Source organism: Vanellus vanellus (assembly GCF_965231255.1).
Source record: "Vanellus vanellus genome assembly, chromosome: 7".
Lineage (NCBI taxonomy): Eukaryota > Metazoa > Chordata > Aves > Charadriiformes > Charadriidae > Vanellus > Vanellus vanellus.
Window position 1 is genome coordinate 17430471 of NC_138912.1, and position 72089 is coordinate 17502559.

A 72089-nucleotide genomic window follows, 5' to 3' on the forward strand; every position below is an offset into this window, starting at 1 on the left:
TTTTGCCAATTTGTGTATGTGTGTGTGCACATTTGATTATGGCTTTTGCTCCTGAGATGCTTTTGTAGATTGCAGTGCTCCAGCAGCATTAAATAGAAGATAACTGTGTGAAATTTGGATCTGCAACTTGTAAAATTTTGGTGCTAACCGATTTATAGAGCTTATACTTACAAGACCTTCTAAATGGCAATGAAATGTGATGCTATTTCTAGAAAGTTTGTTAAGCTACCCAGGTTTATGCAAGGCCAAAATGTTAAGGCTACAAATCAGTTACGAGTATTTCTACCAGAGGGAACAATGGTAGCATGGGAAGAGAAGCAGGGAAGGGCAAGGAACAGCTAAAATGAGCTCTGTCCTGAAAGTTTTTTGCTAGAACTGTGCTTAAAAAAAGTGAAAAAGAAACTGTTATGAGACATGTGAAGAGCAGATGTGAACTAACTGTCTTGGCACGTTTTAGTGATGGAGAAGGATAATGATACAAGAAATGGGAATGTGCACATCTCCAGTATTTTGCAAATTGTACTACTGTATTTGACAGAAATGCATGTGCATATGTTAAATTGTGGCTTTTTCAATGTTTAAGAGGAAAGCTTCACCTTCTCTCTTGTCAATAACAGCAATATATACATCGCAGGCCACCCGCTTCTCATCTTCCTCAGTAAAAACAAGGAATGTCCATGCTTTCCATTGAATACCTCAGTTACTTTTTCATGCTAGTATACTAATGCTAACTTTTAAACACTGGAGAACTCAGTCCTCAACAGGGTTTTCTTGCATTTGTTCTACTTCTAAGATGATTTATTTTGTTATTTACCATATGTAGGTTTAGCATGTCGTTAATTGCAGTATTCTGACTTACCCTTAAGGAAGTAAAATATGTGGCTATTTCTCTAAAAATTGCCAAATGTGGAAATGTTTAATCTTCACCTCCTACCTTTATATTATATAGTGATTTAAGAATGTTAATGATAACCTTATTTTCAGGCATATGTTTCACATATTTGATCTATATGCATTTATTTTAAAGAATTGTTTTTATTAGTAGTTACTTGTTTTTTCTCAATTAAAAATTACCATTCACTTAAAGCCACGCCTTGCCTTTGAAAGACAGCAAGATTTTGAGTAGCATAAGCTTTACTAATGTAGAGAACTCCACAAAACTTGCTAATCACATGGTCTTAATAAATTCATTTTATATATTTGCCAGTCAGACTGTTGAAATTGCTTTTGTGGATTTACTTATTTATATTTTGCATTTGTCATAATTAGCTCATGTATTACAGTTTTCATCAGGATTTAAAACAACTACTACATCTAGAAAATATGTTTCTTTTATGATAATAACTGGTGCTATACTAGAGTTTAAAAGTCATCTCATGTCTTCAGTGTATCAGACCACCTGTTGCTATAAATGCATAGTATTGGGCTATGGTAGTACTTTGGGGTGTTTTCATCAGTCAGATATTTAAGATTTTGTATTTACCACCCCACAATAACAACAAAAAATGTAAATAGCTGTTGGAAAGGGAAAAAACAAAACAAAACTCTTTTACAAGGAAGCCGGTTTGCTTTTGTCCATGAACACTGATGTATGCATATCTTATGTAACACAGATTTCAGAATAAAGTTATGTCTAGCATATAACTGTACTGCTTATTTATGACTAACAAACAGGAAGGTTGGGCTAAAGTTTTCTCTGTTTGTGGGGAATGTCCTTTTAAAAGAAAACACAGGACAAAACATGTCAAAGAGGCAAGTTTAGCTGGCAAAAAATTATTGGCATCAGTAATTGTATTGCATAAATGAGGGACTATGCAGTCTGGCCCCATGTTTCCATTCCAATACCAAATTAGAATATTTGGGAAAAAAATTGAGTTTGTTCTTTAAGCCAGAATTGCCACCAGCTGTCCTAGTTCTTCATTTTTTCCACACTTCCCTCATGTTGTTTTTATGTTGTTTATTTTTCAAACAGTGGCCCATGGAATTTCTGAAGCGAAGTCTGCTTCTTGGGAGCCTTTCCTGTTGCTCTGTGCATTGGTGCTCTTTCTGTGTCCCTTTGCAGGTGTCTGTCCCCAGGATCCCTGGGGTTTTCAGGCCTCCTGTAGAGAGCTGGGAACGGTGTCCTAGTTACACTCACTACCTGCTTTTGAAAGCAGGTTTCCAGCTCCAACACCTCCAGAAGCCTGCCAGGAAACAGGGATTAATTCATTTGGGTCCTATGAACTATTCTGTAGAAGCCCAAACCAAGAAGCTGAAAAATGTTTCGTGAATCAACACTGATTCATGATTTTTACAAATTTCTTTCCTTGGAAATTTTTCAACCACTTCTGAACCTTGCTTTTATGGTTTTCTACATTCTTCCTTTATGTATTGGATTGCTTTCATAAGCATTGCTGAGACTCATAACTTCTCCAAGTACTGTATGTGATTTGCAAAGGATTAATATTTTAGGACTATGTTTCTAAAGAACAAATGAATAAACTACAGTTTGAAAGGAGGAAAGCTAACAATTTTTCAGTGTTAAACATACAGTTGATTGTTTTAATCCTTGATATTACATTGAAGGAAAGAGTGCTGCTAAATTGTTTTTCTCCCTCGTGTTTGCTCGAATGGCATGCTTTCAGGTCAGGACAGCTTCAGCCTGCCGTTATTTTAGTGTGCTCCCTGTTCAGTGATATTTCAATGCTTCACATGCAAGTAGAATTGGCAATTGCCATATTACTGGTTTTAAACACTAAAATAGATACTGTTTTATAAACTGGTAGAACGCAGTTGTCATAATGAAACGATTTGAGTTGCCATTATCGGAGACGCATAATTTGGAAATCTTGACTGGACATGGGTGAGCCCAAACATCATACTCAGAATTAAAATAGATGCTTATTTGTGATCATATCTTGTAAAGCTCATAAACAGTAGCCATAGTAAATCATTCACTTAAGTAACAGATACTCAATTTTTTTTTTTTTTTTTTTTTTTTTTTTTTTTCAAAAAAGCTAGTGGAACAGGTCTAGGAAAAAAAAAACAACTGTGAAATGGCAGATGCATCTTTGTTTGGATAACCACAGAGTGGCTGACAGTGGCTTGTTACAAAAACCCAAGGTTGTGGCCAGTAAGGCTCTGAAGCAGTCTGCCTGCATTTGGTATTACTTCATGCCTTCATTAACATGTTCTGGTTTGTGTGGGGTTCTGCAGGCATGTCAAAGAAGAAAATTAAAATTTAAAATTACCTTTACAACTTGGAAAAATGACACACAATAAAATAAGGTATGTTATACAGATATATGCAAAGTTCCAGGATAATCAGCTGCACAAATGTAGACTAGGATGACTGGTTTTTTTGTGGAAAAGGGAGGATAAAGAATAAAGCCACTTATGCTGGGGAAGCAGTGTCTTGATATCCTCTCAAGGTATCTCCTAATTCTCTGTTTCTTAATGCAAGGAAGTAAAAGGGCAAAGAGCTTGAAGATAAAAGGCCAAAAAAGAACAGATGGCTCCTGAGATGAGTATATAGATCCACAGTCATTAGCAAAGAAACCTTTCTCCGTGAAGGTAAACTGCGGGACAAAGATCAGATAAATCTGTTAAAGACCATTGCTGGAAATACAAAATCCCCCAAATTAGTTTATTTCAATACAAGATAATTGACCAAAAGGCTGAAACCTAGAGAAAGATGTGGGGAACTGCAATAGGTCGCTAAACACATAAGGTGAGATAGCTGACAAATTACTGAATATCTTAGGCTGCATCTAAAATTGCAAGGAAGGTGTATTTTGAAATGTCACAAATAGTCCCTCTTTTTTTTTTTTTTTTTTTTTTTTTTGTCCAGACCAGTGAACATACTGCAGTACACTGTCCTTCACATCTCTACCCATACCATCTGCTTATCCTGATGACAGCCAGGATCTGCTCTGGTCTGAGCCTGGCATGGGGACGGTTCAGACATCGCTTTGGGTTTGTAAGGTAGCGCTGGGAGCATGGGGAATAACGGGGGAAGCCTGGACCTGTAGTACACAAAATGCTCTTGCAAAGTATTGGATGGAACAAGCACATGGAAGGAAGGAAAGACAAGGGGAAAGAATACTAAAATGTATGTCAAAAATGTATATAGTTGGTTTAGAATCTAAAGACAGGCCTAAGTAATTTTTTCTGTGTTTAAGTTATAAAAGGGCTAGCTGCCATGGTATGGTGTCTGTAACTGATCATCAGCCAGAAAGAGACTGTAGAGGCTTCATTTGTACAAACGGGCTACTATTTAAGATTTTATTGTGATTAATAGAGTGAAACTAGTTGAAAATCTGAAGGTGGAAAGCAATCAAGATGAAAATTACCGTGAGACAACCGAGTTCATGATTCGAAGGACAGAAGGGGATGAAAGAAGCAGAACAACAACAGTGGGCTTCAAAAAAGCCAACTTCAATGAACTTAAGGAATTGGTACATAAGGTCCTAGGGAAGGAATTGTAAGGCAAGGAGAAGTTCAGATGAGCTGAGAGTTTCTAAAAAGAGGTTTCTAAAACAGGCCATATTTTAACTATAACAGCAGTCTATTCTCATGCAAAGGAAAAAAAACTGATAGAGCAGTGTGGCTGCATTAGGGGCTCGTCAATGACCTGGAGAAAAAAAAAAAAAAAAAACAAACTGAAAAAAGTAGAAACAAGAAGGCTGCATTGGTAGGAATAAATATAAAAGAACAGCACAGCAGGTTAGGAACAAAACTGGACAGAAAAAATGCTATTGACAGCAGGGGAAAGGCAAAAAATGGATTCTTAAACAATTTTCTGTTATACAATAAGAGTTCCCTGCTTACCAGGAGGGGTGAATAAATATCAGATAGTGTAAAAACCTGAAGTGCTTGCTGTTTCACTCCCTACCCTCTAAACAATGCATATCATGATCAAATTTAACCAGGAAACAGGAGCGCAGGTCAGAATGGGAGACTATCAAGCTATTTAGATGTATTAGAACATTAAATTCTGATTAAATCTGTTCTATAATAATGAGCAAAACTGAAAGAATCTTTTATATAATATAATAATATTATATAATGCTTATTATATAATGCTTATATTTTTGATTGACGAAGAATTAGTGACTTCCCAGAGAACCAGAAAATATTACTTACTAAAAGTGGGCAATTGCCCAGGAATGAGTTTGAAAGGCAAGGTAAAGGGGTTGACTCGGGGAATCAGTCAGACGAACTTTGATAACAGGAAAGTTACTGAAAAAGCTGTCTGAAAATCTGCAAGCATAGAGACTAACTTAAAAGGCTAACATGCATTTGCCCATAAAGTAATTTTAAAATAACATAATGGTCTCCTTTGTCAGGGTAACTATCCCAGTAAATAAAACCAAAACAGGATGTTGTATGTTAAAGTCAATAAAGCCCTTGACAACAGATCCACCTGACCTGATTATATGTTAGGTTGCTAAGATCCAGATGATGGCCCTGTAAGGTAGATACAAAACTAGTTAATGCATCATTTCAAAGGGTAATTACCAGTGTTTGTTAAATTGTGAAGACAAATTGAGTGGGATGAGGTAGGACTACCCCTATGTTACAAATGAAAAGCAGGTGCAGCTCCCTCAGGGCAAGGCATGACACTCAGTAAGTGAAAGCTTTTTGGCTCTATCAAAAACATAGCGTTACCCCGGTGGGAATCCTGCAGCACTGACACCAATCAAACGGGGACCCAGTGCAGCCTCCTGCTCGGGAGGGAAGCTCAAAGGCAAGCATGGCAGGGGTGAGTAATAAAACCTGCACTGATTAACATGTCATACACATGCAGTGTCCTGTTTTACTCATTAGCAAACTGCTGTCATTCAGGTGCTGTTGTCCGAATTCCAGGATCTGCAGCTGGCCTTCACCTTGGCGCCTGTGCAGGGGTATGGGGGGGCAAAGTATCCTGCCTTACCGTAACAACAAGATAAGATGTGCTTGGGACTCTACATACTCGGATGGGAACAAGAGAACTATTCCAGGTTACCGGAACAACAAGATAAGATGTACTTGGGACTCTACATAATCGGGTGGGAAGAAGCGAACTGTTCCAGGTTAGAGTAACAATAAGATAAGGTGTGCTTGGGACTCTGAGGGAGGCGAACTATCCTGGGTTACCATAACAAAGTCTTCTCACGCCCTACACCATATTATGACGGGTGGGGTCTGGATCCCGTTGTGTTTGTGATTTTTACTAATGAAATACAGGGTGGGATGGAAAGCACACTTACACAACATACAAGATTAGAACTCACAATAATCACCATGACAGTTTAAATTTAAGCTCTAAGTCTTACATTTCTGAAGGAAAAATATAAAATTAAAAACTGCAGAACTTCAGAAAAAAAATCTCTGGGAACCATAATGGATCACAAACTGAACATGAATCCATGTGTACCATTTTCAAAAAGGCAAAAAAGGGGACAGGGGAAAGACCTGAAGCATACTATAAGAGAGCCGTATGTGACAGAAGGTAATTATTTTGCTCTGATTGGCACTAGGGAAGCATCAGCAGGAATACTTTACCATTTAGGCTCTGCACTTAAGACATATACAGGCAAAATGAAAGAGAATAGATGACCATAATAAAAATATGTTTGAAAACATAAACAGGGACAAACTGAAAGAACTGGGCTTATGTAGACAAGATTAGGTTGAGCAGGACTGTGTGTGTGAAATGTTGCTGTGAAAAGGGTGAGTTCTCTCCATGCTCTGTGAAGCTTCAGTCGGGCAGTATTCATTTTGAAACGAGGGTGATTCTGTTTCAGTTTTTACATTTGAAAGCTTCATGTGGAGCACTGAATAGGTTAGTCATACACTTGTAGGATCGCCTTTCCTGTAAATTTGTAAGAACTGATCAGATAAAACTGTGTAAGTGCCCAGGGTCCTGTCCCTGGGAAGGCAGGGGGACTCGGTAGTGATCTCCAGTCCCTCTGTGTTCTCAATAAAGCAGATTGGACACAAATTCAAATATTTACCTGCAATCAGGGAATGCTATTAATTTGGTTATTAATGTCATTGTATTCCAAACGCTTTAATTTTCAAGGTTTTACTTACATTTTTCCGCTGATACCTAGCAAAAGAGTAGGTGTTGCCAAAGTGTTACTAGAACTTATGTATAAGATGTTATAGAGGAATACTGAATTTCCATTATATACACATGCTAATGCAGTGGAAAAGTGACTTCTTTCTAAAAGCAGCAGAGGGATAAAAGCCTGTCATGGACACCCGTGTGCTGGGGGAGGGTGGAAAGCAAATCTTGCCAGTCATCTTTGCTGCCAAGAACTAGAGTCACCATCCCTGGAGGTATTTAAAAGACGTGTAGATGTGGCACTTAGAGACATGGTTTAGTGGTGGACTTGGCAGTGTTAGGTTTGCGATTGGGCTCGATGATCTTAAAGGTCTTTTTCAACCTAAATGGTACTCTATGATTCTGTCGCTGCCTCAGCTAAACTTCTGCAACTTTTCCCCTTCCTCCGTGTAGCAGTTTCGTGGCTGTGAATTCTTAATATAACCAGGAGATGGCACAAGAGACCCTCAGAGCCTTTCAAGAGGTACATGCTGCACTGTGAGCAAAGGTATCGTGAAAAACCACGGGCCCTCCAGATACCTGCCTGAAATCTGCCCGTTACAGACAGGCAAACGCGAAATGGCAGAGATTTTTTTATATTGCATTTTTAAAACCAACGTGTGTTTACATTCAGCTGCTCCCTTTAATCTTTCAGAGAAATGCATGCACACACAACTTCGTAATTTTAAATCTTAATTACCTTCTGTCAACGTGTAATGCACTTATTTGTGTAAAACCTGTCAAAGGAAGAATGCTGTGAAATATAGATATTGAATTATACAGTACAGGGGCAGAGTTAAGCATCTTGCCTAACTGCATTCCTGTCCTCACCCACTATAGCCCAGTTTTTCCTTTCTCGGTAAACTGAGAGGGGATGTCAGGATCTGTCTGTGCTCCCTGTTTTGGGATGCAATGAAGGCAGATGGACAGTCATTTGTGCTCTGCTGCTACAATTCTGCATCCTGCCAATGTTATTCTTTTCCTCAGCTAGTAACATTTGGAGGATACTTGGTGGAAGTGACTGGAAGAAAGAAAATAGGAAGAACCACTGTGTAGTGAGGAATACAGAAGAGGGGAAGAAATAACTAGGAACTTGAAATGGAGAAGAGCTTTGAAGTCAGGAAAAAGAAAAGGTAACATTTATTTCCATTTAATTTGAACAGACTGGTTTAGGATGAGTACAGAGGTCTTATTTATATTAGGTGTAAGTTAAGGAAGTGAAGAGTCAGTAAAATACTTTTACTGCTGGGACCAATGCATTTCAAAGCAGCATTGTATGGTGTAGACCAGGATGGGCAGAGACAGTGACAGATGACCCAGGGCTGCCAACTGTGATAGCTCATTCTCCTGCTGACTCATCATGCTCAAATGCTAACTCTAAAATCAAGGAAAAAATTGATTCATTCTTTCATAGCTGAAAGTGAAAAGTTACTTTCAAGAATGATAAATGCTTTAATAATAGTATAGCTAAATTTCTTTAGAAGGTATTTGTGGGAAACAAAAAGTAAAAATACCAGAACATTTTCATTTAATGCATTATTAGGTTTATATTTAATAGATTGTTAAACATAACTTTAGAAGTAGCCACCACGAAAATATTTATCCTTCAGGAAAGACTGACAAAGGAAAAGTCTTTGATCTAAAATGTGAAGCAAGCCTCTCTGTTAGATTTTTAAAAGATTTCAGGGTGTCTAAGTGTAACATTTTGTGGTCTTGATCAGATTGTTAGTCCAAATGATCTGAACAATTACTAAAACCAGTGGGATTTATGTGAATTTGCATATGCTCATTATTCTCTGTAAGTGCACTTCATATCCCAAGAAAATTCATATTTTTAACACAATCCAGATCCTAAAGCGTATTTGTGCACCTAAAAAACTAGTCCCTATATACTTTGGAAAATAAAACCATTTCTAAAGCCCCTTTTTATGCTGCTTCCTTTCAACTAATAGTTTAAAAAGTCTAATTGCTAATCTAGACAGAATTAAACCAACTACAGACTTTGAGCAGTGTTCATAGAGATCTCTCTCAGTGACAGTGTGACAGCAATGAGCGCTGAAGAAGGATTTACATGCCTGAAACTTGTCTGGTTTTCCAACTATAATAGTTTGTCTAATAAAAATTTAAAAATATTTTTTTTAAAAAAAAGCATCTGCTGGTGAACCTTGCTTCTCTAACAGCGGTACGTGTTTTAAATGTGTTCCTGATTCATATCAACTTTGACTTCTTTTTTAATAAGCTTAAATTTGGGTAAGGAACTGTTAAAAACATAACACACAAATGTTTTCTTTCTTAGTGTTTAGAGCATCTCACTGCAGAATATAGATCTTTTTAAAACATTTCACCAGTTCTGCTTAGCTGCTGGTAACAGCCTTATGGTAAGGAGCCATGGGAGCTCTTGGTATTTTGAGTGCTGTCTTGATTTAGATCGATTCCAAGCATGATGAGCCATTTAATATTCATCTATGCATTGTCACTCTGTTTATTCCAGGCCCTCCTGGTATTTCTGCACATATGGTCTTTTTATTCCTCATGGAAAAGTAGCTCTTATTCTGTCAAAGAGGAAAGATTATAATAATTGATAATAAAGAGATTGGTTAGAGGCCATTTGTAATGCTTTTAAGTCCTAAAGAGTGATTTCTCCGAAATTACAATGGTTGGATAAACATGCCAGGACAAAGACCATATAAATTGTGTAGCAGATGCCAGTAGCCCCTGCTTCGCTGGGCAGACCTTCACAGGAAATCCACATGCCCACAGATGAACGCATCCCTCTGCGTGTCATAAGCTGCCTTTTTTACTATTTGAATTGCACCACCACCTAGCTACTCCCAAGGACCCCTCTACTCTACTCTCACAGGACTCTCCACTGTTACGAGAAAGGGTCACCTGCTGTTAAAAAATGCCAGTCCCCTCCTTTGCTCTTGTGTCCCTACACTGTACTCACACTCTAGCAATGCGAAATGGTGGCAGTTTTCTCCAGTACCCGTGGGTAACCCGAGGTACCTGGCAGCCCTCTGTTTCTCTCTCTTCAGTTCCTTCGAAGCTTCAGTAGTGAGGGGATATCTCAGAGCACGGTCCTGCCCCTCTGCAGGGCCTGGCGCTGCCTTACTAGGGCAGAGCTGGCCTTTGGGCTGGAAGAAGTGGAGCAGCAATTAATTCTCAAAGGCTGGGCTGTTGTCCCAAAATATATCTGTTTCTCAACTGCCTGGTAGGCATCCAAGCAGGACTAGCCAGTTTTGCAGAACCTCCTCAGCCAAAGACCCGTGTCGTCTGCAGATCTGCCTTGCATAAGCACCATTATCTTGATCCTATCCCACTTGTCCCAGCCAGGCATCTATAAAGCCACTTTTGGCCTCTTTGAATGCAGCTGCTGCCCACAAGAAATATCAGGATCAGTGTCAAGTGACAAAACAACTCCTTTTAATACCCCTGGATGCTAAAATGTTCCCTTCTACATCACCTCCCACAGAATGGCCTGGCCTGGGCTGGAGTTTGGCATTATGATCCTCAGAATCCTCTGGTCCTCAGGAAGCTGATGGTCCTTATTTTCATGGGAAAAGTGCTGACTCCCCAAAGAAACATACTACGTATTGTACAAACATCTGCATAAGTTATTGTCATTACCTTCAGTAAATGGGTCTTAAGACTTCTGCTGGTGGCAATCATGTAGGCATGTCTGAGCTCTTTGTCTCGACCTCCTTGTAGCAGCAGAGGGAATGGTCCTATCTGTCCCTGCTCTACTCTCTGACAAATTCTGAAGGACTTTCGCAAAAGCAGGTTTTCATCCCATTGGCAACATCACTTGATTTTAACCATGCTATTTCGGAATCACAGTTTAGCAGGAGGTTTTCAAACAAACACCAAATGAATAATGCATAGAAACAGAAAGAAGGCGGCTTAAGAATTTTAGATAAAATTAAACTAGCAGCTGTTAAATATTGTAGCAGTCATTACATCCAGAAGTCATCTGCCATCTATCCAGGATACTTACACATTTTATGCTTAGTGGAAATGAGGTTTGGTTTAACCTTGTCACAACGTGATCAATTTGTGTCTCAGAGAGCTCAACATTTGACACCAGCTTTTGGCTGTGACATTTGCCTCAATAAAATGCAATTAATAAACCAGCAGTGTATAAAGATGTAATTTGCAGCTCAGATGGTGAAAATGTCTTAAAATCTGTAAAGAAACTGTGTGACAGATGTATCAGTGGATGCTAAAAACAGAGATTTTCTATTTTTTAGCACACCATCATATGTCATGTATTCTTTTTGTCCTATTGAACAGCTTGCAAAGTACGTTTATTCATTGACATAAAATAAAGCTGGGAAAAATCATGTCATACAGATAGACGGTTTTATACTGGTTTTATACTAAAAAATATTTGTATATAGATATATAAGTATATATGTTATATCTAAGTATGTAAGTAGCATATATTATTTATATTCATATGTATCTCTAATATTATGGAGACACTAGGAATGGAAATAATTCTGGGCACAAGGGACATATTTATCTCCTTGGGATGGGATCTTGTCCCATCTGCAATGCAGAGTGCAGTTAAAGTAATCAGAGAGATTTAAATTGAGAAGGAACCTTGCAGGAAAATTGCGCTTCCTTTTTTCTGATGTTCATGACAATTTAGTCCTCAAGAAAGGCATTTTGCCTGACTGCAGGGGAGGTTGGCAGGATTCTCCAGGCAAGCAATGGCACTAGTATTCCCAGTACTGACTGGGAAGGCTGCTTCCAGGCCACATGTTAAATACAGCGAATTCAAAGGACTGGTCATTTAGTAACAGTTAACAGAGCAGATTCCTGTATGTCTCCTTCCCATCTCCTGCCTGCTTGGTCTGCTCTAGGAAGAATGTTGGCACCAGAATTGGCTAATGCCCAGAAGCTCTGGTATTTTAAAATATTTCCTCGGGTTTGTGGTGGGGTCAGTCTTCACGTTTACCTAACGAAAAGAATAGTTAAGAACCTGTGCTTGGAATATTCAGGTTGGGGCAGGGAAAGGGGGGTGGGTTGGATTTTTTTTATAAAACAGAGGAAATTTAAAAGCAGTATCTTGTACATTTTGGTCAAATAAACTTTCTAAACATTCCATTGTTAATCAGAAAGCACTTGGGAAGGATAAATGGATGAGGTTTTAAGTAATTAGATATCAAGCACTGTCATACAGTGAAAAAAACACAACTATATATGTCCGGTGGGGCTTTGTCCATGCTAGAGATGTTTGTAGGCTTCTTTGGGTATATAACAGATGTACAGGAGGCATTTATACTTCAACTTTTGTTCAGACATTTTTACACCAGTTCCCTTAGTTTCCTCCAGGAAGCTTGTTCAGACATTTTAACAGTAGTTCCCTTGATTTCCTCCAGGGAGCTTGTTTAATGGGCACTGGCTATTGCTGTAGTTCAGGCCGTAGTCAATCACTACCTACACAAACCAGAAACAAAGGGCTCCAGGAGGACTACAGTCACGTCTGGTTGTGGTAGCACCCACAGGTTCTAGACCAGTTATTAGCCACCTTTAAATAAAAGTGACAATAGCATTTGTATTTTTGTTGGTCAGAGACAATCAAACTCTTCACAGTGGCATCACTGGTAGAGCAGAGGAGGCCTCAGACTACGGCATGAAAATGAGCAAGTAAGGAGAGACAGCTTAGAAGGGCTCACAAGTCAAACTTGAACATCGTTCAATGAAACTATTTGCTTTTAAGCAGAAAACGGTAGGATTTTGAGATAGAGGGATGGATATAGCACCCATATTTTGAGTGGACTGGAGCTGAAATGTGGGTTTTAGGAAAAGCTAGATTAAGAGGTTTGAGTAAAACATTTTACTGTATTAATATAAAGAAAAAGATATATCTTTATAAGATTAAAATGGAATACATTGAAAGATTTATACATAAGCTAAATAATTAAGTAGGAGGAGTTCAGTCTTCAAGCCTCTACCTCACTGACAGCCTAAGAAATAGACAGAGGCATGGTTACATTAGCTGTGGTCACAGAAGACAGTGGATGCTGAGAAATCTGGCAGGAGTGGCAGAATAACAGCCCAAGTCACAGAGTAAATGGACAGTGGGGCTCGTGTGCAGGTGGTAGAGGGTGAGTGTAAAGCAGAAAACAGGAACGAGGACAGACAAATCAGACATACAGTCTTGATTTCTGGAAGCAGACTGATGCCAAGCAGGAGCGTGATAGGAGTTATCAGTGGTGCCGTAGTCCTACTCTGTTCTTGCATGGGGTGGGGAGTGGGGTGGAAAAGGGAAGGAATTCATAGTTATCCTCCAGTGAAAAACTGCCCATAGAACACTAGGAACCTTTAGTCAATATGCTATTAGTCAATATGCATTACTGCAGCAGCCAAATGTTCCTGCTGCACACAAAACCCAAAGATGGGATTGGAACACTAATGAAAGACATGCATAAGGTAATAAGAGGAAAGGCAAGGAGAGTAAGCAGAGAAACCTGCGTGACCTGCACAGTTGCAAGAGATCTGGAGGGAAGATATGGCACGAATTCTGTAACTTCAGCAAAAATCTCAGCAGAATATTAATTCTAAGGCAATTGTCTTTTTCGGATTCTTTAGTCCAGAAAAGATACTTTGTCTAAGCAGCCAGGAGCCAGCCGATTGGTACAACCGAACAGCCTTGACCTTTACCCTTCTCTGTTTCACAGCCTTCTCCTCCAAACCCATCACACCGTGCTTGGTGCTTATAACCTGGTGCTGCAGTCCCAGGAGAATGCAATGAGTAATTTTATCCACTTGCGTGCTTCAGGCTGTCTCGGGAACACAGTGCTCAGCCCAGAGAGGAGCAGGCTTGAGAAGATCCCTTCAGACAGTGGCTCTTCTGCTTGAAAAGGAATGAAAGAGCCAACTCTAGGGGAAGGGGGATCGGGAGCAGCAGCGTCCCCTCTCCCACCCGCGTCTGGGGATGCTGGTCCTTGTGCGCTGCCCCGGGGGTGCATTCCCCAGCGCCGTTTGAGGCCGCTCAGCTCTATAAATGCCATTTGCATGGGCATAGGATGTAACAAGAGCTGTAAATCACTGACGGCGGAGCGAACTCCTCCAGGGGCAGACACGGCGGAGCCGAGCCTCCTCGAACTGTGGCAATGTGTGAACGGTATCTTTTGTTGGGGGGGGAGGACTGATGGCAATTAGATGATACTTATCTGGCCCTTTGATGTGTATTTACACAAACAACGTTTTCCTCTGGGACTTGCGGTATAAAGGAGGAGCCGTGCTCCCCGACACCCTCCTTCCTAGCATCACCGAAACAAAGGCAAGATGACCAAGGCCCCTTTCTCTGTGGAGTGGTTATCCCAGAGCAGCCAGGCCCTCAAGAGCCCCACCGAGGGCTCCCCGCACCCATCATCCTCGGCGGCCCTGGGCCACCGGCCCGGCTCCAGCCCCGGCTTGAGCGAACGGGGTACGGAGCAGTCCGCCGGCCCGCGGGCCGAGACAGGCGGCAGGAGCAGGGAGCTCTTGGCGACCCCCCCCGCTGCAGGTAACCGCGGTCTCCGCGGCCGTCGGGGCATCCCGGTGCTCCCGCGCTGGGACGGGGAGGACGGACGGGACCTGTGCCACCCACAGGGGCGGACTAAGGACCGTGCGGTGGCCGCCTGAAGGCCAGGGAGGCGGTAGGGCACCCCCGCGTTTCCCAGGCCTGGCTGACCCCTTTCTCCCTCTCCCCTGTCCCCAGGAGCAGGCGAGCGGCCGTGGGGAGCGGAGCAACCCCCGCCGGAGGGTGGTCCCGAGTGCCCGGGCCCCGAGGAGCCCGGCGGCAGGGGCGGGCGGCGGCTGCGCACGGCCTTCAGCGCCGAGCAGCTCAGCACCCTGGAGAGCTCCTTCCAGCGGCAGCAGTACCTGGGGGCCGCCGAGCGACGCCGGCTGGCGGGCAGGATGGGGCTCTCGGAGGTGCAGGTGAGCGAGGGGGGGGGCGGGCAATGGCATGGGAGGGGGGTCACAGGCCACGGCGTGGGCAATGACTTGGGCATGGGGCACGGCATAGGCTGGGTAACCTCATCTCTCCTTCCTCCCGCCTCCCCTTTCCCCCAGATCAAGACCTGGTTTCAGAACCGCCGGATGAAGCTCAAGCGGCAGCTGCAGGAGCTGAGGACGGAGCCTTTCTGCAGCCCCCCTCTCCCTTACGGACCTCAGAGCGGCGTTGTGCCCTTGCCGCTCACATACGTGGCCCGGCCACCACCTCTGGCCCGGCAAGGGACTGCCTCTGGGGGCTTCACCTTGACGGCGCTGCCAGCACCCAGCCTGGACCTCAGCAGCGCCTGCAGAGCACAGCCTGTGGGCTTTTGGGCGGCACCCTGCTTTGTAGGGTACAGGGATCCCAGAGCTTTCTTGCTGGGTGTCTGACCCTCTAATATGGACTATGACAAAGGAGGATTTGCACTACTGACAGCTATCTGGACTGTCCTTGTCTGTAAGTGCCTGGTGGAGTTATGATGCAGCACTGAGCAAAATATTTTACAGAGACAGATTGGACAATCTGGAGCGGATCATGGACTTCAGAGCCCTGCATTTATAGGCAACTGTGTAAAATAGAAACACAGTGGGGCAAACACTAATATAAATGGCATCTTTTAATAAACCAAAAGTTTTTCCAGCTTTCATGTGAACTCCTTGTGGAGCTATTTATCCTGCCCTAAAAGAGAGCTCCTCTTCATGAAAGGAAACATAGCCTCCCTTATTCTCTAGAGCTGTTCTGCCCCCCTGCAATTTACTGAGGGCGAGTGCAAAAAAGAGTGAATTTCCCTGTCCTCTAAAGTAGGTATCCAATCCCTTCGGCTGCTTCCTAAGTGACGCTTTCTCTGATGGGACTGCGCTTTTATCCAAATATGTGGATGCTGTTACTGATACTTAATACTGGGCTTGCTGTAGTAGCAGCACGGATGCTCTTAAATAACATATAGAATATGATTTTAAGATGTAAAAATTTAGTTTCGAAATAAATATGTAAATGTATCTTAACGCTTTCATGTGCATCCTCAGTAGATTAGTACTAAACAGATCTTGGAACGAATCTAACCTTGAAGCTTCTTATCAACAGAATGGTATCTTGGCATCTCACATGCACCTAATGGGGTATGAGGGTGATTATCAAAAGAAATGCAACATTCCAAAGCTGGTTTCCCCTAAACGGTGGTAAAATTGTTACCATCGTGCTATGCACCTTTTTTTTTTTTTTATTTGAATAGTGCTCTAGCAAATTTTAAGATCAAAATGGTCTGACTTCAGACTAGAGAAAGGGCTCTGAGAAATGGTCCGACTGATGTATAAATCTTTCAAAGTCAATTGTCAACTAACATGAAAAGAGCAATAAAAATTTCCATCACTTTAGAGTTGATCTCGGGGGTTATCAGAAGACTTCCGGCGCACTTGTAATCTGGGCTCATATAATGAATGAATGGTCTGAAGGTTCTGTGTCAGTCATCCTTGAACACACCTATTTTCTTTTGTATACAGGGGCCAATCTGCCCCTTGAGTATACGTGCCTGGTAAAAAGCAACGTTATGTGCTGCTGAAGGTTATGGCCTTTGATGTTCTAAGTAGCTGTCACATTTGGAAGTCTCTTTAATTATTTTGTAATCCATGCTGTATTTTTCTAGCCTTTTGAGATATTAGTATTTGCTTGCAATTGCACAGTTAATGTGGTTCTAATGCTAGAGTTTCAGAAAACTAATGAGGGCTCAGGTGCTATCAATCTTGCTGAGATCTCTTCAGGAATACGATGCATTTGGTATTAAGGAAATTTGTTGACACAAGATAAAATTCCCATTGAAGGGAGGCTTATTTCTCAAAGTCGGGTATTACTAAACGGCTATATTGATTCGAAGAAAAAAAAAATCTGCAGTTCTCTGATTCTTTCAAATATCATTAGAGAACTGGGATATTTCCAGAAAGAGCTCTGCAATGGTGAATATTTTCTTTGCTCTAAAGCAGTGACATTTTTAAAATAGCAAAACAGTGAAGGTCAATAAATATACAGTTTACCTGAAGGAAGAAAAAAAAAAAGGTCTTAAGTGTGAGACTGTTTGGGTATCCCGTTTTCAAGGAGATGGTGGTAGAGGGGTGAGGTGATCCCCTTATAATCTTTTATGGACACAGAGGCAGACGCCACCTCTTCTCTAAACGCTTTGCTCACCCCCTACAAAAGGAACAGTGACAGCCCTTCGCGCTGTTTAGAGGCCAGAGCCGGAGGGGGGGGGGCAAAACCCTCCGAGGGGGCGGGCCGGGCCCGGGGCCGCCCGCAGCGCTGCGGGAGCGCCCCAAACCCCGACCAAACGGGGAGGAGGGTGAGAGGGGAGGAGGGTGAGAGGGAAGGGGGGACGGGCATCACCGCAGCTGGGGCCGGGGGAAATGAGAGAGAGATGAAAGGGCTCGAGAGGAGAGAGGGAGAACAAAGTGCTCCCACCCGTGGGGACAGGGTTTGGGCGGAGACCCCCACCACTACCACGAAGGGCGATAAGGAATAGGAGAGGCAGGAGCACGCTTTATGGGGGGCTCCAAATGTCCCGGTGAGCTGTTTCTCGGGGGCAGCTCTGGCTGAGCCCTGCCGGGGCGTCTGTCCCGTGCTCCCCCGGATCTGCCCTCCCGTCCCCGGGGCTGGTAACGGGGAACCGGCGCCGCTGCGGCACTGGCTTCCCCGGGGCCGCCGGGCCGGGCCGGACGATGGGGGGGCAACACAGGGGGAGCTGACGCTGCGCCTGCTCGCACCCGAGCGCGGCTCCACTGAAGTCCAGAGGTGCGGGGAGCAGTTCCCCCTCCGTCCAAAGGTTTAGAGCAAGCCGGAGGCAATTTGGGCTGTCGGGACAACACGTGGTGTGACAATTTTGCCACGATTTAAGCCCGTGGGGGTTGTGGGGACCACTCCGGGACAAGCAGGGCTGAGGGGCCGAGCGGCGCCGGCCGTGGGGGCAATCTCAGAGGTGAAGGCTTTGCTTGCGGAGTGCGTGTGTGCGGGTCCCTGCGGGTGAGCGGGGGCTCACGGGGTGTCCTGCTTGCGGGGGTACGCGCTGCAGAGCGGCTGGCGAGGGAGAAGCCGGGCTCTGTTTGAAAAGCTGCTAATGATCACTTAACGTAATGACTCCTGGGCCACATGTATACTTAACAAACACACGAAATGCCTTGCCAGTGTTTCGGCAGCGCTACCTTGCAAATACTGTCCTGGTTCCGACAACTGCTCAAATGAACGCGAGAGATGATGCTCATTTGGCTGAGTCCCTAACGGTAGCGGATTCCTCCGAATATCTACATAATAATACCTCTTCTGCCTGCAAAAGTCGGCTTTAGAAAGTAACTGCCACATTCCAGTGATCTAGAAAACTGTATGTGAAATCATTTCATTTTTGCTGAAGTGGTCCAATTCTGTTACTAAAACGTGGTTGCAAGTCTTCCTTTTGATCTGGGAGAAAGAAATCCAGACATCCCTTCATGTTTTACTCCTGCTTGTTTGAATTTCTCATCCACTGTGTTTTACCCCCCGGCAGCAATAAAGGTGCATTAGTGCCAGCGCAGGTCCCCTGCGCGCTGGCAGTCCCTCGCCGGAGACCAAAGCGATTCTGCTCCGGCACTGCACGCCGCAGGGCCAGCATCAGCCCGAGGGCCAGCAACCCCGCAGACAACCTCCCGGGCTGCCCCCCGCCCCCTCCCCCCCCCCCCCCCCCGAGCCCCTTCGTTTCTAGCGCTCCCCTTTGTGTCTTTAATGGCATCACAATAGGCATCAGTACCGGAATGCTCTCCGGCAAGACAAAGCCTTGTCTGCAAGTCAGCTACAAATGGAAAAGCCGAGTCGATTAGCTGGGGAGGAGCAGTTTAATGCCTGTGCGGGGAAACTGTTCAAGCCCCCGGCCTGGCGGCTCTCGGGGAAGAGGCTGTGGTAACCTGGAAACTGGGCTCCCCGGGGAGGAAAAGGGGGTGGGAGGGAAAAAATTGCCAGAGCACTAACTTCAAAGCCTCTCTCCCCTGCAGTGTGTGCGCGGAGGGGGAGACACATGATTGAATTAGCACAGCGGTAATGGCAGGGAGCCGTCTGCAGCCCGTGCTCGTTAACGCCTGTCCCAATTTGGCGAGAGCAGCCAACAGGGGACTGGGAATAGGGTCGGGGTTTCCCCCCCCCCCCCCCCGCAGCTCCCAGACACGGTGGAGCCACTCCAGGGACCTCTTTACAAACCAGGTGAAGTTATTCGGCGTTGTGTGCTAATCGGGAGAGATCTCGTCCTGGCAGGCCATTACATCTAATTGCTGCCCATTATCTCTTTCTTTGATACGCAATTAGATGACGATTAACTTGATAAATCCCACAGAAGTGGGGGCGAAAAGAAAGAGGAGAGGTCTCTTGGTCTCGGCTTGTTCCTTATACAGACTTTACTGCTTTTCCTTTAGAGCCGTTTCTTAAACTCTTTAGGCCTCGGTTTAGCGTTATCTTCAGTGGTATTTAGTAGAGAGCTAATCCCGGCAGCTCTTTGGTATTCAGGTAGGTTAAGTGCTTTAATTCATGTTTTAGTGCTTCGTTATTCTGCCTGGGCGATTCTGAACAACTGTGGAGGTGTCACAAGTCCTCCGGCAACGTGGTGGCGGCCGTGTATGGGAATTCAAGTGCTATTTTCTTTCGAGCTAACTTGTATTTAACTTATCTGGGCGCTTTGTCTGTTAGCTGCGCAAAGAACTGAAAGATTTCCCCGATAAACTGTTCTTAATGCAAAGCGCGTGTTTGCTCCCACCGTTGCTGAATAGGAGTATCTGGGCTTGCGGCGTGTGAGCCGGGAGGGAGGAGGGCGCAGCGCTGCCGGCTGAGTCAGTGGCGTTTGTCATTTATTGTGTGTCAGCCCGCATTGTTCCCGCGGGCAAAGGAGCCGCCGGGTGATGGCCCTGTTAGTGTTCACGGGTACTTCAAACAGAAGAGCATCTATTCCCAAACAATCCATCTCGATGATGCCTAATTGACTATCTAATAGCACCTATCAGGACATCAAAGCAGACGCTGAATAACCTAGTTAGCATTTCCAAAGGGGAGCAGCGGAGGGTACAAACAGCGATCAATTGTCGCAGCGGCCGCGGGCCCGGAGCCGCCCCCGCAGCCCGGGGCGGGGAGCGCAGCCCGGGCCCGGCCACCTGCTACGGTCCTGCGTTTTCCGTGGCCCCGGCTGGAGAAGGGCCAGATATCTTGTCTTGCCTACACCTCCAGCAATGTTAACTTCATTCCCAGCAGTAAGCCCTCTGAAGGGCTGCCGCAGACTGTCTCCTAAAAATCTGCAGCAGGGTTTTGGGTTTGGGTGTGTTGTTGGAGTTTGTGGTGGGTTTTTTTTTGGTTTGGGTTTTTTTTGTTGTTGTGTTGGTTTGGTTTGGGGGTTTTTTTGTTGTTGTTGCTGTGTTGGTTTGGTTTTTTTGTTGTTGTTGTTGTTTGGAGGTTTGCTTTTTGTAATTATATGGTTTGGTTTTTTGTGGTGGTTTTTTTTTTTTGTGGGTGGGTGGATTTTTCGTTTGTTTGTTTTTGGGGGGTGGGGGGGTGGCTGTTTTGGGTTTTTTTACCCCCGGGGGTTGAGGTTGCATTGTAGTTGTTCTCACAGCATCCCCTATCATCTCCATTTCTCCAGCTTTGTCAAGAAGACTTTGAAATATCTGGGCTTTTCAGAAAGATACGTGAGATCTGCCTATGATGGAGCCAGTAACTCAGTAGCACAGTAGGTTGTAGGTCTGGTGGCCTAGTACATCAGCTCTTAATCTATCATAAATGCTATGACAATTTGCTCAGTATGCTGTTTTTTCATGGACTACTTCTTACAAACATGGCTAGTAGAAGGACGGTTTGGAACCTGAATATTTGCCCAATTATGCTAGAAGTTATTTGTATTGAGAAGGATTATTCTTCTGTCTTCCAATTTGTGGCCATTTTTTTTTCTTGTGTTGAAGGACTTGGCACACCAACAGCATTCCTGGGGAGTACAAGTACTTTAGGTTCTAGTAAATCTATGAGAGACTTAGATTGGATCACTGGGCCAGCATCGATGGTATGAGTTTCAACAAGGGCAAGTGCCAGGTTCTGCACTTGGGCCACAATAACCCCATGCAGCGCTACAGGCTTGGGGAAGTGTGGCTGGAAAGCTGCCTGGCAGAAAGAGACCTGGGGGTTCTAATTGACAAGTGGCTGAATATGAGCTGGCAGTGTGCCCAGGTGGCCAAGAAAGCCAACGACATCCTGGCTTGTATTAGAAATAATGTGGCCAGCAGACATAGGGAAGTGATTGTGCCCCTGTACTCAGCACTGGTGAGGCCTCGAGTATTGTGTCCAGTTTTGGGCACCTCAATACAAGAGAGATATCGAGGTGCTGGAGCGAGTGCAGAGGAGGGCAATGAAGCTGGTGAAGGGCCTAGCAAACAAATCATATGAAGAGCCGTTGAAGGAGCTGGGACTGTTTGGTTTGAGGAGGAGGAGGCTGAGAGGAGACCTCATCACTCTCTACAACTATTTGAAAGGACACTGTAGAGAGGTTGGTGCTGGTCTCTTCTCACAGGTAATTAATGACAGAACAAGAGGGAATGGCTTCAAGCTCCAACAGGGTAGGTTTAGACTGAACATTAGGAAAGAATTTTTCACAGAAAGAGTGGTCGGGCATTGGAATAGACTGCCCAGGGAGGTGGTTGAGTCACCATCCCTGGATGTGTTTAAGAGACGTTTAGATGTGGTGTTGGGGGATATGGTATAGGGGAGAACTTTGTAGAGTAGGGTAGATGGTTGGACTCGATGATCCCAAGGGTCTCTTCCAACCTAGACAGTTCTATGATTCTAAAGGGTGAGCTTCTTGTAACTGGTGCAAGAAACGTTGCAGCCTAGATAATGGGCTGAACTGTTCCCCCAACAATACCTCCATGCATGTAGAGCTGCTACAGTCCTTCCTGTTCTCATGGGCTTATACTCTGTGTGCGTGCACAAAGCCCCCAAAAGAAATATTCCCATCGTGTACCAGTGAGATAAATCTGCCATTTTTCCCTAGAAGTCTCAAAGAGTTCACATGAAAAGAGCACCTTGTCCTGATGACCTTAGCTGTAATCCTCACATCCTGGCATTAATCACTGCACATAAATTTCAGGGTATCATACTGAGTTACGAGTGCACATAAGTTATCAGTAAACTTCTTGAAGCAAGCGTGTTTCTTATGGTTGTAAAGCTTACATGTAAACGCAGAACAATAAATATTTTGAAATAAGATTTGGAGAATGGGTCCACTACGTTCTTAATCATGTAAGAGAATCTTAATCATGTAAAAAAATAATAATACATATTTCCAAGATTCTACAGCATCCCCAAGTTCTGGGTATACAGAATTCTACAGGAAAATAAATTAATTCCCTTAGTTTCTTTTTGATTGTGATTATGCATCAATTGAATGATACAAAAGAATTGAGAAGTAAATTAGTGTCTCCTTTAAGCGCCATATTACTGCAAGGTGAGGGGAGGATTTAACTGCAGCTCCAGAGCCTCTATCCACCCAGGGTCATCAAAGTTTTCAAGTTTCTCAAGCTGCCACCTCTTTCTGATGGGAGCTGCAACAGCCATATAACACCTCTCATCCCTTCCCCATCTGTTCCAGGATTTTGTGGTCCACAGATGCAGATGTGTTCATCCGGGAGGGGGGGGAATCCTGGTCTTTTTGGGCACAGCACTGAACGGTCATCTCGTGCCTGATTTAATTTTGGCAGTAGGGATGCGGTGTCCTTCACTAGATGGTAGTCCCTGGGTGTCACTCTGTGCCCGGGTAGGGGGGCTGCAGGGCACAGGAGACCCAGGGCTGCCTGGCTTGGCATAGGTTTCATCTGCTGGAGAACTGGTGGGGAGGCCACCCTGGGGGGCGCATGTTGCTTGCTGGGTGGGTTGTGCTCATCTTAGGAGCTCCTGCATCCCAGTGGTTTTCAGGTACTACCTCCAAACTTCTTTTTGGCCAAGCAGTCAGGCTGTGCAGATAGTACGCAATGCATTACAAGGAACAACTCACTGTGGATGAATTTATACATGGTGGAGCCCGAGTCCGCACATGGGGCTATTCAAAAATGGCTGCCCTGAAATAAGATGGAGACAGTGAGTACAGTGCTGTGTTTGCTACAGAAAGAGGGACCATGCGCAGGTGGAATAGTTTGGAAATAGTTATTAAATCCAGAAATTACTAAAATTAATATACAGGCACTTAGCTCTTTTGGGGAGCAGTGAGTGGCCTATCCCTGTTTGACTGAAATGTGTTTAGGAAATGCTATGGGGTTTAAATGTTCCCTGGTATGGTGGCTTTGGTTTGGTCAGTAGCACACACAGGTATGTGTTTCCGACCCATGGAAGGAATGTGGTCTCCAGCTGTGTTCAACTGCCTGAGCATTTGCACTGGCTTATGCATATCAGCCAAAATGACAGACTTGTGCCAACAGCTATGGAACCTGTGTTAGTGGCTGTGCCCAGCACCCCATAAGAAGCAGGCTGATCTCTCTATCAGGGCTCTGCCAAGGCAAATACAGCCTCTCCCATCCCTGCCCTTGGGGGCTGGTGTTGCAAGCAAAGCTCCAGGAGGAATCCAGCTCCTGGCCTCTGTGGGCTTGGTAAGGTGTTTGCATTGGTCTAGTGCCTGGGCTTTATCGCTCCCCTGGGGACAGGGCTGGGATAAGCCTGTGTGCCCCTTGGGGACGGGAGGTGTCGATAACGCACTGTCCATTCTGGTGGCCATAGAGTTACAGTAATGCTTGAAACAATGAAAATGGGTAGCACAAATATGATTTTTCTCCCCTGATTTTTCATTATTAATTGAGGAGTTTTGAGGGGAGTCGGTTTGGTTTGGGTGTTTGACTTTTTTCTTTCTCTAAAAAAAAAAAAAAGAACCCCCCCCAAACAAATGAACAAACAAACAAAAAAACCCCTCAAATCTACTCTTATGTGTGGGAACAGATATTATTGCTCTGTTCTTAGAAACCAGCTCCCACCCCATTAGACCCAGGTTTATGGTGCCCAGTCCTTTCAGTTGTGCATCCTAGAGGGAACCCCGAGGAGCCTAGTGGAAACTGTGTCCTGTCAGTGCATTCACCCAGTTACAGAGCTGGCTATGGCTTCCCCTGGTCTTTAGGAGCGTCGAGGGTTAGAACGTGTGTTACCCAAGTATCGCTACTGCCAGTGGGGTTGTGGTCGGTGCCGTCTTTTTCACTGGAGTGGCTAAAAGCCGGGTGTAAGTTGGACACAAGAAGGGTCCGGAGACGGCTGAACCGTCGGGATGCCCCTTTCCCCAACGAAGCTTTGCTGGGGAGGCGTCTTGGTGTCCTCCCTGCATAACAAGGGCATGGTCCTTCTCGGGAAGCGACGTGTGGATTGGGGATAGTTTGAAGTTGATGAGGTGCGAGCTTTGCTGCTCACTTAGTGCTTTGATGGCTAAACTCTTCGGGAGGTCGGTTGCGTTTTCTGGCTAGACAGACGGCGCCAAGTTCAAGCTGAGAAGGTCCGCGGCCCTTCTAACTCCACAGCCCGGCCGTGGTCCCCGGGGGTGAGGGCTCAGCCCTGGGGATAGGGACTTCTCGATAGCGGCCCCCCACCGCTTTTTCCCAGGGAGGCCGCCCTCCGCAGCTCCCCCGGGTTATGTGCCCGACGGCGGGGCTGGGGGGCCCGCCGGCCTCACGTTATCCCTCGTTCCTGGTTTCGGGTACCTGCGTAATGCGGGACCCCGCGGATGAAAAAAGGGTGGGTAAAACCGCCTTGTTATCGGCGCCGTCGGTATCTTTAAACGCCCCTTTGCGGGGCCGGGCCTGCCCGTGCCCTGCCCTGCGGGGGAGAGGGGCAGGTTTGCACTTCAAGGGGGTCTCCCCGGCCCCGCAGACACGCTGGAGCCAGGGGCTGTAGACATTTGCCATACGTGTGAACTTTCCTCCTCGCTGGCAGCTGTTATCTCTGCTCGATTCCCACTTTGATGTGGGTTCACACTTGCAAACGAGCCCGCCCGGGACCGAAGCGCCCATATAAGAGCGGGCCGAGCCCGGCGGTCGCCCAGCCCCTCTCCGCCATGAGCCAGGCAGAACTCCCTTTGGCAGAGACCAAGCCCCACGGGGTCAGGCCCCACATCTGCTGCGCACCCCCTCCCCGCGCCCCCACCTCTCTCGGTAGCACCCCCCTCCTGGTCAGAGCCGAGCCCCGAAGGCAGGGGCAGCGGCCGAGCCAGCCCGCGGACAACGAGCCCTGCGCGGCGGAGCAGGACCGAGCCAGTCCCCGGGAGCCCACCGACCCGTATCCGTCGGAGCCAGGTGGGTGTAGGAGGGGACAGGGAGGGAGAAAGGGGGAGCAGGAGATGGGGGGCGACAGACGGGACCTCGATTCCCGTCGGTGCAACGGCCCGAGAGGACGAGGGGAGGCGGAGGCACCCCCCAGCCGGGGGAAGAGGCCTTACCGCCGCCCCTTCCCTCCTTCTTCGCAGCCCCCGACGGCGGCTGGCTGAGCGCCGACGAGTCCTCGGGCTACGAGAGCGAGAGCGCCGGCGGGGAGCGCGCCGCGGCGGCGGAAGGGACCCGCGGGCGGCAGCGGCGGGCGCGGACCGCCTTCACTTCGGAGCAGGTCTGCCGGCTGGAGAAGACCTTCCAGCGCCAGAAGTACCTGGGGGCCTCGGAGCGGAGGAAGCTGGCGGCTGCCTTGCAGCTCTCAGAGATGCAGGTGGGTCCCGGAGGAAGCGGATCCTTCCCGCCGCTGCCGGGCAGGGGCAGCCAGGCTCGGCATCCCTGCGCTGAACAGACGTGGCGGCCTTTAGCTGGGTTTAGCAGGGGCTGTGGGAAGGGTAGTGGGATCCCTCGGGGATTAACGATATAACATTCGGGGAACTTACGGGTACTTTCTACCGGGCGGATATCAAAGTTCCTTTATTTCTCAATAATGTAAACTGCTTGTCCTTTACGTACAGCAATCTGCGTAGACCTTGCAAAGCTTATATATGGTCTTATAGACTCAGAGTGGTTAATCTAAACTGCTGAACACGGACACCCCCAGATCCTCTGTCCTCGGTTAACTAGGGCGAAAGCATCAGTCCAACTCTGTCAATTCAAGTGGAGCAAAATGGCAAAGGCAGATGAAAATACAGTTGTTTATAGTCTGCACATTATTTTTAAGCAAAGTTCCTGATTTGTCTCCTTCACCCTCACCCCGTTCTTTTTGTTGCTCAGATCAAGACCTGGTTTCAGAACCGAAGGATGAAGCTGAAGAGGCAGATACAGGACCACCAGCACAGCCTTGTGTCTCCCGCCCCGCTCTACAGCTACCCTGCGGGGACCCCACCAGCCCTGTTTCAGGATGGTCTCCACTACCCCTTTGCTCCACAGCACCAGAGACTGCTGCCTTTTACCCCGGTGCCTGCTGTGCAGTTCAGCTTCTCCTTTCCCAGATATGAGGCATCGCAAAACACCTACCACTTTATGACAAATGAGCTGCCGTACTACCATCAACACTTTCTTCCTCATCCTTCTTTCCATCCGGTTATTCAGAACAAAATGGACAAGCAATGCCACCCTGTATATGCATTATAGGGGGGGAAAGGGGCAGGCAAAGGGGAAAAGTGTTGTATGCTGTAATGTATACTTTTGTGCTCAGAATCTCTTGTCTAATTTGGAAGAGTATGAGTTTATTATTTTAACTTAAATGTCAAAATGAATGATTTTATATTTTTACTAATTGATATTAAAATTTATTGGATGTGATGACACTCTTTTTTTTTTTTTAAATATTGGTAGTCTACTATCTTCATTCAAAAGATAGTAGACTGAAAGGAAGCTGTTGAAAGGGAACCGGAGGAAGAAAAGTGGTAGCAGAAACTTGCTTTTGCTAAATTTCCCATGGTGTAGGGAAAAGATTTTTTTAGTCTGAAGTGAGCTTATTAAAAAAAAATGTTTTTCATTGCACATCCCCAGTTTTCCATAGATATATATAAAAAATAAAATTTGAACAGCAGTATATTTGTCAACCCTATAAAGGTTGTACTTATGCAGTGTAAATAACCATGGTAACCTGAACTCTGGTTTTGGGTAATGGGGAAGGATTTAGATGTGTTAATACATCTTACCTAACTTTCCTATACTCATGCTGAGATATATTCTCTATGACGTTGAGTGTGTTTGGGAGCCTGGACCTTAACAGTTGCATCGCACTGTGCTTTTGGCTAAGTGCATCCTCCAGAGGGAAGGATAAACTGTTGGTGAGTTTCTCTTCTGAATATTAATCAATTTATTGCTTTGCATTTCTAGTCCTATCTTCCACCTGAAAGCACAAGCTGTGATAATCACATATGTTAATGAAGTCAGTGTGTCTTTAGACAGAAATTGAACAGTTCAAGCCATCAGTATGGAATTTTGAAGCTTTATGATTACCAAAACAAATATTTTGTAAAAAAATTTAAAGGCATAATTGTGTTTGGTTTGTAGCCATATCATCTAAAGGGAGGTTTAATCTGCAAATTTGGCCTTTGATTCACCACTAAATGCCCGTGACAATTGCATATTTTGAACGTTTTTTTAGTAAATTGAACCCTTTAGAGGAAACATTTAAAGGGAGTAACTCAAGTTTTTGCTTTAGCAATTCTGAAATTTGTTGGGTTTTCAGTTCTTCCTGGGATGAGTTTTCACCCTCCCTGAAAGAACTTGGTTAACACTTCTTATTTCTCAATCTTTTAGATCTTAATGAAGTTTCTTTAATTCACCTGAAGGGTCTTTTAAATGCATTATAAGTTGATTGCTGCATTGTAGTCTAAATTTTTCCCCTCCAACCCACCGAGCCATCAAGAGTTTCTGTTTAATAGCCTAGGGGCTTCTCACTTGTGAAAGGATGACTTGGAAGGGGAAAAGGGAATTTTAACCAACTATGCTGTTCCTAATCAGGTGCAGTCTTAACTCCAAGAGGATACAGGTTGACAGTGTTGGAAGTAAACTTGCTGGTCGAGGTGTGGAATTACAGGCTGACTGTTCATTGATAGTCATGCTTTATCTTCCCTGTATTGTATACTCGGTGCTCAAAGTGACTGAGAATTGCACGTGTTGTCCCTTCAGCTGCATCTCCTAGCAGTGCTGTCCTGGTGTGGCACTGAAAAGGTGTGTGCTGGGAGAGGGGGAAATTCCTTCAAGTGTCTCCCACTCTCCCCCCAGACAAAAAAGGTAGGGGTGCTGCTTGAGAGGAAGTTCAGAGATAACCTCACTATGGCATGCTCAGGGATTTATTTTTTTCATCAGAGGTTATAATTAGACAAGAGATGAGACACAAGGGGCAGGAATTTGGATGGAATTTTGTTCCCTCCTGTATCTCAATATCCGTGTTGTCTACCAAAGACTGATTTCCACTTCACTCTCTTAGCCCCACACCACAACTGTTTTAGTGGGGGGGGAGAGAGGGGAAGAAGGGAAAGCACAGCACAAAGCTGTTGTAGGCCCCGTTTGTCAGCTTTTTTCTTTTTTTTTTTTTTTTTTTTCCTCCTGAGCAATGTCTACATAGAAGGGAGGGTTTGTTTTTTTTTCTCTTGACAATTGCAAAGTAGTCTAACCATCACCTGGCAAGCAGGTTAGGATGATTGGGGGGGGGGTTAGGGCGAGATGTAATCACTCCTACTGCAATTGCTTTATGCTGATGCAAGATCTTTTGTTTCTCATTATTCCCCCTAGAGGCTCAGCTTTTCCATTTTCATAAAGCTTGCTTTGGGACTTTTAGGAATGGCCCCAAGTGTTCCTGATAGCAAGCCTAACAGAAACCTGCAGTTTAAAATTAATGAGGCTGATGAGTTACAGCTGAAAGTTTAGAAGAACCGAAACATTTTAATTTTGAGTGTCCCAGGAGACCTGAACATGTGAACAACTCCAATGTATTTATCAGCAAATTTAAATTATGTTTGTCAACGGCATCAAAATACATGCTTGCCAATTAATTCCTCACCTCTCTTCAAATGCATAAATGGTATATTCACATCAACAAACAGGGGAGACCACAAATGGTGCAGAACATACAGGTAAAAGACAATACTGGACAACTTGTTCAGTTTTGCTCATAGGGCTGCCACCTTTTGGTACCATTTTCATTTTGCTGAGTTTGCTGCAGTTTACAAATATTTCCATAAGAACACCCACTCAAATAGAATGGCCAAAGTTTTTAACACTGTTGTCTATTACATGATATAATTACTATGTAAATTGAAGTGTAAAGAGTACCCTCCTTTTCGGCGGGGATTACCACATGATTATAGGTTGTTTTCTGAAAACAAACCTTTGGATAGGAATATTTATATAGAAGTTTCAATACAGCATAGTGAAAACTGTAGGAATGAGGGAAGTTTCAAGTCTTCCCCTTCTCCACCCTCAGTATTACTTCTCTAATACAGGCAAATTCTTTTCTCCTTTAACATAAACCCCCAAATAGTATTTAAAAAATTAAAATTGAATCATCAATCTATTTAATATAACAAAATAAGTTAAATAATTACTCTTAGAGATATTTGGCAGTTCTTGTTTAGATTACAGATAGTCTTTGGCATTTTTAACAGGAAGGAAGATAGGGCTGGACCCTCGGTCTTTTATGGTCATCAGTTAGAGTCATTGCTGGAATTACAGACGAGTAACAAGATAATCCTGGGCTGGGAGGCAACAGTAAAGCTGGACTTGGCAAAATTGGTTGAACGGACTGAGCAGGAACAGAAGGCAACAACAAGGCAGGGCTTGGCATAGCTGGGTGAAGGGACACAGTAGAGGTAGAAGAGACACTGATGTCCATTCCCTGAGAATAGCTGGAGGTAGCAATATCTGGGTAACAATGATAAGGCAAAAATAAGCCTGAGAAAAGAGCTTCCACCCTGGCATCTTGAGTCTGGCGTTTAAACTTCATGCGACGATTCTGAAACCAGGTTTTTATCTGAAGATAAGAAAAAAAAAGTCAAGAAACAACCCACTTTTCCCTTTTCCATATAGTAACACATCCTGAAGTCAGACTTACTATCCGAGTAACAGAGTGTATTAACAGTTATAAGATTTAGGGCTAATAACATTGATCTATATTCAGTATAGAGTAATTGTCTGGCGTGAGGGGGAACCAAGCTGTGACAACCCCACGATGCACGGGAAGTCAATTACTCAGAGATCGGATTTGGACCAGGACTGTAACTGAAGACTGGTGCGGTGGGAGTAAAAGCGTAAGGTAGGGCTAGCTTTGCTCCGAGAGACATCCTGCAATTCTAACAAGCGTATACAAAATGCTAAGGAAGAATAAACCTGAAAGCGGAAATTCCAGTGATTGTGCAAGTATTTTTTTATCACCGATGAGCTTTCACCTTTTGAGTTTGTATTCACCATTTCCCATTCCCGCGTTGTCCCTGGTTTAACACACAAGCGCGGCGGACAGCAGAGCTGTGCCAGCAGAGGCAGGGATGTGAGCTCGTTTAAGCTTGTTCTCTGCCAGAGAGATAAGGCTGACAGGCGGCCTGACAGGCGCTGTCCCTGTCCCCGTCCCCGTCCCCGTCCCCCCGATGATCACGGGCTGCCTACCAAGTTCGCCTTGGTAGGGCGGAGGACAGCGAGACCTGTCTCCCCGCTCGGCCGGAGGGCAGAGGCGGGCCCGGGGCGCCGCGGCCGCGCTCACCTGGCTCTGGGAGAGGTTCAGCACGGCGGCCAGGCGCCGCTTCTCGCTGGCGCCGATGTAGCGCTGCTCGCGGAAACTCCGCTCCAGCTCCTGCAGCTGCGCGGCCGAGAACTTGGTGCGGGGCCGCCCGGCCACGGCAGGACCACCGCCGCCCGTCTCCGCGTCGTGCCCGGGGCTGCTGCGGTCCGCGGCCTCCTGGTCCCGGAGCGCGGCTGCGGGGACAGGATGGGGGCGTCAGAGTGGGGCAATACACACACCCCCTTCTTTCCCCCTGTGCGGGCGCCGGGCCGCGCGGGCGGTGACGTAGGCAGCGGCCGCACGTGCGGCTGCTGTCCGCCGACGGGTCTCGCGCGGGGACCGTTAGCCTAACGGCCGCCACCAACGGTCCACGCCGCGCGACCCGCCTGTGAGGAGAGGCGGGACTCACCGAAGCTCTCCCGGTCGCCGGTGCCTCCGGGCGGGGAGCGGGGCCGCCGGGCGGCGGCGGCTACGGGCTGTGCTCCGCCGCGGCTGCTCTGGGCCAACCACTCCACCGAGAAAGGCCCCTTCTCCATCGCTCCCGGCCCCGCCGCTGCTGCCGGCGCTCCCCGCTCTCTGAAGCCGCCTAGGCTCTGGGAGCAAACATTTAAAGCGCCTTCCGCGACGCGGTTTGAAAAGGCCGCAAAGCATCAAATGAGGCCAAGAACAAAGGACCCAATTGAGAGGCGCTTTAATCTCCCCTTTCAGGTGATTGTTACATCCGCCTAATCTCTGAACGAGGTAGTTAGCAGGACTCAAGGCTACCTGACCTGGCGCCAAGTTCAGCTCTGAGTCGTCTCTTGACCACGTAGCTGCTGCTAATTGCATTGCGGCCTGCGCTTTTTAGGCTGCCAAAGCTGGCCTCGACTCTTGAACCACGCCGTGATTTTCAATCTTTATCTCCTGATATGAAGGACAAAGATTCAGAAGGGACTGGTAACAAAAGAGGACATAAAGAGGTCTCTTTTATGAGGCTTAAACCCAAATTTGGAGCCCTTCTTGCCTGTTAGGTGCTTATTAGAAGGCTTGGAAGAATCTTGTTGCCTTTCTACCAGCAAAGGAAAGCAACACGAGGTAGGAACGAGTCCTCGAGCCTGTAGACAGGTAAAAAAATATGGAGAAACACTGGTACTAGTATCTTCCCAATATACCTATGAGTAACACGCTGCTCTTTATCGAGTCAAGGTGGGTAGATATTGTTTGAACAAGGAGTTAGTTGGAAACACAGGGTTAAGTATTTTCCACTACTGTCCATGAGGCAGAGTGCTGCAATTAGGACTCTCATCTTCCTCTGAAGCGTGAGGTACAGTTGTTGACTTCAGTTTATGTAGTATCAGAGATTTAAAGAAGTCTTCAGTGAGAGAAGGTTTGAAACTAGATCACAGTAGCGTTAGCATGGCAATTTATTAGGTCATTTGTAGAAAGTAGGGTGGGAAGTTTTGAGTTATCTAATAGGTAGTAGAATGAATTAATTCTTATGAACTTATTTAAGAAGAAGATTAAGCAATAAGCAGTTATGTTTCAGGAAACTGAACAAGATGAGGAACACTGAGAAAATGACTAATTGGCTTGAATTTATCTGTTCATGTCTTAAAAGACGATCTCCTTTCCCTGCACCCCAAGAAAGAAATGTGTGCATTTCAAAGTAAACAGTTTTGATGTTCTTATAAAGTAGATCAAAGAAAAAGAGTGTAAACTCTGTTCAGAGTGCAAACTCTGTTCAAGGATGAGTCAGATAAGGGTGAGAAAAGAACCACTTTTAGGGCCTGAAGTGGGCCTGGGATGGTGCAGTCCTTATCCTCTGCAAACACAGGCTAACACATTTACAGGTTGTTTCAGTAAACAGTTACTACTGCTTGAGTTTATACAGTCAGAGATAATGAACTCGTTTTCTCACAGAGCTGAACATGTTTGAGACAACATGTTAATTCTTAGACTTCAAAGAAATTCATGTCGCCTTTTATGAACGGTGGTGTATTTGTAGTGAGATGGCAAAAGTCAGATAATGCGACCCTTCTAGCTCTTTTTCCTCTAAGGTATTCTGTATTTTTTCAGGCAGGAATTTTATTTTCTCCCATAAAACATAATGGGATTTACATGCTCTTTGTTAAGTCTGACGAAGCATGACATAAGTGAGAATTTTTTAGATGCTGACTTTGAATATTCTTCGTACATACACATGCAGTTAAAAAATCTTTTGTTCTCCTTGTAATAACACGAAAAATTCTCTTGACTATCCATCTGGGCAGCCTGTTTTTCTGTTTTATCAGCATGAAACTTGCAGGAGCTGATGACACATGCTTAAAATTTAAGAAAGTACTTTGCTTAGCTGGCACTTATGTTTTACTGAAAAGGTTATCTGAATAGACTAAAAGGGATGGCAGTTGCATTGTCTTCATGTGCTTCTGATTCCACCCACAGCGATCTACAGCTTTTAAAAACAATTAAGATGCAAGTTAGAAGTTACATCTTTTCTTTTTAATGAAAAAAAAACGAACACAACAAACCCACAGAGAAATCTGCAGATTCTTTTTCTGCATTTACAAGATGAAATCAATCTTAAAAAAAAACCAAACAAAAAAACCCAACCAAACAAACAAAAAACCACAAAAACCCCAAAAGTAGAAAAATTGTGAGGTCATACACAATTTCTGAAGTGGATCGTTGTAATATATTTAGTGTTACAGGTAGCATCTAATCAGAAGGATCAGTAAGACATAATTCCTTTATTATATTATTGTTTCGAGTTGTTAATTATTGTTGTGCTTATTTTAAGAGATGAACAAATGTTTTTAAGCAACAAAAGGATTGCCACTATGATGCCAGTTTTTTAAATTGTATTTTAGTGTTAATGAAACTTGTGGTTTTGTTTTGTTGTTTTTTTTTTTTTTTAATCCTTCAATCATTGATCATGTTATTATCTGACTAGATTGGAATAATCGATTTTACAGCTTTTAGGAGAAAATCCTTAATTTCAAAAGACACAGGAAGCTCATGTAATATCTTTGTAGTAGAGCAGTCTTTCAGACTCATGCTATGGTGAGGCTGATGAGGCTTCCTTCCTACTTTTTTCAGGACTGAATCACTGGAGACAGTCTTTCTAGAATTTGTCTTTACATTCTCTGAGGTAGTTTGGCTTTGAATTTGTACTTAGGGGGCTAGGAGTAGGGAATTCCATACTGTCCAGCTCTTTCTGAAAAATCCAGTATCTTTTTAAAGGGTGGTGGTAGGGAATCTCCTTTGCTTTATCTGCTGGTGATAAAAACTTTCACAGATTTGTGTCAGAATTGTTCTAAAAATTTTTGCTGCTGAGGATGTTTTTCCATTTAATGCAATCACTTTAAAAACGATACTAATAGTTTAATTTATACTTGTGAACTATACGGTTAGATATACCATTAAGGAGTTCTGCTTCTTGAGTAAAATAAAATGTATTGGCAACAATACTTTTGTGTTGGTATAACTGTTAGCAAAAAAACATGTGCTGATACAAAATGATAGCGGCACTGGTGGCTGACCATGTTTTTAATACTAACCTATTTATTGTAAACAGAAGTACATGATAATGACTAAACTTTCTTGTGTTGGTATGTCACTGCACTATAAAAGATGTATAGTATTCTCCTATGATAGAAATTTAATATACATTTTTGTTTGTGTGATGATGTGTTTTTTTTTTAAAAAAGGCTTTTAGTATTACTTAACGTGAGAGCTCAACAAAACTAAGAGGGAGTGTCCGTGGCTATGAAGCTGATAAACACATGAAAAAATATGTTTGAGGTGAATTACATTTTTTTTTAAATGCTAATGTTCATGAGTTGAGCGTTATTGTGATGATTTACCTAAGATACAGAACATGGCTTGAGGCAAACCCCCCATTTAAAGGACTTTGATGGAGTGATTGTAATGCCATAAGCGACCATCACATGAGAGCAATTACAATTTAGAGGGTAATTGCCGTGTGTTTCAATTGGTGGTTAGCAATTAACAATTGGCAGGTCTTGTGATGAAACATTTATCCCATCTTCCATTGATTATTAGCACTTTCTGTGAATATGTAGACTATAAAAACCATAATGACCAAAACTTTGAATGTAAGTAGTAAGCTAGAGGAGTGTAGTGGAGGTGTACTTGACTCACGTTTTTCTGCTGCTATTTAATGGTAACCTTTCTTGACTGAGATATCACTGAAAATGTTTGGTATCACTTAGAATTGTTTTCTTCGGTCTATTTAAGTCTCTTGTTGAAATAACTTTATGGAGTGTCTTATAGTAATTAATATGTTTTTAGTCATTGCATCAGTTATGAAGATCACTTCCTGTAAAGCAGCAATTAGTCCGTGGTTCTGATTCAAATATGGAAAATATTAACGTATAGAAGCTGAACTAGGATTTGTCAGTATGCTAGCAGTGAAATTATCTAAGCGATGAAAAATACTGGAGACAGGTTAATTCAATCACGTGAACAATTGCTAATTACATTAATCAGATTAAAAATCTTATGTACCACATCCATTTCTTCTACAAAGGGCACACCTAGCTAAGTGAAATATGTTGAGTGGAACTAACAGCTCTCTGCTGTTGAAGGGAGTAGATTCACTCCTCCCTCCCTCTTTCTAGGTGTACTTCCCCACATGCTCTGAGTTTAGGTAACCCTCTGATCTATCAGGGAGTACATTTAGGTTTCTAATCTAGCAGGAAATAAACAGGAAAAAAAGAAAAGCAAATGTATTTTTTAACAGCTATGAGAGCTGAACCCACTCAGTTGGACAAGCTCTATAACTTGTACAGAGGAATACTTGGTGCACAGAAAGGAAGAGGAAGAAGCAGGATGATTCCTTTCAGTAGTGAGTTTTGTTGCTTTATCTAAATAAATGCCAGTGTCTTTACAGTCAGTGGGTCAGTGTAATTACTCACTTTCTCCAGGCAGAGAGACTAGAGTAGGAACTGGAGTGATGTGCACATCTGTAACTCACCAGTAAATAAATAATGATTTTAGAATATGACTTTTACTTTCATGGCTTCTTCTTTGCCAGCTTTTCTAAATATTCTGATTAGATTAGTTTGACCTCTGCTCCTTGCTCCAGTACTTTATCGAATTAAATGTTGCTTGCTTGCACTGGTGCAAGGCCTCTTATGATGGTGCTGAATTACGTCACCTAGTGGTACTTCGCAGTACTCAAGGAAGGATCTGTTAATGGGCTAAAAGCATGTGCTACCATTTGTTAAGTACTATACATCTGTTATTCAGCAGCACTTGAGTAACAGCTTAATTTTAATAGGGCATTGTGCTCCAATAAAGAGGTAGTCTATTATTGCTCTCTGTCCCTCTGACAGTGGGTAATGCTTTTCTTCCTCAAAGGATATCATATGGTAACAGAAAAAAATACTTCTAATGCAAATCAATATTTTTTTAGAGTTAAAATTCAAATAGTGCCTGATCTTAATTTAACCCCCTCAACACATTATAAGACAAAAAAAAAAAAGAAAAAAGTGCAAGGATATTTGTTTAAAAAAATCTCCCAGGAAACCTGTCCCTGACAGAAAAATAAGCTGTTTGATATGTCATTTACCATTCTTCATTGTAAGATTTTTCCTTTCTCTTTCTGCTTTCCCTTTTTCACTTGATCTACAGCTTCCCATATCTACAGCTGATAAGGCTTTGATCCTGTAGAATGGAGGAGGAGTCGGGGGGGGGGGGGAGAGAAGAGGAAGAGGGAAGGTAATAATTTATAGGACAGAGAGGATTGAATTCAGGCCACATTATAATGCATGTTTTATGAAGTAGGATTAAGATCGTATGAGTAATTCCTGTGTGTTTTAACTTTTCAGCTCCTAGTAGATTCCTCAATATTTACAAAGATATAGTTTTTTAAAAATAAATCCACAATGTGGGTTTGTAGCAAACCTCACTACCAAAAATGGTAAAAGACACATTTTGCTATAAGCATTGCAATCCCAAGTTCTGGAGGGGGTTGTATTATAGAAACAGATGGCTTGCAGAAACTGAAGACAACAGAAAAAAACCTAAAGGTCCAAAATTCTTTCCTCCCAGCAATAGCGCTTGTGTTCCCATAAGCTTCATAAACATCCAGTCCTTTCTTTCCTTCATCTCTGCTTTGTAAACCCAATCTCCTTTGATTTGACATTCTCTCCATCTCAGTATAGCAGCTTCCTTCTTTCCGTGTGTACCGGGGAATGTCACCAGGGGGAGCGCCGAGGACGTGGGAGAGGATGAGAGGATGGCTGTGACAGGGCTCTTTGCAGCGCCGAGGTGAAGCGTGCCACAGCGTGGGGAAAGGTTTTGGAGAACGCTGAATCTCACAAGGTCGTCTCTGGAGTCTATGTGAAAGCTAATTAGAGCTCATTGATTAAATTACAGTAGCATTCGTTTTTTTCGTAAAAAAAAAAAAAAAAAAAAAATTAGTTCCAAACTGAGCAATTTTAGGTCGGGTATGGAGTCAGGCTCCCCCACTCCCCTATGCGCAGAGACGTGGTGTCTGAATTCTCATTAAACTGCAGTTCTTCAGGGAAAAAAACCCAAACAACAGTAACAAAGAAAAATATTCGAAGTTGTTTTGTTGGGGTTTTTGTTTGTTTGTTTGTTTGTTTTTCTTAAAACCTAAACCCAAGAATTTTCCTCTTTTTGGATGTTGTTGGTAAGAGTTAACTGAGGGTCAGAAAACTAGCTTGAATTAGTGCAAGGTAAGCAGGAGGAGAAAGGTAGGAGGGACTGTTCATTTCTAGTGCCAGTGAGCTTTTTAACCTGCTTAATTCTTCATGTAGAACTGCCACATATAGTAAAGAAACTGACTTCTTGACATAAAAAAAACAAAGAAAAAAGTTCAACATAGATGCTGGAACCTGAATTTGGACACTTAGCTTTAGTTTAAATTAAAAATTAATCTAAATGTTTATGGTATAGTATGTTCCTGCTCACTGTGTTGGTTTTTGTAGCAAAATACTGTATTTGGATGTACAGATTCCTTATTGCTTTCCCACTGTTACTTATGCCAGCACTGGCAAGTAGTGTTACAGAGAATAAAATTTCCACGTGTCAGTGAGTTTTTGAAAAAGGCAGAGATGAACATATTTCCTTCTAGTTAAATCTTGGCTCTTTTCTCTAGGGCAAATCTGACACAGGTATTTGTGTATTAAAGGAAGTAAGTACAGAGAAAATGTAAACACTCTCCTCACACAGCAGTTCCAAAAATGCTCCTAAGCATCCTTCCAATTTCAGCAACTTCTGCTTCTCTTCCTTCATTATATTGATGCAGCTGGTTTTGCAGGTACAAAATGAATCAGATCAGAGAACTAATTGCAGGGGGGGAGCAGAATTTTTTTTTGTCTGCTGCTTTTTTTTTTTTTTGTAGGCAGGTTGGTTTTCTGATCTAGTTTAAAGTACACGGACACAGTGAGGCAAAAGTAGGAATGGGAGTAATGGGAACAGCAGGATACTGAACATGTAATCCACGCTGTTACCAAATATAAAGGCACAATTTCTGAAAATGCCATTGTTCCCTGTGTCTTGTAAGACTATTGCATGTAGTGATAACGAAAAGCTTTGGAATTAATTTAATATAGCCTGACTTCTGAGGGCACTTTTGTTGGATTGTTTTTGATATATTAAAACGCATCTGATGTAATTGAAACCCACAGTGTTTATCAGTATCTCCTAACATGTAAACTAAAGAAGAGATGATTAAGAAAAAAATTATTTCTAAGTGGCAAAATATGCTAAGCAGCTGAAGGCCAGCTCTTCTCTGCCAGCTCTGCTCTACCATCACAGTTAGTTGAGAGTTCGAATTCTGTCAGATCCCAGAGACTTGTTTTGAAATGGTGAAGCACCATTGAATTTCTCTTGCAGCAATTCATCTTCAGAAAGTTTCTGCTTCCATTTGATTTGTCTGAACTATTTGTGCTCCTTAGAGAACTGTTCTACGACTGTATGTGACCTTACCTAATAGGTAACACTGCTGTTGCACTTACTTTTTCAGCTTCTGGTTGCACACTCCTGATCCTTAACTTTTGCTAGGATTGTTCTATTAGAGGAAGTTTGATTCAAGTGTAACACATTATTGCAACAGAAAACTGTGCTTTTGCTTGCTTGCTTGCTTGTTTGGTTGGTTGGTTGGTTTTTTAACTGCTGCATTACTAAGTTAAATTCACTTATGAAAGGATTTGAAAACTGCCATAGGCAGTGCAAATTCAGGAAGAGAGTATCAGGGCAGGAAGAAGGGGATTGAGATGCCATCCATTCTATCCTTTTCACTGCTTTTAAGTCATAAGTGGTTACAGAACACAACACCATAACAAATAGGAAATTATAGTTGGCCAGGAGTTTTTAAACTTGTAGGCATTGGAACTTAGATTAAGCTATTTTATTTCCTGCTTCTCCTAGTGCTGTGCTGTTTGTTTGGAGACAGTGGATTACTTTCATAATATCCACTGCATTAATAGGCAAGAAATATATTTTTTCAGTGTAGCTTTTTTTAGGTAAATGTATTTGTTCTTGGGGATGCCTCAAAGCATTTAGAAAAAAACAGAAATATTCAGGATTTTTTTTTTTCATGTGTGTTTATCAGATGTTCCTATAGATAACCTGGTACATAGAATAACTCCGTAACTCTGTAATAACTGCAATATTATACTTTATTAATATTACAGATTTAATACTGGTGAAATAGTCTTCTGTTTGGGGAATATTTTCTGCATTATGAAATAAGTCTTTTTCAATTTGAAAAAACGTTTTAAGAAGCTTGAAATGAAATTATTATTCTAGGTGGTTCACTATTTAACCCTTATAGTTTTCTACACTGTGTGTTTGGTTTCATCACCTTTGTCACATATTTATTGCCAGTCCAAAACTGGATGGCTTAAGTGTTTTTTATATGTAGAAGTGATAAACATCATCTACTCTTGTATGTACAGCAGTATGCACCTTTTCTTTTTGCTATGGAGATTTGTGTGGGGAGATGAATGGAAATTGCAGTTAAAATTAGAAGCTAACTGCGTGTTTCAGACAAATGCACCTTCACACGCAGGTTGTAGGACTCCTATATAACACTCCTGCTCTGAAGGGCAGTATGTGTAACTAGGATTTCTAGATGATGTTTTTTACTCTCCCTTCAGCCTTTTTCAGGAAAATATTTAAGCACAGGGTTGTGGTTTGTGTTTGAGAGATTAGGCACAAACTGGGTAGAGGTGAAAAAGCCTGTAGATAATCTGTGCTTCACTATCCCATCATTGTCCCATACCTTCTCCAGTTCTGCTTCCAGTGTCTGTCCTGAGTTATATCATTTGTATGTCCTGTTGTTTCATGGCTTTATATATGCTTACAAAGACTGATGTCTTGGAGTTAATAAAAAAAAATGTGGAGTTTGAGAACGTTAGAGGTATGTTACAGATTGTAAAGTTTTTACTTTAGTCATGGAAGCTGGGAGCAGTAACCAGTGGTACCTAAGAAGAATGAGAACTAGATTCGTTCTTCCCAAAGGATTTTAAAAACATACACCACCCCCACCCCCAAACCATAAAAAAAAAAAAAAAAATCAATCAGGTGCTTGTTTATCAGTTCATATACACCCTGTCCGCCAAGCTTTTGTGAATGAGCTGACACGATTCCCATAACATAGTGAATGAATGTAGACATTGTGTTTCTTGTTTGATTTTAGGTAGTTTACCAGATTGTTCTAACTTTCTTTTTATAAAAGCTACAAATTTTAAATTAAAAGAAAAAAAAGATGCCAAATATTAAAATTCTCTTCTTTTTGACATTCATGTTGTATTCCTTCAGTTCAATCTTGCTACTACCTTGTTTGATATGGTTGCTCTTTGGCCTGATATTTTTATTGATTTCACTCCAACCTCAAAAACCTTGTTTTCTTCTCTTTTTGTTAATAGCTACAATGACATTATTTTTCCTATAAACTTTTAATTTAAACTGTGTACTCTGTCTTTAAAAAAAAAAAAAAAAGAAAAAAAAGGAAAAAAGCACCAGTTGTAGTCTTGTTGCATAGGACTCTGGGAATTGTTATAGGCTAAATTATACAAGAGATCTATTCAAGGTAAAATAGACACTTTTCTGAGACAGTTGTGTTTTTAATTTTGTATTAGCATGAAATCTTTGTGGAATTTGAGAAACTACAAGTTATATGGGACTTTGTCTCCTGCTTATTTATATTTTTGTTTATTTTCTATGCCTTTTTTCCACCTTTATGTGTGGTGATGCTGGAGGTTCCTCTTGATTTTAATGATGGTTTTAGATATAGTATTTTTTTTTATATTTTAAAAATCCTTCCATTCTCTCACAAGTGGATTTAGTAATGTGTTGTTTATGTACTTCAATTCCCTTTAACACAAGCTTTAATATATAATCAGTGACTAAACATACAGTTGTGAATGCAATTTTTTATTGCCTTTTAATTTAAGAAAAAAGTGACATGTAAACGGAATAGTCCTCTGACACTATAGTGTTACAGACAAATGAAACAGTAACTTCTAAAATATTGATTTAGGCTTGAATAGTACAGTATAACAATAACCACTGAGTAAAATGACTTGTAGTGCACCTAGTTTTGCTTTTTCTGAGCACATTGCTTCACAAGATTTGTTAGAATTTGTGATGCAGGGTAATGAAGACTTTTGATCTGTGACTGAAACATTAGATTTTTATTTGACGTGCAGTATGTACAGTTACATTGTTTCATAATAGTAATATTTTATTCTCCAGAATTGATGTGATACATTGCTATTTAGACTAAATAAAAGTAATTAGACAGAAATGTGAAAAATGACTGGTTTTCTACTGAATGAAAAAAGCCGAGAGAACATCTACACTTCCACTTCCAAGATACCTGTGGATGAAAGAAGAAAAAGAAATTAGCATGGTTTATTATTTTATTTACTATTAACTGTCTGATTTTTACAAGAGAAGAATTTGTAATACCACATATGCAGGCATCATGTAACAGGTACTTAGGATCTTAAATGATCAAGTCTTAAGAATAAAGAGTACATTGAAGACAGCCCACTTGGGTAATATTTGCATGACTGGGTCTTACACACCTGAGTCAGCACTAGTTGAATTCAGCACTGACTGACTCCCAGCAACTGAGATAGGTCCAGAGAGTTGCATTTTTGCAGTCTGTGCAACTACATTCCTACTATTTTCAATTGGAGGTTTATGGGAACAAGGACTACAGAAGTAGCTTCTTAGCAATGCACGTATTTTAGACAGATCATTAAACCAAGCAGTGTATTAAATACTGTAGCTGGATAAATGTTTAAAATATTATTCTTGTGATAAATCAGGCTTTTAGGATGAAACCAACATTCAACCATTATATCAGAGTAAATAATGCCAGTATCTTTTTATTCAGTTTTTGATGTTTAAGCAAGAGTTTCATAAATGAACCTTTCATTTCTTCATACATCTGTTTTTCTCCACACACTTCTACAGTCACCTTGGCAATGCTTTTTGAAATGAATGGCGAAGTACCTCAGTCGCCCCATTTTCCCATGCTCTATGCCTCTTTAGATCCAGTTCTCAAAGAAGTATATGCATAGGAAAAAGGAACAACGAGCCAGATCAAGATCAACACCACTTGTGGAAGAGTAAACCTGGAATATAAATGTATAGATTAAGGAGAATAAAAATAAATTATATTCTTTACACAGTGCTTTTTTATTTTTATCTCAGTGTTATAAGGCTGTTAAAAACTGGTGCAGGCTAGAACAGAGGTTAAAGTATGAGACAACCAACATTAATGCCTAGGATTCAGCAGAGACTTACCAGTATTTAGTATGTTAAAAATTCATCAGTGCAATCTCATTTTTTGAAATACATAAGACGTAGAGTTCTTGGAAAAAATGAAGAATCATCTCTGTAGAATTGACCTGAAGATGAGTTACAAGTCAGTAACAATATCCTGTTTTCAGTATATTACGCTACTGCACAATAATTGAGGCTTTTTTATTTAAAAGCTGTGAAAATACCAATTTCAATTACCCAACAAATGCATGAGAGAGAGAAAAAAGTTTATAAATTACAAAATACTGTAAAATCATCTCTACAAACGACAATGAGACTTACCTGGTTAGCTGTCTGATGCCTGAACTGCAATAACTTCGTTTTCATGAGAATTTATGCTCTGCTCAAGACCTTGAAGAAGTATGAACAATACAGTGTAACTGTTTTCGTAAGTGATAATCGGTTTGCCCCTTGCCAAGGTCTTTGCTGCACCTGCAGATTGGGTGCACAAAAAGCACTGCTTTGTAAAACTGCTGAAAACATGGGAAGTATCATTCATATGTTGGGGGAGGTAGAAATGGGAATGCAACGGACAACAGGGCTGATAGGAATAATTAAAGCGATGGCTTGAAATGTGCCTGAGAATGAGAATTTATCGTCTGTGTTTTCTTTCACGTACGTCAATGGTGTTTGGAAAATGTAAATCTGGGAGAGGACTTCTTGTTCTCAAAGCCTGTACTGTGTTTTCTGTCTAACCCCTCCCCCTTTCCCCAGCACGCTTTTTTGTGAATCTCTATCTATGTCCTTCACTGCAAATATGACTTTACTGGGGAGATATCAAGGTCTGTGTACAAGGTTTTCCTCTGCTTATCCAGGCACCAGTGAGGCTCCCTGCTGAACGCCAAGGCTGGGAAACATCTTTCACCATATTTAACCCTATTTGCTAACAAATTCTTTAACCATTTGTTTTCGAGTTGCTGGCTGTCTTTTAGGACTTTTATTATGCTATAACACTCGATCTCCTATGTAGAGATGATCTATTTTATATATTAGAAGTCCAGACTGATCAGCTAAAATGGTTTGGAATTGGTTCAAATTAGTTCAGAGAACTACAGTGTCACAAGTAGCCACAGTACTAATTGTTATGTGCAATTGTTTATTCATAAGGTTGGACAGTCCTGAAAAAGTGTGCTCTCAGTGTCAGAAGATTTGTTAAAGTTTCCTTAATTTCCTAATTTTAATTTCATAACCTCAGGTTCAGTTTGTTCCTTCCTGTAATAACAAACAGTCATTGCATTCTGATGTGTGTACAGTGCCTTGAAATAAAAAGATTCCTGGTTTTAGTTTAGGATTAATTTTTCCTTAGATTTTTACAAAAGGTACAATTGATTCTTTCAGTTGTTCTTCAGAGAGGTTCTGTGCTACTGGCCTGAAGTCATCCTAGTTGTGTCCTTAAGCAAGTATTGTATGTTTTGTGTTTTATAATATGCCATGCTTGCTTCAGCTCTGCTGGGATTTCTGCCTTCAATCAGACAGTTATGTCACCTGGAAGGAGAAAACCTATCCCACACAAAACCAGAGACTGTTCAGAGCAGTGCTGAACAGCTTCTTATATGACAGACATGCTAGAGGAATTGTTGGTTTTGGTTTTGATATGTGTTCTTCTGATAAATATATATATGTTTAGGTTTTGTTTTGTTGTTGTTGGTTTGGTTTTTTTTTTTTTTTTTTTTCCTAGGGGATTAGCAGATGGAATATAGGCACTGTTTATGCTTTAGTCTTGAATCCTAGATAGGCCATCTGATGCAGGGTGAAAGCATCACCAAACTCAAGAATGTTGTGTTTTGACATTAGATGACGTGTGAAGCTTTGTTTAAGCTCAAGACCTCAATGAAATCTGCAGTGAAGTCTGAGTGTCCCATCTTTGGTAGATGGTTAATTTGGTTATCATAAATGTTTATATTTAACAATCTTTTCCTATAAAAAGATCCGTGCAAGTTTCACTTCATGCATATGTGTAGACCTGTGGACTGTTAGCTGCTGTTTAAATGAAAAAAAAAAAAAAAAAAAAAGAAACAGTCAAATGAATTACATAGCAGTGATATATCTTAGAGGATATTTACTATTTTAACCCCCTCTGGGTGGTTAGAATTAGTGGGACTAGAAATCCCATTTTGTGATATATTTTCAAAGGGCAGATTACAGTGCCTGTGAAGCTCTGGAATACATTTTTCATCAACTTACACCGGAGCTGTCTCTTAGCTGGTGTCTTAAACAATGTGTGTGTATGTATGTATTTTTGCAAGGATTTATTTATGGGCCTCAAGTTGGTTTTTGCTTTGGGAATGTTTGGGTTTTTTTTATTATGACACATAAATTAATAGAATTTTCATTTTTCAATGTTTCTGGCTTTGTGAGAAATTTAGGTTAGACTAGACTAGACTATTGCAGTTGGAAGGGACTAACAGCGATCATCTAGTCCAACTGCCTGACCAGTTCAGGGCCAACAAAGTTAAAACATGTAACTTGTGGGAGACAGGTTGAAGTGTATTGGAGAAAGTGTCACTTAAAACACCACATGAGTGCTTCCCCTAAGAGGGGGGGGGGGTGTTGATTACAAACTTTTATTGGGTGTTGCTGAATCTACTTTTCAATCAAAAATTTTATGTTGATTAATTTTATGTTGATTAAGACTTCCTGCAGAGCTATTTGGCTTTAAGTTGCTGCTTTTAGGAAAGGAAGTACTATGTTGTTACAATCATTCGTAACTTCTAATGTATATATTTGGAGTTACAATGCTTTGTTAAAGCCGAGGGCTGGCATGAGTTTCTCATAAAGTCTCAGTGGAACATGCAAGTGAGAGCTGAAGAAAGTGTCTGATGAAAGTTTCCTTTATGCTGATTTTTAAGCAAAATAGTAGGATACATGACACCAAGGAAGCAGAAGACAGCTTGCAGAGATGCTTTTACATCGAGCAACAATAGGATAGGAAGAGTTCTATATTCCATGACAGTGGACTACATTTGGCTCATGCATTCTATGTATGTGAATTCTGTCCTGCCAATATCCAGCTCCCCTACAAAACCCAAATATTTGAACCTTGACCAGGAAGGATAAATCAAAGTTTCTTTAAAAAACAAAACAAAACAACAAACAAACAACCTGCAAAAACCCCTGAACCAACAGAAAAACCACACTCTATCAGCCTTCCCCCTCCAAGCCTCCCACCCCCAAACCACCCCTCCAATCCCACAAAAAACCCATCAGCTGTCTATTTATTATTAAGAAATGATTCCCTAACTTAACTGTCCTCAAAGAGGCAGGATCATGATAAAGTTAATATTCTCTTTTGAATAGTCTAATGCTGTAAATAGCTGCAGAAGTGGAAAAGCAGTGATCCCTTGGTTGGTATGTGAACCTTGCTTTTTTGTTATATTTTGCAATGAACCTGGATGGCATTACAAGTGGGGCAATGCTGGTTATTTCAAATGTTTGGCAGACTCATTTCTGTATTCTTATGCAACTTCAAAGATGGGTAATTGTATCATTGAGAGTACTCTTGTTAAAGTCAGTGGTCAACCTCCATTTAGCCTTCAGTGTGTGCATGTTGGGCAAATGTCCAAACCAATTCCTATGCTGACTGAATAATAACCTGGATAAATCCATGCAATTTTTCCATTCAAACCTCAGTAATTCTTATGGTGTACCTTGCGCTATTTTTTAAGTGGAGCTACAACTAATTTCAATCAGTAGAAGTGATATTTTAAAATAATGTTTGGGGTTCTTACAATTATGGAATATAAAGATATATATATTTGTGAAGGCTAGTGAATCTGAAAAAAGCCATCCCAGTGTTCTCAGTGTTATTAATTTATTAATCATTGCCTTGGGGAAGAGGGAGAGTTTGGCATTTTAAAACTGATATTGAAAATCTAATGGCCTAAGTAACGAACATTCTTAATTGTATGTAGCTGCCAATCTTTGAGCGCTCTGCTTGAACGGCCCCTTTCTGATGTTAAAAGCTATTATATATTGCTCATCTAAACCAAACACTTGTAACCTGTCCTTCTATGAATGGTTATTACAGAGTAGATGCAGCCAGAAGGGAAAGCTAACTGGGCTGTAACACTCAGACATGAGAGAAGGCCCTAGATTTATCTTTCATCAGGCACATGATTTATAAAGCTTGAATTGTATCTTTGAAATAAAATAGGTTGGAATGCAATTCATTGGACCTGTATGGCATCCTGGAAAAGTACAATTAGGGTGGAGGCATAGTTTTTAGAAGCTGAAGATGTAGTAGCTGTTTGAGTGGTTAGTTCAAGATACTATTTATGATCAAACTGAGCACAAATTTTTAGAATAGTATTTTTCAAAAACTTCGGATATGACGGGACTGGGTCTCTTCTAATGGATTGCTTATATGTTTTAAATGTAGAAATGGTATTTGTTAGAACTCCTGCCATAGCACCTGGATTAAAACTGGAACGTTCATTTGTAGTTGCACATTCTGTGTAATGTCCAAAAGGAGGAAGATTAGAAAAAAACTGGCTTAGGTGAGTTACTCTTTATATTCTAAATACAGACTGAAGATAAATGTTAACTGGAATGGGATGTGGCAGCCTATGGTGGTGACTCTCACATTTGAACATGCACTCAGATTTGTATATATGGTTTCTTCTTTCCCTTATCTTAAGTTCCATACTTTTTTTAAAAGTTTATTTTCTGGGACCAGTGGACCTTTTCTGATTATCAACATGATAGTCATAGGGACAACTTCAGACAGTTGACATGTAAGGATGTTTGGTATCCACAATCAATTTGACATTCTTGATAAATGTATGGTTGGTGCATATATGTTTGTATAGGTATGTATGTGTGATTTCAATGGATTTCTGTCTTTAATTATACTAAGCAGCTATGAATTAGTATAATTAAAATGCATATTCTGAAGATAGCTTTAAAAACATTCTAATTGTTATTGCTATATTCTAAAAGTGCTTTGGGTTACAGTGGCCTAACTTGGGATTTTTTTTAGGATTAATGTGTAAGCACTTTGTGATGTAGGCATGTGATGACTTCTTTTTCTTGCTTTAAGAAATATTTTGATTTCTATTTCCACTTTTTTGGCTTTCTACTCTACAACATGGTTTTGCTTATACATCTACAAAGCTTTCTGATTAGCTCTCTGGAAACCTTTTAAAATTCACCTTTTGTCATGGTACCCAAAACTTTCTTGATAGGTTGCTGTGGGACTGATCATATTGCTCATCATGCTGACTAATATGTCGGCACTACTTTGTGAGATTAATTGTCTCATTGTTTTCACCTGCTCCCTGTCTTCTGTTTTGTACTTAGCAGTATGGAGCAAGAAATAAATTTTTGGTTTTGTTCTGTGATGTGCTTTATAGAATACAGTCAGGTTCCTTCTCTCTAATGATGATCTCCTTTCAATGAAACTACAGACCCACATTGCTCTGTGAGTTTCACCAAACAAAAATCAACTCACAGCCTCATAACAGATGGTTGGGGGAGCTGCCAAAAACTTTGCAGACAAAACTTCTGTATTTAAATTACGATCCAGTGAGGTTATAAGTTTTTAATTTATTCTGTAACATTCTGGACAAACGTAATTAAATTAATATTATTTGTAGTATTTGAGGTAAGCTTTATAATGGTAAGCATAACTAAAAAATATTGAAGGTGTATGTGATATTTATGTGATGTTAGGCTGATTTGGAAGTTTCCTATAATAACGTTCTGCCCAGGTTCAGTTTTTTAATGAATGTAAATTATTTCACTATTCAGTGCCTAAAGTCTTAGATGTTTAGCTAAAAGTAGAATCTGTGCAAGTTAATTTTAGGAAAATATGCTGAATGCATAAAAGCAGGTGGTGAGCGATCCTTGCAAAAAATGTTCATTTGCATAAAATCCATTTATATAAGCTTTATATAAGCAAAAGAGAATGAGCATTCTTGTTTGCAAATGCCTAGTTCTAATTCTGTAACAAGATGCATTATTCTATTATTCTGTGTTGGGTTTTTTTAAATTAAATTTTCTTAAAATGAAGATCCATGAACTGTGCCCAAATAGCTGAAGCATAAATATAAAAAATATGCTACTGGCATGAATGATAATGGTCAAAGATGTTGGAAAGAAAGCTTGCATATTTTGCATCTGAAAGAATGAAGTTGGCAAGCATCTTAACTACTAAAAGAATGCAAGATACAGCCTTCAAAACTTTTTTTCTGGGCCAAGTAGGGTGAAAACTGCAGGAAACAGCTTATGAAACTAAACTGGAATAAACTCATTCAGACATCTGATTCATTGTTCACTGAAGTCAGTGAAAGATTCCCAGTGAAAACACTAGAATTTAGAGGAGCCTGAAAATCTTTTTTTTTTTCCATTTTGTCTGAATAATATATGAAGTGCTAGTATTTTACAAATCAAAGGTGAAACCCGTCTTAACTCTACAGATGCATTAGAATTTCAGCACAACACAATTATTTGGGTTTTTAAACTAAGGTTTTCCATCTGATTATTTTTAAGTTCTACTTGACATATATTAACCAGTACACGCATTTTTCAAACCTACCCAAAGAAAAGTTTTCCTACCCTTCAATTACCCAAGACACTAATTCTTTTAAACATTTTATTTGGGATCAACTTGCCCCCGTGGCCCCCTCCCCTCTCCCCGGTGAATGTGGCTTTTAATTTGCTTGGTTAGGTTTTTTTTTCCTTTTTTTTTTTTTTTTTTTTCTAAATACTGTTAACTCATGCTTAGCTGTGTGTTTGTATTGGTAGAACTTGAACATATGCAGTTGTACTTTTCACTTATGTGATGCAGAGCTGTCTTAAACTGCAGTTTCCTTTGGGCTACCGGGGTACGAGTTCAGCTTTCTTAAAGGGATAATAAAAACAATTGGTTTCAATTTTGCATATTAGGGCAAGCTAAATTTTAACTGTTACTAAAGTGTTGATTCTGGCCACTGTCTCCCTCGCAAGTGGTACCTCTGAACTAAAATGTGGTGCTCCATTATCCATGCGTTAAGTGATCCGTCTCAAGCATATGATAAATGTTGCATGATACTTTTGCATGCAGGTATCTTCTCCATGGTATCAGTGAGGAAACAGGCTAAACAGCTCAGTAGCTGATAATTACCTTGTGTCCTCAGTAGGACAAACAACTTGTTCCACAGTTCCTTGGAAAAGATTGTTGAGCTTATTGTAATATTATGACTGGGGGAATAAGCTGCCCCAAGCCTCTGTATCTCTACCAAATATGTACAGTGGAATGAACACTCTACAAAATGGCTTTGCATTACTAGCTTCTCATATCCGAATGATGTCTTCCTGTATGACTTGAGTGGATCACTCAAATTAATTCAACAATGTAGGTATACTCTTAACATAATTTTCATTTTAAGTCCCTGCACACTAATTGACTTCAAGGAAAAAAAAGTCATGTTTAAAGTTAAGCATTGGTAGAAGTATTTGAACCAGTGGCACCTTGTATGTATTTCATTAGAAAGAAGCATGTGTGAAGACTTAAAAATTCTCAGCTTGTCTTTGTTTGCAGGTGACTTTGCTGTTTTCATTCATTTTGCTTCATTAGTACACTAACTGAAGTAGTAATGAATTCAGTATAATACTGGGGAATCCAGCATATTCAAAGTTAAACCACACTATTCATGTTTGTGGAAACCTAGAGGAAGATATCGGTGGAAGTCCTTAACTGGGTCAGTTAAAAATATCTCTTAAGATTCTGTTTCTTGACATCAGCTGAGACAATCTTAACAGTTCAGTGCTACCTCTTTGCTTTATCTCTGAATCCCAGCCACATGCTCCTGCTGCTTATGCTGTGCTGGTTCTGGCTTTGGCGTACCTTTCCATAACCCAGCTCAACTCACTAGTTAGTTTGCAATGAAAAATTAATTCAACAAAAAAGTAGCTTTCAGACAGATTAGCAAGGTGTAGGGAAAAAGAAGGGGGAAATAATGACTCCCTATTTTAGTAAAAGTGAGATTGGCTGCCCTGATTGCAGAACCACATTTGCTAAGTATAAATAGCCAGAATAATAGTAATTTTTCTGTATCTTGTCCCAGGATGGTCTAACTGGTAACTGTGTGCAGTCCCCACAGACTGGGTTTTGTCTCTGTTCCAATTGGAAACGAAGTAGGTAATATATGCTAAACAGTATAGTGAAATTAAAACCTTTGTTATTATTTTATTTCTCCATTGTTGTTGTAGGTCTATGTTAGTCTATCAGCTGAAGGCCTTTTGTTAATATAAAACATTAGCAAGCATGGACCACCTTTATTGTCATTTATTTGCCTAAGCTTGTAAGGAATACAATAGTTCTGTATAGATTACACATTATTATTGTCATTGGATAAAATTTTTAAAAAGAATGCATTTCAGATACATGTGGCAAAATACCTACATGTTAATAAAATGTGAGGATTTCTTTCACCTGTAAATATGTGGGTGGGCTCATGAGATTTTGAGTACTTCAAGCATTTTCCTGAGTGGTTATGAAAAGGTAGTAGTGCATCTGAACAATCTGTTAGCCTCAAATGCAAAGTAATACACCTCCTGTAGACCAGATCTTCAGCTGGTGTAAATGAGGAAAGATTTGTAGACTGTGAAAGTATGTTGATTCACAGCACTAGGCCCAAAATTTTTTGTGCGGTATGTTGAACTAAAGCTCATATTTTAGTATTTAGGAGCTTGTTCAAACTTGAAAGATGCGCATTCAGAAATGAGATTTCTGAGCATACAATAGTGTTGTTACACCTAGTCCTTAGTTTAAGTCTGAATCTCTTAATTTTGTCAACAACTAAGCTGCCTGTGTCCAAAAGCATAACAACCCCCAAATTAAAAAAAAATAAATTACATGTTTATACTTAGAAGAATAGTCTTATTTCAGTAGAATTACTAATATGAGTACTATGAGAAATGGAACACTTTTTCATGGATATGATCTGAAAAGTAAAACTTTAGGGCTTATAGGGTTAATTTATATCTTAACGTTTGATACTGACTAACAGTTGGGTGTGGGTTGTGCTGGGTGGGTTTTGTTTTGGTTTTTTTTTTTTTCAATCTGTTATACACCCACAGGGGCAAATACTTTTGATCGGGTTCAAGCAAATCCTCTTCAATTTTAATTACTCAGAAATAGAAATGGAAAAATACAGCAGCTTGCTCTGAAACAAAGAGGTGTTGTCACTGAAGGTGTATAACATTCTCAGCAATCTCACAAACAAGAAGCATCCACGTTTTTTCTACATCCTTTGAAGTATCAATATTACCTTTAGAAATATAACAGACAGACAAATTAAAAGAGTGGCCTTGACAAAAGACGAAAACTTCATTTAGCATTGGTACAAGTTACTGATACCAAAAAAGCTGGGAAAGAAATTAGCAAGGAGACAGAATTATCTTCTTACCCTGCCAGAGGGAGTAACAGCAAAATTAACCTTGAAAACTGTTTGGAGAGCATTCTTGTGAAAACAGTATGACACAATGTTAAAGTTATGGATATGAAGAGGTCAACACTTCTTAACTGATTATGAGCAGTTACATTTTATTTACTGTGGTTTTAAAGTAATGTTACAGCAGACCTATTTGTACTAATTTGCCGAGTGCAAATACAGCGTTTTCTCATTTTCTGTAGGCTGATTGAAGGATTTGTTAAATTATTATATTGTTCACCCATTTTTCTTGAAAGTGAAGTTTCATTCAGGTATCTGATTTGAACATGTCAAAAATACGATACTCCAGTCTTACTCAGACTTAAAATTCTTGCTTTAGCCTCAGGCTCAGTTTCAGATAGTCTGCAAGATTAAATAATTAAGTTCTGAATTAAAATTCTGACCTGTTTGATATATTTAAGGATCTTTTTTCTACTTGTAGCAACCTGCTGAAAAACTATCAACCCTGCATTCCATATGCTATGATTAGAATTTATATTTCAGGACATGAGATTTTGTTAATATAATGTTTAGGTCAGTAGGGCATACTAGCTTGAACATATTTGCTGTAGACTTCTTGCTAATATTTGGTGGTTGTGATAAACAGTCTTCTAGTCTATTTTTTAAGAACACTGTTTTTTAATTTCTGTTCCTAGGGTATAATTTTGGTGCCTTCATTACACATTTTCAGTTCTTAGTTTAAATATGGTTATGGGATAATTGTTATAGTAAAACCAAAACTAAAATGGGCCATGAAGCACTGCATTTCTGCTTGCTGAATAGAGAGCAACCACTAGTTAAGCATGAACTAAACTTGGGCATTTAAATAGCCTTTGCTAGGAAAAAATTCTTATCATATGTTGGTTATCTCACAGTAACTAACATGTAATATTCTTAAATAGATTTGGTTATCTGTAGTTTCCCTAAAGTTTGATTTGAGATAAATTATTGAGGTGAATGTTAGGGTGAAATCAGTCTGCTAATTTAAGTGAAGAATGGAAATAACCATGTCTGTGTTAGAGGTTAATGTGTCAGCCAACTTATGACAAAACCACATAAATTTCCACCTTCATAGTAAGAAGCACAGGAATAAATATACCTGGAGACAAGATAACACAGACTACTTTGAGCTGTGAAAAAAATAATCATTTCCCCTTAGGGTTTCTGTCTCTAGCAACAATAAATGTTTTGAAATTACTTATTTTGAAGTTACTTTTTATTTTAGAAAAAGAAATGTACTACTTGCCCAGCTTAGCAGCAGCTATTTTCTCTTGAGTGTTGATGAAAAACAGAAAACCTTTCAATGAGAGGTGTTTGGTTTTGCCAGTTCAGTCTCCTGAACCACATAACCTGGTTTGGACTGAAAATTTAGAACATTTCAAACTCATGGAACAGCATCCTTCAGATGTGGTTCTTTAAGACTGCTGAACCAACTTAACAGTTTTCTACTATTGAAAAGTAAAGTATGTTCTGCTTTCTTTTGTATTTCAGTTTATTTTGGGGGGCATATCTCCCCCACATGCTCTCCCTCCCACAAGTTTGGTGTAGAGCACAAAATTCCAGGATCATTGCTAACAGCTTGAGAAAAACACAAATTCGATAACAGTTGAAATCCACAGTTCATTAAAAAGTTTAAGAAAAATATAATTACAGAGTTCTTCTGTTACAAATTGAGTATGACTCTTCTCAATTTAGGTTCTTTCAGCATGTTATTAATCAATAATATAACTAAATGTAGCTGACAGCAGGACCCTACAAGGCTGCAATCCATAACTTAATTAGAGGTAAACATTTTCGGGACCTACAACAAACCTATTAATAAACAACCAAGGCCAAGGAAGTTGCTAATGATTTTGAATGCCTCAACTGCAGCTGCCCTTAAGAGGTCCCATTTTTGAAGTAGTCTTAATGCAGAATTTTCTTAACGAGATGTGATTTTTCAGAGCATGAAATTTGACACATGTATAAATGAGGCACTTATATTCCTAATGATTTCTGAGAATCTTAACACAGAAGCTCACTTACTGTGATAAAAGAGTCTCCTCTTCAACTCTGTAGGAGCTAATTTGGCCCTTGTAGCAGATATTCAGCAGAATGACTAAGGGTCATGTTTTGTGTGATCGTGTTTATTCTGTGACTGTTTCAGAGCCATTTAAATGTAGTGTTCATCTTATCAGCATATGTGTGTAGAAAAAGTTTGAATGTCTTTTATTCTATTCTGGAACAATACTGTTCTTAAAAGTTGCCATTTATGTTTAAATTAAAGTTATTAGAAATATTAAGTGTTTACAGGCTTGCAGAAGCCATACAAACTATTGCGCTAAAAATATTATTTCTGTAGATGTGTGATTTAACATGTTCATAGTTGGTTTCTTTTCTTTGGGGAGCCTTTAAAGAAAATAATACTTAATGAATTGCAGCATGATATTTTTCTCTGCTGCATGGGAGAAGGAACCGGCTTTGAAGATTGAAGTCTGAAAACTTGTATCTGACAATTTGATGATGGTGAACAGTTTTGCCATTCTGACGAAAAATAAATTTCTCCTGGTGCATTCCAACATTTAATGAAACAAAGACATCATAGTAAAGAGTGCATAAGTAGAAAGAGAGAAAAGGACAATGTAAAGAACTGGGTGTGAAAATGACTGGATCTTATATTTAGCCAGGGAAATATTAGATAACTTCTAGCTAAGAAGTTACTTTATGTTGACATGAAGGAGACAGATATGAAGTAAAAGAAGGAGAATTATCATGAAAAACTGTATGAGAATAAATGAATTTGGAAAGGATTTTAACCTTCCTGAAGCTTTTAGACATATTTTCTGTCCCTTTGTATCAGCATGACAACTGCAGTGGCATAAGGTCCGAAATTTACTTACTTAGGTTTTCAAGATTTAGTCTTGGCTTGCTGAAGATTAGAGAAAATTGTATTTCCATTTAAATGCTTTCTTCACTTTTAATGAGTAATATGATTATTTGCCCTTTTGACAAGACAGAAAGTTGGCTGCATACATGTGTAAATTTGATCACTTTATACAGGTTATATTGAAAAAAGTTGTTATATACTAATGACAGATAGAAATGGATGGACATCAGGAAAAAGTTATGGCTCTATTGAAGTAAAAAAATATATTTTTCTGATAGATGTAATTAGGTCAGGATTTCGCTACAGATGTCCACATGCATTTGTTCAGATCTGTTTTTACTGTCTTTCATGCTTCTGAACCTAAGGATCTCCTGACACTTTTGTAGTTATACAGGCAGACAATTTTTCCTTTTGCTTTGAGGGATTCCCATAAGTAGTACTGGGTAATGGCTCATCTGTCCCAAAAGATTCATCCAGTGCAGGATTGCACAATGGTCTATTCTTCTGTCATTAATTGAATTGTGGCAGACTTCTTCCCCTTCATAGCAGAGTTGTGAGCTCCTAAAACAGAGAAAGAAAGCAAACTATTTTAGTTTGTGAATAAATGTAATCCATGTCTGACAGTATCTATGGCTGAGAATATCTCTAAGCAGCCTCTGTACCACTTGCACCAACTTTTTTTTTTTTTTGGACTGATAAACAGCAAAAAGAAAAATGTTTCCTTTCTGTGCACTCTTTATAAGTTATTTCACTCTTTATAAGTTATTTCAAATATTAACTCTTTATGTCAAGTTCTGAAATATGTTGGGTGATCTGTGTGTCATAAACACATCGTAAAAATGTCTAACACTATTTTGACTAAAAAAATAAGCCAAAATGAATATTAAAAATGGTTTCCTGAATAGAAGATTTTTTTTTTCTGTCAGTCTCACTGTGCAGGTTTTAAAAACCTTTCAATATTTTATATCTTCCTTACTTTTTTCCCCCAAATTTTCACTGAATTTATTTTGAAAAGTTTTTTTCACAGAAAATGAAATTCCTTTTTCAGTATATACATATCTTTAAAAATACTTCAATAAAAATAAGGATTTGAAGCTTATCAAAATGAATACAAACTAGGGCTTTGATAACACTGACTTTTTTTTTGTGGTGAAAAGTTTTCCCTTTTTGCAAAAAGGACTTCTTAGGTGGAAAACATTCTCATAATCTATTATATAGTAGATTCTATTAGAATCTATTAATAACCTCAAAAGCCATTTATGTTATAAATAATGTTAATTGTTTTGGGGGTTTGCTCCTAAACTATTGCAAAACACTTTTCATATCAGACTCAGAAATACACAGGTGAAATGAAGGACTACATAAAAATGACCAGAATTACTGTCTAAAAATTTCTTTTTTGAATGGGAATATCAACATTTTCATTTTCCAATTTAAAGCCAGAAAATGCATCTTATCAGACAATGTAGTGAAAACATTTCTATCTTGTTAAAATGAACTCTTTCTGAAGATGTTAAGCCTTAGAAAAGAAAAATCTCTTGGGATGATTCTGCTTTTCTCCCTGAGTTAAGATCTGTCTTAATTCTGTTTTGATTCCCTCTCCTCTGTTATAATTACTCTAGAAGGTGCTCTGAAATGTATAAAGTTGGGGTTTTTTTTTTGTTTGTTTTGGTTTTTTTTTGTTGTTTTTTATGCAAAACGTTGTAAATGAGCTGGAATTCATGAAACTCAAGGTGTCAAGAAGGCTTAGAAGGTTTAACATGAGGTGATCACTTAACAGGCTACTAAGTTCCCCCAGTCACTTCTGTTGTTGAACACACACCCCCCCGCCCGCCTCAGTGACCCTGTTTAAGATCTTGATTTGCATTTCTCTTTTTTCAGTTTCTCATTATTGGTTCTTTTTCGGCTACTCCTTAAGAATTAGATAATTCTCTATTATCTCGTATTTTCTCCCCATAAAGATACTTTGTATCGCTCTGTGATGACTGAAGCCCAAACAGCTCCCCTGCAGCTGCGTTCACGCAAACAATAAGACATGCATTCCAATTGATCACTGATAGCTGCAAAGTTAGAAATGCAAACCAGTATCGATATTTAGTTACAAACTTTCCAGTATAAAATATTTTTTTCTCTTTTCACAGTACCTTGCCTTTCATTGAAAGTGCAAGGATTTCAGTATTTAATCCTATTAAAATAATTACAAGTTCCATCTGTTTCTGGCAATTGTCTCATGTAGTGTGTTTTTGAATAAAAACGAAATGATGAATTCAGAAAATATTAAGGAATTCATTCTGAATATTCATTTCTTTTAACTACTGCTCAAGAGAGTGAAATGGACAATTACAGAACGTGATAATATACAGTCATGACTTGTTCTTTTTAAACAGTTATTTAAGTGGGAAATTATTTAAATATAGATTGAGTATTCTCGGACTGCCTTGGTCTTTATTTTTATCTGGGCCTTAACCTGGTTTCCAGTATTGAGAAGGAGTGTTTGTGTGTAGTTAAATACAAAGGTAGCTATTTCATCATTCAGTTGAGTGTTCTAAGGTGAAACCAATTTTGATCCTACCAGTTCACTTTATATTTTTTTTTCAAATGCAGTCTGCCAGATGACATTGCTGAATGAAATAATTAAGACCTGCTGTTTTCAGCCTTGTTTTATTTAGATATACAGCTGTCTGAATTTTAAAAGAATCTTGAGATTGTTCCACCCCAACGATCACATATGAGTTAGCCTAATCATTTTCAGCAGACCAGTGAGCACTTGTAAGGGTTTGAAGGAGAGTGAATTGTTGATTGACCTAGGAGATGGTCACTGCAGAACAGATGTTTTTGGTAGGCTAGTTCAATAGCTGATTGCTGCATGTCCTGAACTTTGTAGCTGAACAGTCCAACTTCATCTCTAATGTTACCAGCTCAAAACTTTCCCAAGTATTACATTTAGCAAAAAGAAAAAAACAAAGGTGAGTTGGCCTGTATTTTATTTTTGAGCACATTACTTCCAAACAGGAACAAAAGTCACAGTACTTAATCATTTCTCTTGTTGCAATTGTTACCTACACGTTTGCTTGAAGAAACAGTCAGATTTATAACAAAAAAATAAATATTTTCATATACCTTGTGTTATTATTTTTTTAATATATAAAGATAAATAGCCATCTTTGGTAAAGTAAAATTGTTATTGTGTTTGTGTTTTTAATTCATTTTTAATAGAGGTTATAAAGACTGTGACTATAGTGGGTACGTTATTGGTGAATTCTATAATCTCATAGGTGGTTATTTTATCATTTTTAGCATATGATCTTTATAGGGGCTTAGTTATAATAAATTTGCCTTTATTACAGCAAATAATGGGTCAGTTTAATAAGACACTACTATTTTGAAAATTGACATTTAGCTCAGCCTTGTTTTTTCAATTAATCACGATAAGGTAATCTTTTTCAGCTAAGTTTCTTCAATTATCATTAGAATGAAGTAATTTTACATGCTGCTGAAGTCTGCTATTGAGAAATTCAAACTATAAGCCTCAGATAATTTCCCAGTTGCAGTAAAGATTAGTAGTGTGGACTAAATACTGGCCTAATACTTCCCCCCTTCCCTTCTAGTTGTCCTTCTACCAAATGATGCTCCAGTTCTATGTTCCAGTGGCCTTGTTCTGTTATTGACATGTCCTTAATTCAAGAGAGATTGATGTAGTCCAAAATATTCGTGAAAGAGAAATAGAATCAAAAGTGAGACTGCTGTATGGAAAATATTTTTTGTTAGTTTTGAGGGGGGAAAGAAGCATTTTCTATGTTTGAGGGAGACTGCAATTTAGTGGCAAACTAACCTGGTATGATTTCTGTGGACTAGCCTGGCTTCTCCAAGTACCTTGATTGAAGATTCCTGCTCCTTTATTATGTCAGTTCCAACACAATTTATTTGACTTGATTTTTTTTTTTTAAGCACACTAACCCAGTAAAGTATGTCAGTGACAATGAAAAAATGAATGTCTTTTAGTCATGACAGTACACTGGTTGGACAAGCACTAGTTCTCAGACATAGGAGAGAGTAAGACTATAGATGGCTTGAAATTGGAGCTAAATCTCAGCAATAAGCATGATTTGGAAGCACAGTTTGAGGATAAAGTTGCACTTCATGACCAATGCAATCTAACAGCTTTCTCTTGTGAGAACAGGTAAATTCTTCAACTGTTCCTAGCTGCATGATCCCACCTTTTCCCTCACACCAGCTCTAGCACTTAACTGTGTGATAAATTGATTCAGGTCTTTAAATCATAGACAAACTATTCACCCTCCTTTCTTTATCAGATTAGTTTTCTTCTGGTTCAACAATTTGAATTGACTATTGCAGGGTATGATGTGTGGGAGAGCCAGAGCAAACGGAATGTGAAAGAAAGAGAAAGAACAGTGTATATAGTCAGAAGCAGGAGGAACAAGATCCCCCCCTTTTGGTAGTGGCAAGCTAGTAGATCAATTCAAGACCTAATGTCTAACTTATAACAGCATGGCATTTTTTCACAACAGCCCAACAGTCGTTTTCATTAAAAAAAAAATAATTCTTAGGTATTATCTTTATTTCATTTCAAAGTTAAATAATAAATGTTCCTTTTTCCTGGCCCACTTCTGGGTAACACCACTGATTTGAAAACACCTGTCTGATCCCCTTTGCTAGCTCTAGCAAGTTACAGAATTTGACAATAAAAATTCTCAGTATGAGCATGATTTCCACTTTCTATCCTTGCTTTGATTGCTGACACTAGCAGATGGCTTCTTAAAAAGATAATTCAAAATGTACATTTTTCTATCACTTTAAGTCGTCTCTTGCTTTAGATAGGATGTTTAACTGACAAAATAGCCTAACTTAGAATTGCTAGTGGTCCACCAACTGAGTTACTTTGACAATGATCCAGTGAATGCCAGAAGCCATAGGGGTGCTCAACAGCATAGTCTGTGTATTTAATTAACAATGCCAAAACCTCTCTGCTTTCAGAAGCGGCATTTTCTTCCAGTTTACTCTAGTGGCTGGAAAGATGTATTTTGAATATTTGAGTGTAAGATGGTAGACTGCATATTTATTAATAGTATCTAACTCTGAAGAGATTCCAGGAAGAATGTAAATCCACTGTACAGAATATGATGTCTGACTTGCATTTTCTTCTTTCCAGTTTGCATAGTTAATATTATCAGAGGTGCATTTGCCTGATTGTATTGGTACAATGAGATTTATCTAGGACCAAAAAGCTGAAAATATAAGAATGAAGCTGTCTGGGATTTTGGAGCTGATTAGAATGAAGTGAACTAGAACTGAGATTACTTCTATATGTGATGATAGGATTACCTTTGTGCTAAATTATCAGGTTTTATTTTGTACAGAGGGTTAAGTCCAAACTCAGAATTAAATGTACCTGTTTGATTTAACATTAAGAACTGAAAAATACAGGAAGACATTTGGTATTTGGAAACAGTTAAACAGAATACTCACAATTATAAAGATATTCAAAGTGCTTATTATACAAGTTTCTGCTAGAATAAAGGACCCAAGTGTTACTTAAAGAAAGTTAACATTCCATAGACTGTGTACTTAACATATGTAGACTAAATACTCTGCTAAACTTATGCTGATGGGAACAGGTTCTTCAAGGAAGTGCATATATAATCTCTTCTGTGGCTTTGTTATTCGGCTCCTCATATCACAAACTTCAAAGCAGATCATATAGTTTGTTCGTTTGTTCAGCTGAGATGAATACAGACTTTGTGGGAAGGTTTTTCTGTGAGAGAGCTAGGGGAGATACCAAGGAGAGACATCCAAACAAGTATAAAAACATGCTCTAGAAGCAGTACTTGGAGAAACATAAAAATCAACCTGTGAAGAAAAAGTTAGACCTCATTGTGACTTGAAGCCTCAGTGCCTGGTCTGTGATCCTGTTATAAGCTATGGTGAAAGTCTGAACTGTCCCATGGTAGAATTGTGTGGGAAGGCTTTTCATGTGCAGTTCAATTAACAAGAGATTCTTAAATATTTGTTTTGTTTTATTTTGTTTGTATCTCTTTATGTTCAATGCATAACTTGATTTAAACTCAGGAGAACTATGAATTGAGTGACTATGCAGGGAAGTGAGATAATCTGACTGAAAAAACAAGAAAAGAAAAGAAAAATTAAATGCACGTAACTACAGTAAATTGCTAAGTAGTTTGCTACTTAAGAAGTAAAACCAGATTATTATGAAACACCATCTTTTCATATGAATTAAATTGTCAATTTGAGCTCTAGCGACTTCTTTAGAAAGATTAATCCTGATTTAAAGGCATCAAATCACAGACAAATAATAAGTGTTTCTAATAGGCCATTTATTTTTATGATTAAGATTATGTGCCTTATTCTTGTTTGAACTTCAGCCTCCAGTAATGCCCTAGGAATCAGTTTTCACTCTTAAGTGTTTTCTCACTTCATAGTCTCATGTTATGTAGGTAGGAGATTTGGGAAATGATTACTTTTAAAACAGCTTTTTGGGACACTTTCTGTTCACTGAAAAATGGAAGAGATTAGCTCCCTTTATTTGACCATAATTATTTTCATAATTTATATTAATATAGATCATTATGAATAATTTAATAGCAACCACTGCAATCATAAATAATATGCCCTGTTCAAGGGAAATTTGCCAGAAGAGGAACTGAATATATTATAAACTCCTACTATGGCTCTGAACAGTTTCTTCTTAGGCAAGTATCTGGGTGTTCAAATGCATGCTTACAGGGAAGACTGAAAAAAGATTTACTTTAAAAACTGAAGATATACATAATTGCACATCAGCATGTGACGTTACATTAGCAAGTAAATGAAGCATAGATTTTAGAATGTGTCGTGCATCTTTCCACATCTGATGCAATATGGAAAGTTTTGAAGATTGTAAATTGTGTCACTAGATGGCAGTAATAGCCAAGTGAAATGAAATAGACACCTAAAGCATCTCAGGGTTTTATTTTGAATTTACTCTCTTAATATCGAATCTAGATATAAATTTTAGGCATGACATTCTGCTATGTCCAAATCCAGGTCAGATATAAATTATGTTTATTCATAGGCGTGTTAACAGGATATAAGATACTACAAAAGCCCATTTGCAATGCTTTCTAGGAATTTGAGGATCCTGTTAAAATCCTCAAATTGTTCTGGCTGGCTGGTGATGTTGTGGGTTTTTTTGGTGGTGTCTGTGTTTTGTTTTGTTTTGGTTTGGTTTTTAACATAAACAGCTGGGAAGTTAGGTGTCCAATGTCCAAAGCGGCTGTAGCTGGTGTAGTAAGACTCAGAGCCTAGAAGACAGGAAATGAACCAGCAAATATAAACTGCTGTAAGCAGGAGGCAGATGCTGTTTCAGAATCTTATTGGAGAGTATGTAAATTGAAACATCTAAAATAGTGTCCATTTGTATGATTCAAAGAAGCTTAAAACAAGGAAATTGTAGACAATATTTCAGTGTCATGGACAAACAAATACAGTAATTATGAAATCATAGAATCATAGAATGGTTTAAGTTGGAACGGACCTTGAAGATCATCGAGTTCCAACCCCCCTGCCATAGGCAGGGACACCTCTCACTAGACCAGGTTGCCCAAGGCCACGTCCAGCCTGGCCTTCAACACCTCCAGGGATGGGGCCTCAACAACTTCTCTGGGCAACCTGTTCCAGTGCCTTATCACCCTTAAAGTGAAAAACTTCTTCCTAATGTTCAATCTGAACCTGCCTTCTTCCAGTTTAAAGCCATTCCCCCTCCTCCTATCGCTACATGCCTTAGTAAAAAGTCCTTCCCCAGCTCTCCTGTAGGCCCCCTTTAAGTACTGGAAGGCCGCAATAAGATCTCCCTGGAGCCTTCTCTTCTCCAGGCTGAACAGCCCCAACCTTGCAGCCTCTCATTAGGTGATATAACAGCAGCTCTAGTTTCCTGTGTATTTATTAATCAATAACTGTGCTATGTCAGCACTGTGACATTGGTTACCAAGGTTAGAAGATTACCAAGGTGGACCCAGGTCCTTCACAGTGGTTTATGGTAGGTGGATGAGAGACAACGGACATGAGCTGAAAGAAGAGAGGTTCTGACTTGATCTAAGGAAAAACTTTTGACTGTGAGGACTGTCAACCAGTGTGAGACTGTGCAGCTTCATCCTTGGAGGTTTTAACAGCCCAACTGAAAAAAGCCCTGAGTAACCTAGTCTGACAGCCTTAGCTGTTCAAAGCTTACCTTGCTTTGAACCAGAGGTTGGTCTAGAGACCTCCTGAGAAGTTTTCCAACCAGAATTACCTTACAATCATATATTAAGCAGCCAGATGCAAGTTTACAAACATGGAATGAAACAAGGTCAGAGAAGGCACATTGCCATACTATGGCAATAAGCTGAATAACAGATGACATACTGAAGCGGGATATATAAAATAGTTTAATAGCTATTGGAACTTAAAATTAATATCGTTAAAAAATTGCCATACTTTGTTTATTTGTTTCCAACTTTCGGTACATAAATGCTTATCCCATAAGCATTCTGGGTCTCTCTTCTATTCTTTGGTCTCTTCTGCTCTTCTCTTGTTCTCACTTAAACAACCCCCCAAAAGCTTTCCTCTGCTTTGTCCACTACGCTAATTTTTCTTCCAATAAGAAGAGATGATATTACCTGTACAAGAAAACGGAAAAGCGACATCTTTATTTGGAAAGGAAAAAAAATAATCTAGATTATTTTAGCTGTTCTGAGGCAGCTAAGAAGATACTGAACCTAAATCAACATCCTGATTTCTAACAGCTTTTAATTGGACAGCCTACAGGCTGGGGAATTTCTAAAGTAAATGCTTCATTTCATAGAACCATAGGATGGTGTGGATTGGAAGGGACATTAAAGATCATCTACTTACAACCCCCCTGCCATGGGCAGAGATACCTTCCACTAGACCAGGTTGCTCAAAGCCCCATCCAAGCTGGCCTTGAACACTTCCGGGCATGGGACATCCACAGCTTCTCTGGGCAAGTGGTTCCACTGTCTCACCACCCTCTTATATCTAATCTGAATCTACTGTCTTTCAGTTTAAAGCCATTACCCCTTGTCGTATCACTACATGGCCTTGTAAAAATTCTCTCTCTAGCTTTCTTGTAGGCCTCCTTTAGGTACTGGAAGGCTGCTCCCTGGCGTCTTCTCTTCTTCAGGCTGAACAACCCCAACTCTCTCAGCCTGTCTTCATGAGAGAGGTGTTCCAGCCCTCTGATTAATCAATCTTTGTGGCCGTCCTCTGGACTTGCTGTATGTCCTTCTTATGTTGGGGCACCTAGAGCCCAGAGCTGGACACAGTACTCCAGGTGGAGTCTCATGAATCAGGGGGGAGAATCACCTGCCTTGCTTCTTTTGATGCAGCTCAGGATACAGTTAGCTTGCTGAGCTGCAAGTGCACATTGCTGGCTCATGTTGAGCTTCTCATCAACCAACACCCCCAAATCCTTCTCCTCAGGGCTGATCTCAATCCATTCTCTGCCCAGCCTGTATTTGTGCTTGGAATTTCATCTCTTCATTTCCAGTCTCCTATAGAATAGATCCTCTGTGTGCTCAGACACAGGCAACATCTCACTTTTTGTATTATTCACAATGAATTAATACTGGCATAGCACCTATTCTTCCCAGATCCCAGGTGCTAGGCACAGCACTGTGTATGTGAGGGATGAAATAATATTACCACTACCTTTTTCGTATATAATTTAATAGCAGTAGAAGTTAGGTAAGACTCAGCTTCTGTCTCCCTTGCTTGTATCTGAATAGTACTTTCTTCCACAAGCAGCAATTTGAAAGGAATCAGCCTGAGTACAGGTAGTAAAATCACCTATTGAACTTAAGAGTATGGCTCTTTTGCTGCCTCCAATGACTGCACCAGGAGCAGATAATAGCTGCTACAACAGCCAAGAAGGACAGGGCTGAGATTCAGTCCCAAGTAAACCTAAAATCATCAAAGACAAATTCTGGGCTTTCCTCTGTGTTTTTTGTTAACAACACAGAGAGAGCTGAGATCTACTGTTTTTTTTTTTTTTTTTTTTTCTTCTTCTTCTTAAAAGAAGTCAGAAATACACTAAGAAAAGAAGTCAGAAATACACTAAGTAGTTCTGCTGGAAAATGTCCTGCTGATACTAAATTAAATTTTAGATTCTTCTACTGTTTTTCTTTGCTCAAATAATCTTAGTGAGAGGATGCAAGAACTGTTTTAATTACATTCATTGCTTTAGTTGTTCTCATTCTAAGAATGTAATGATCAAACCGGTTAGGTCTTTTGTGGTTTATGTCCATAATTAAAGATCATTATGGACATGAAAGTCAAAGAACACATGCTTCCTGGCATACAGAGGAAACAATGTATTTAGACCATCTGAGTAGTTGTTGCATTCAAATATTGCAATATTTGTGACTCAAAAGACAGTTTAATTGGATTTTGTTCCTTAAACATGCTTTACATTAATGCTGTAGTGTAAAACGTCTTCCTGTTCACTGTAGAGTCTTCAGAAAATTAAGATAATATTTTTTTAAAATGTCTTAACGTCTATTGTTAGATGTCTGCTTTATGTACATTCCAAGATCCAAGATGAGTTTCTTGAGAAGAGCTGAACTCAAGCAATGAACCTGCTTTCATATGAGCATAATGACCCTAACAAAAATGAAAGTGCAGCAAAGTAAGCCTTTGAGTGGACTTACAATAGCAGAAAGGCATTCTGCCAATTTGAGGTAAGAAGGCTCTATGCAGATATTCTTCCCCTCCCCCTATAAAAACCAGTATGTAATTACCAGCCCTGAATCTAGCAGCAGGAAGTAACGTTTCACAGAGTTTCAAAATGCAACTTGATTAGTCTTACAATGTTAAAATTAAAGCTGTGAGAACTCAGGAAGATCTGCCAGCTCAGCAAGACTCCTAGGTTTGTTTGCTTAAAAGAAAGTTTTTCCTATTCTTTTTGCTGTCATTAAGGTGAACTTAGTTAAAACAATGAAAAAATAGAACAAATTTAGGATAGCTTGAGGTTCCTATAAATTAGAAGAGCAAGAGATTAGTAAGAATAAAAATGAGACGAGAGGGAGAGGTTAATTTGGTTTTGATATTTAACAAGTATAAACAAAACTATTCTTACATGAGAAGCTGGATGTCTGAGCACCAGAACCTGTACTGTAATTCTGATTTGCATTGACACTGAATTTACTTTGAAGAGGAGATAATTTTGTTTATATAATGAACTGTATTTATGTTTAAATATTATAACCTTGCCATGCATCTGTCACCATAGGGTCTTAATTTCTTTTGTTCTTTACTACAGTCTTTGTTGTAAATTTTAAGGTTCACACTTAAAGATAAATGATCTGTTGCATGTCTACCCTAATTTGAATTGTATGTTGCACTATCTTTATGCTTTCCCATGACAAGGGTATGAAGAGTTTTGCATATTTCACGGAATTACAGAGTTTTAGAGTTGGAAGGGACCTCTAGAGATCATCTAGTCCAACTCCCCTGCTAAAGCAGGATTGCCTAGAGCACATGCACAGGACTGCATCCAGGCGGGTCTTGAAAATCTCCAGAGAAGGGGACTCCACAACCTCCTTGGGCAGCCTGTTCCAGTGCTCTGTCACCTGAAATGTACAGAAGTTTTTCCGTGTATTTGAACAGAACTTCCTGTATTCTAACTTGTGCCCAGTGCCCCTCGTCCTGTCACTTGGAACCATTGAAAAGAGCCTGACTCCATCCTCCTTCAACCCACCCTTTAGGTACTTGTAAGCATTGATAAGGTCTCCCCTCAGCCTTCTCTTCTCCAGGCTAAAGAGTCCCAGCTCTCTCAGCCTTTCCTCATAAGGGAGATGCTCCAAGCCCTTAATCATCTTAGTTGCCCTTTGCTGGACTCGCTCCAGCAGTTCCCTGTCCCTCTTGAACTGGGGAGCCCAAAACTGGACACAGTATTCCACTTGTGGCCTCACCAGTGCAGAGTAGAGGGGGAGAATGACCTCCTTCGACCTACTGGCCACACTCTTCCCTATGCAGCCCAGGATTCCATTGGCCTTTTAGGCAACAAGGGCACATTGCTGGGCCATGGATAATTTACTGTCTACTAGGACCCCCAGATCCTTCTCCTCAGAACTACTTCCCAGCAGGTCCGCCCCTAACCTGTACTGGTGCCTAGCATTCTTCCTCCCCAGGTGCAGGGCCTTGCACTTGCTTTTGTTGAACCTCATTAGGTTCTTCTCTGCCCAGCTCTCCAGCCTGTCCAGGTCACGCTGGATGGCAGTGCAGCCCTCTGGGGTGTCAGCCACCCCACCCAGTTTGGTATCATCAGTGAACTTGCTGAGGATATACTCTGTCCCCTCATCCAGGTCATTAATGAATATATCGAACAAAATTGGACCGAGTTTTGACCCCTGGGAGACACCACTTGTTACAGGCCTCCAACTAGACTCTGTGCTGCTGATCACAACCCTCTGAGTCCTGTCACACAGCCAGCTCTCAATCCACCTTGCTGTCACCTCATCTAGCCCATACTTCCTCAGCTTCCTAATGAGCATGTTATGGGAGACAGTGTCAAAAGCCTTGCTAAAGTCAAGGTAGATGACATCTATGACTCTCCCCTCATCCAGCCAACCAGTTATAACATCATAGAAAGCTATCAGATTGGTCAAGCATGATTTACCCTTGGTAAATCCATGTTGACCACTTCCAATAACTTCCTGTTCCTCAACGTGTTTGGAGATGACATCCAGAATGAATCACTCCATTACCTTCCCAGGGACAGAGGTGAGACTAACCAGTCTGTAGTTCCCTGGGTCCTCCTTCTTGCCTTTTTTGAAGATTGGAGTGATGTCAGCTTTCCTCCAGTCCTCAGGCACCTTTCCTGTTCTCCATGACCTTTCAAAGACAATGGAGAGTGGTCTAGCAATAACATCCGCCAGTTCTCTCAGTACTCGTGGGTGCATACCGTCAGGGCCCATGGACTTATGAATGTCCAGCTTGGCCAAGTGGTCTCTGACCTGGTCCTCCTCAACCGAGGGAAAATCTTCCTCTCTCCAGGCCTTCCCCCTTGCCTCCAGGGTATGGGATTCATGAGGGACAGCTTTAGCAGTGAAGACCGAAGAAAAGAAGGCATTCAGTAACTCTGCCTTCTCTGTGTCTTCCACCACTAGGGCACCCGTCTCATTCATCAGTGGGCCTACATTTTCCCTAGTCTTCCTTTTACTATTTGTCCTGGTTCCAGCAAGGATGGGATTAATTTTCCCAAGGAGCCGGCAGGGGAGGCAGGTATTCCATACCACGTGAGGCATGCCCAGCTATAAGAGGCGCTAGCCGGGGAGAGGTGGGCAGTCACCACTCGGGGGCGGGCTGCGGCGGTGCGGGTTCGGTCGGTGCGCTGTGTGGTGGTACTGTAATCGCGTTCTTATAGTCCTTTACCGGTGTTATTGTTTTTCTTTCTTATTCCCTTTGTCTGTTCTGTTAAATTATAATATTTCAACCCACGAGTTTTGCCTTTTTCTGCTGATTTTTCCCACGGCTGTGGGAGTTGAGCGAGCGGCTGTGTGGTTCTTTGTTGCTGGCTGAGGCCAAACCACGACACTATTGATATACTGAAAGAATCTCTTATTATTGTCTTTAACTGCAGTGGCCAAGCTGAGTTCTGATTGAGCTTTGGCCCTTCTAATTTTCCCCTACATAGCTTTGTTATATCTTGATTGTCTTCATAAGTTGCCAACCCCCTTTTCCAGAGAATTTAAGCTTTCCTTTTTTTCCTGAGGTCCAGCCAAAGCTCTCTGTTGAGCCAGGCTGGTCTTTTTCCCCATCTGCTCGTTTTTCGAGACATGGGGATGGCCTTCACCTGTGCTTCTAAGAGCACCTGCTCCGCTTGAAGTATGCCCAGCCTTCCTGGGCACCTTTGCTCTTCAAAACTGCCTCCCAAGGGACACTCTCGACCATGCTCGTAAACAGGCTAAAGTCTGCCCTTTGGAAATCCCAGGTGGCAGTTCTGCTGGTTCCCCGCCTTGCTTCACCAAGAATTGAAAATTCTATCATTTCATGATCACTCTGCCCAAGATGACCTCCAACCTTTACGTCCCCCACAAGACCTTCTCTGTTAACAAACAGTAGGTCCACTTCCCCTAGTTGGTTCCTTCACCAGCTGTGTTAGGAAGTTGTCTTCCACACACTCCAGGAACCTCCATGACTGTTCCCTCTCTGCTGCGTAGTATTTCCAGCAGACATCTGGGAAGTTGAAGTCCCACACAAGAACAAGGGCAAATGGTCGTGAGACCTCTGCCAGCTGCTTATAGAATACTTCATCGGTTTCTACGTCCTGATTAGGGGGTCTATAACAAACTCCTATCACAATGTCTGCTTTGTTGGCCTTCGCCTTAATTCTTATCCATATACACTCAACACAGTCATTCACACTGTTAAGTTCCAGACATTCAAAACTGCCCCTAACATAGTTTCTGTGATGGCAACTATATCATAGTTTCCTTGCTGTACAATGGCCTCCAGCTCCTCCTGTGTATTCCCCATGCTGCGTGCATTAGTGTAGATGCACTTCAGCTGGGCTAATTGTCCTGCTACTTTCTTGGGGGGACAAGCCCTAATTTGCACCTGATCATGCTTGGACACTGCTGTAGTTACCAAATTATCACTACCCCTCGTGTCTTCGCTGCCACACAATTCACCATCCCCCACCATCACTGAGACAGGCTGCAAGACCTTGCTAACACTTTTACCCACAAGCACTGGTACACTGCTCCCAGGCACCACTTTTGTAATCCTGGTTTCATCCCCATCCCCCTTCAAACCTAGTTTAAAGCCCTATGAATGAGCCCTGCTAATTCTTGTCCCAGGATCTTTCTTCCCCTTCGGGTTAGACTTCCCCCACCTGTTGCTAACATGCCTGGTTTCCTGTAGATCAGCTCATGATCAAAAAAGCCGAAGTCCTGCCGGATGCACCAGTCTCGGAGCCAGGAGTTAATTTGCTGACTCCTCCTATTAATCCCCTCATCAACCCCTGCAAATGGTGGGATAGAGGAGAACACTATTTGTGCTCCCGATCCCTTAACCAGCCATCCCAGGGCCCTAAAGTCATTCTTCATTGCCCTTAGACTTCTGGTACCTACCTCATCACCACCTACCTGAAATATCAGTAGTGGGTAGTAATCTGATGTCTGAACCAGGGAAGGGAGTTTTCTCCGTATATCCTTAATTCTGACCCCAGGGAGGCAGCTGACTTCCCTGTGGGATGGGTCCAGTCTACAAATAGGGCCCTCTGTTCCCCTCAGAAGGGAGTCACCTACTCCCTTTATTCATTCAACTGTTTATTTATTCAACTATATTTATTCAACTGTTGAATTCCTCGCTGGCATGGGTCTGATATTGCAAACTGTAATTAGCAAGATGAAGACAGTCTGCATTACCTCTTATGTAGAAATTACCAGTATAGATGTGCATTAGGTCCAGAGAAGCTGTAGATAATAATATGACATGGCATATTTTCATGAATATGTTCACCATCAACACTCCATGAGTGGTTCTAGTCCATGACCTATTCTTATGATGAATTTGTATTTGCCTGAGATGTACAATGTATAAATGGTCAGTGTATATTGTCCAGAGAGAGAAAGAAGTGTCTTTTGTAGTATCTTTTGTTATCTTTATGCTAGATGTTGTTTGTATACTGCATCAATTAGAAAACCTGAAACATGTATTGCTTTACTATAAGCACTGGCTCTTGAAGCTAAAGTAATAGACCAAACCAGTACCTAGCATACAGTCAGAAGAAAATTTTCATGTTGAGACTTTACTTTTTACATCCATTAATTACATTTTTTTTTTTTTGCATTGGTCAAAGACCCAAACCCTTGTAGCAATGAACTTCAGGGTTCAAAAGACACGGGCTGTTTAAGATTGTCTGGGTGCTGAATTTTAGAGTAGAGAACTTGCCCCTTGCTCCAGAGGTGTTGCCTGGATACATTCACATCTTTTATAGTCTTATAAAAGACAAACTGAAAATACAAATAAACAAATATAGCCATTCAAAATGTAAATTTCATTTGCAGTAAAATTAGACTGTACAATCTTTCTCCCAGCTCAGACCTGTACAGCATGCAATTTGTGATAAATGATGGGGAAGTAGCAGAGAGACTGCAAAATCTCCTCATCCACTGCCACTCAGCTGCAACCATTCATAAGCATACATACATAACTGCACTGACATATTAGTTATAATAATCTTCCCATTTATTTTCCATTTTTCTCCTCAGTCATTTTTGTTATGCGTTCATCCAATCAGTTCTCGCTTATATTTTGGTGCAAACCAGAGAAGTCAGCCTAGAAGACTGACCTACATATTTTCACACAAATTCAACTGTTGGCAAGTGTTGACATGGCACGATACACTACTATGTACTTGCTTAGATCTTGAAAGCATTATAGCTCTAGAAAATCAATGTTTTCTTAGGCTAGTTGCTTTGCTGATAAAGCAGAGTAAGTTGCCCAGGGCAGAACAATGCAGTAACTCATCTCTATTGCATTTGGAACCTGAGTTAGCATGGATATATCAGCACAATCTTGCATTCTTCCATGTAGGCTGACTCTCCTGATGTGAAAACAAGTCCTGAAATTTTTCACTTTATTCTGTCATGAATGAGTGAAATCCTGGCAACAAAGAAATCAATAGGAAACATTTCTGGAGGTCATTGCTGTCAGGGTGTTGCCACTAGACGCCAATTTCATTTTGTTAGTAAGAAAGTGATGTCAGGTGCATGGCTTTTGAAGCAGAGGTACAGTGAAAAGCACAGTCTTATGTTTTCTTTGCAGGGGAGCACAAAGGAAATTAATGCTTGGATGTTGTAGTCCAGGAAGCTTTTGTGTTTCTGCATAGAAACATGGTTTCTTAGTTTAGGCACCCAAATTAGGTATTTCATATTAAAGCATATAATCACTCTTGTTGTTGTGGAAACTGCAAATTAATTTCATATCTGTTCAGCTTTTTCCTGGACTGAACATTACACACACCAGCTATTTGTTATCTATTCTGTTTCCTTACACTGTCTTCTAGACTATGTAAAATGTTTTTTCCCTTTATGGAAAGAACTTCACTTTTTCTGAAGTTGAATTTTTTTTAAATCAATCTAGCTGCAGGATAGCCTTTTAGCTCTGGTTCAGCCTTGCACAAGCTCTTCCTATAGCTTTGAAGTTTGAAGTCAAGTCCTCTTACCTTGGAATCTGTCTGATGGGGCTCATACTGTGCTTGCA

The 72089-nt window shown here is 40.8% G+C and overlaps 3 protein-coding genes across 3 annotated transcripts; 2 read left to right on the plus strand and 1 right to left on the minus strand.

Annotated features, from left to right (window-relative positions):
* Positions 1-2780: 2780 nt before the first annotated feature.
* On the plus strand, positions 2781-15448 carry LOC309674402 (uncharacterized protein; the record flags this gene model as incomplete). The annotated part of the gene is given in 6 exon segments (XM_082486427.1): positions 2781-2842; positions 4280-4436; positions 14311-14585; positions 14712-14754; positions 14756-15001; positions 15137-15448. Coding segments are annotated over 6 exon segments (1095 nt in total).
* A 9668-nt stretch (positions 15449-25116) lies between these two features.
* Positions 25117-26620, plus strand: LOC309674403 (homeobox protein vent1-like; the record flags this gene model as incomplete). The annotated part of the gene is made up of 3 exons (XM_082486428.1): positions 25117-25354; positions 25525-25757; positions 26261-26620. The coding sequence occupies 3 exons, from the start codon at positions 25117-25119 to the stop codon at positions 26618-26620; spliced, it is 831 nt and encodes a 276-aa protein (XP_082342554.1).
* Positions 26621-29603: 2983 nt separating this feature from the next.
* On the minus strand, positions 29604-31544 carry LOC309674404 (uncharacterized protein; the record flags this gene model as incomplete). The annotated part of the gene is made up of 3 exons (XM_082486429.1): positions 29604-29975; positions 30699-30910; positions 31190-31544. The coding sequence occupies 3 exons, from the start codon at positions 31542-31544 to the stop codon at positions 29604-29606; spliced, it is 939 nt and encodes a 312-aa protein (XP_082342555.1).
* Positions 31545-72089: the final 40545 nt, after the last annotated feature.